Raw genomic sequence first — 72,089 nt, forward strand, 5'->3', positions numbered from 1 at the left:
CGCGGAGGCGCCGTCACGTGGTATTTTTCATATTTCGCGGGTTTCCTTTATCAGTCAGAATAAATGTGTACGCAATTAGTTCATAGCTGAAAATACCGCAGTTAGATGCCCCTCGTGGTTACCTTCAAGTGCCTCATTGACACTTTAGTGATTAGGAGAGTATTTCTCGAGTTAGATAATTAATTACAATTAGTTAATTAGGTCTCATGAAAGAAAAAATACTGTCCGCTTCTTCACAGTACTGCAAACATTATTCACCTGGTTTCTTTCGAGTTACGCCTTTACTCTTTTTTTAAATCTTGGTGCATGATAGCTGGGACACCCTGTATATATATATATCTATATATATATATATATTGTGAGCATAGGGACGTTATTGCCGGACATTATGCCCAAACGCAACATAACCATCATCGCTTGCATTGTGGACACCAAGGGGTGTGTTTCCCGTTTAGTCATGTCTGTGCACCCATCGCCATTATCATCTGTTAATGATCATCATCATCCCCTCGCTTTGACTGCGGACGAACGTCTGGGCTCGGCGACCGAATAAAGGCCTTCTTGCGAAACGCCGTCTCTCAATATATATATATATATATATGTGTATATATATATATATATATATATATATATATATATATATATATATATATATATATATATATATATATATATATGTATATATATGTATATATATGTATATCTCAGAAATGGCAAACAGGGGCTCGGTGAATTAAGACAGAATAAGGTTCCTTATTCGTGGACAATCACAGTGGAAAGCCTGACCGCGAAGTAGGAAGCAGGGTGGTACGCCGTTCCTTTAATTTGAAATAGGTTCGTGTGCACTCTGCACAGGCCGGCCCTGTGGTCATTGCAGCGCAGTTGCCATTGCTGTGACCTAAATCTCTGCATAATGATTAGGCGTACGGAGCTCGACTTAGACCTGCAGCGCTGAAACTTATTGACGCATCCGAGTGCTTCGGGTGAAACACCTGCGCAAGACGACAACCATTAACAGTGCACAAAATTTCAATACGAAGTAGAAGGAACGGTGTGCATGCAGGTGGAAGGGTTGGGATGTTTTGGGTGTGCTGGCGACGATTGCAGCGAAGCACCGAATTTCCGGTGATGTGGTGGCTGTCGCGCCCATCTCGAACAACTACTCTGCGCTTCAGAATATTAAAGGGACCTGGCAACACTTTTTTCAACTTTTTTTTTGAAATCTTAAATGCTCGCAGAACGTAGTCACCCAACACACCCAGTACTTAGATTAGGAGGTCGCAAAGTACCTCAGCCAAAAATTACTGCTCTGTGCCCATCAGAGAACTTCGAAACTCGCTCAAAAGATTTTTCTCTCTTTCCCGGTCTTTACGTTCTTCGACGGTCCGAATTACGTCACTGAGGCCATGTATCGGCTGTTGGCCGGTTTTCGTCAGTTGCAGCAATGAACGCTGTTCGATAGCAACTTTAAAAAGAAAGCCTCGGAAACAAAGCAGAAACGGAAGGCGCATCTGGTGCGATGAGCAAATCACGCAGTGATGCTCAGTGCTGGCGATAACTGTAGCTTTCGAATTGCTTCCAGACGCGAAAGAGAGTTAAACCGTTTATCGAAAGTGTTGCAGGGTCCCTTTAAATAAACTATTGGATGCTCATAAAATTTACGTGGCCCCTAGTTACTACCAGTTATGTTGCGGGAGGCCCAACAGAGGACTATCGGTCTCATTCAAGGTGTGAACAACGAAGCACATGGCTTTTCGATACCTGCTTTCCACAAGTCAAATGGCGCCATACTGAGTGGATACTTTTCATTTTACGAAAGGGTGACCGGAGATGGGGTGACGTGACGCGGGGAAAGGCGGTGTGGTGGCGTGATATAAAATAGTGGTGCGTGAATAGCACGGGCGACGCACGTGGCACGAGGAATGTTTTCCTCTGGGAAAACCTGTTTTCATGCGCGCGATCAGAGTGAGCCTGTGGCCTTCTTCCTGGAATTTCGGAGGCTTGTGTAACTGCGTATCGGACTGAAATGTGTAGACCCATGCCGTCAAGTTTGATTATGAAATATTACTTCGCTGTGACGCGCGTGTGGAGGGAAATCAGAGAGTTTTGCGCAAGGCAGACACGTGTTGCCGCTGTTAATGTTAATTTATGCTTCTTCAGTGTAGTGCATGCCTTGGTACAAGGGGCGTACCATACAAAAACCAATTCTGCGTGCGTCCGTGCACACGAAACTAAACTAACAGAAGAAAGGAGCCCGCAGCAGCGATTACCAAGCATCCATTATAAGGAAATCGCACAAACGCATAAACACAAACCTATGACGCCCCATCTCCCGTGATTAGAATTAAACAAATTGCGTCTCTGACAATGAAGCCGACAATTTCCCTTCCATCCGCCGCGGTGACTCAGTGGCTAAGGCGTTGTGCTGCACGCGTTCGAAATGCATATTTATCTGGACAAGACACTCTCTTCCCACATGTACCCGCTGCGGCGGCTCAGTGCCTAAGGCATTGCGCTGCTGAGCATAAGGTCGCGGGTTCGATTCCCGGCCGCGGCGCCGCTTTTCTGATGACGGCGAAAAGCAAAAACGCCCCTTGTGTACGAGATTTAGGCGCACGTTAAAGATCCCCAGGTTGTCAAAATTAATCCGAAGCCCTCCACTACGGCGCGCCTCATCGCCTGCGTTGCGTCGGCGCGTAAAACCCTACCATCAGAATCAGAATCTGTTCGCAGGCGTGATGTATTCACGAGAGCGTAAATGTTTCTGACGCGATCGTTGTGCGGTACAAGCGTGTTTCACAGGCCGGCGTTGCGAAACCGGCATATACATGGAACTGATTGCAATTCCGCCGGCCGGAAATTTAATAACAGTATCTCCGTAAGAAGTGTTTCTTCATGTGGTCATTCTACGGCTATACATTACAACGTAAATCGTTTTTGTGGGTTTACATGATCTAGCGGAGCACCCATACCTGACCACGCCAGTTACGCTTCATACCTCAGATATTGATCCCTTGGCAAGCCAGTGAGGCATAAATTTCGCGAACATTATAGGAAATAAGTTCGACGGATAACGCAAAATTCTACGCGGGCATCAGCACACGACAAAAATTTAATGCTGGGTCGCCTTGTCGCGAGGTGAGCGCTCACAATCGATCATCTGCTACATATATCTTCCGCGAGCAGGACGGAGACGGGCTTATAGAGAAATCCGGAAACGACTAAACGCTTCTTCAAATATGACACAGGACGCCTGCAGAATCTAGCACAAACTGAAATTAGAGGGTGTTATCAGATGCCGCACTCTTTCAACCGTACCTTTCATCGCCTGTGAACGTATACAGTAAACTCATATGCGTTCCGCCGAGTGATCAGCTGTTCGTTGAAGTTGTAAAAAAAAGGAAAGTGAAGGTGTAGCTTGTGTGTGTCCTTACAAATACGTTAATTGTTTGATTTCGCTCTGCATTTGTACACACCTTTAGTTAATAAGCTTCCCCCCCCCCCCCCTCATGTCTTGCGAAATGTCAGTGGATTTCTCATGTAGTTGGTCCGGTGGAGTTTCGGCAAATGTCTTTAGCATTTCCGAAGAGGCAGTGGGTTTTCTCATTACCGTACGAGCTGTTCTGTTTCTTCCGGACTTCGCAGGCCATTTATTTTTCCATGGTTTCATTAATTTTCTTTGGTCCTTGCTGAAAGGCGTGAGTGGGCACTTATTTAATGAGCCACATCCTTGGAATATACTTAACATTTTTCCATGGCTTATATTCCCATAAAAGGCACAAGTTATTGTCAGATATTTGTTAACCACATCCCCGAAACATATTTTTCAACGGCATATGTATTTGATACAAAGCCGCATTCGTTGTCTGCGCTACAAAACGAAGCCAACCTCTCTGTCCAGTATCATGTCTAAACGAGGTGACTATGGAATTCTCTTGTTCCTGAAGTATTCGGAGGTGACAGTGGTTATATGCTGCTACCGTCACCGAGGCCTGTAAGAGCGGCGTAGAAGCGCGCGGAACCGCGTCACCGGATAGCTCTTGTTGGCGTTGTAGCCCTCTACCAAGACACAGCTGTCTTTTGATGGCCCTAAACGCATTATTTGCTTACAGACATCATTATAACTAGTTGTGTCTGGCTCGGAAAGCCAAATAGAAGCGTAATAGATCCAAAAAACACTGCGTTAGCCCCTACCAGCCACGCAGCGCCCCCCCCCCCCTCCCCCGTAAGCGCCGCGGAGAAGCGGGGGCAGGCGGCGCAGCGATCGCGAAGCTCGAGGCGTATACTGACAGGACAAGGACGACTGTAGGAAATTGGTCTGTGTGTTAGACCTCTTCGTACACGAAGTTCTGCCCCTCTACTATTTGGATCGCCAGGCTGGTATGCACTAATTCGAAAGCAGGCCACGTAGAAGCAAAGACCAATCTATCGCAATACGTACCTTAGATGTACTGATGGATTTCGGAAAACATGAGGTGGGATGCAGGCAGCCTCCTTTCTCAGCATTGTTTCCTTCAAATTTGACATATGTGGCTCCGGGAATACTTGACTATGACTTTGGGCTAGTTTTTAGGGGCGAAGTTCCTCTCGCTCGAGCCCTGTCCCAGCCGTACACGGCACATTGTACACGGCACATTGATGATGATCGTGGCAGGATCCCCTAGGGATAGGCCAACCAAAGATTGGCCGAAGAGGTGATAACGTTCAACGCGTTCCTTGCTACCCAACAAGGAGGAGAGGAAGAAGAAGAGGTTGTCGTTCGTCGCCTGCGAGCTCAAGACACGTACCAGGGGTACGCGACACAAGACGCTCTGCAGAAGGCGACGGCCAAGGTGGCTAAAATGTCACACACCGAATTCACCAACTTACCCATGGAGATTATCATCGTCCCAAACAAGCCCTACATAATCACCACAAACATCGACGTCGTCGACGGGCTTGTCAATGGAGCGGTGGAAAGCTTGACGTGTCGAGTCTTTATATGATGTGTGGGCGAATGTTTCACGGTTTTACCGAGAAGCATTTTAACTTCACCCCTCTCATCATCATTCACTTCGTGGAGATGGCGGGATTTTTTTTAACATTTCCTCAGAGCATAGAGCTATAGGACGGGACAATCGCCGTGGTTGCTCAGTGGCTAAGGCGTTGTGTGCTGAGCACGAGGATGTGGGTTCGATTCCCGGCCACGGTGGTCACTTTTCTGATAGAGGCGAAAAGAAAAACGCCTGTGTGTACGAGATTTCGGCGTACGATAAAGATCCCCATGTGTTCAAGATTACTCCGGAGCCTTCCACTACGGCGCGCCTCATCGCCTGCGTTGCATCGGCACGTTTAACCATACAATCAATCAAATCAATCGTAGGACGGGAAAGAAGGATGGCAAGAACCCACTGCGCTTAGGAACGACTCAAGTTGCAGTCAGCCAGCGCAGTGTAATGGCTTCGGGATACCATGAAGGTTGCAAATTGTGCACTAGAGAACTATTTCGTTATTATCCTTGATGTTCTCGCTGGCGTATTTCGACTACTCCCTAATGTTTTTTTTTGTTATTCGTTTTAGGATTATCTACGAAGTACTTAGAAACTAGCGAGAAATGTAGGCCACTTTGTGTGTTATTCTGCTCTATTTGAACCGCATAAATGCGCCCACAAAGTTGTCACTTGTTCTTCGGGCTGGTTTCTTCTTCCTCCAACCTCTAACCCTCAATCACTTCTTACCCCTTTTTTTGTACCTCTTGGCGCTCCGTGATGCGAGTATAGTCCCGGAGTTTTCAAAAAAAAAAGGTACGTACTCCCAATCTTGCCGCTATAAGCGACACGTAATTCTTGCTGCCGTTTCAGATAGTATCGTATTATAAACTTACTAAAAGGCGTTCCTCTTGGGGCTTACTGACGTTCAGTTCCTGCTCATTCGTTTGCATAAGAATTTATTCCCAACCGTCGGGTTATTTCGTTCCGCAAACCCAACCAGTCGATCATCTCGCCTGTTCCGAAATTTCCCACTGCACTTTCACCGACGTGCTTGTCGCCTATACTTTGCGTTTGAGCCTCCAATTTCTACCGGGTACTCTGCCTTTTCATTATTAATTGGTGCTTTGGCTTACCCGAAGCAACAGTTAACAGCCTCGCTATTGTAGCTACAAAGGTTGGCGCGTAGGTTTTTACTACCTTTAACCAGTACCTACACACATCAATTGAACGCAACGGCTACTGAGAGAGAGAGAGAGAGAGAGAAGGCTACTGCGCTCTTACTAATGCTGTAGCATTCCCTTACATTCCCTGATTCCTTGTTCTGCGTTAAGAATCCTATCCCAATCTCTTTCCTTTCTCGATTCCCTCGATAACAAAGAATATGCCCTCTTTTCAACGCCATAAAGCTCTCACGTGTTGCCATAACCTAGCTTAATCCTATGACATCAACTTAATCCCCGATGGCTCCTCCAAAGGTAGTGCGCGTCAGACATAGACAACGACGCGTAATCTTCCGTGTCACCGCTTACGTGGGGCACTGCGTAACAGAAGTGCCGCTGGTGGGTGATGATACAGACAGGTCCGAACATGTCCGAGATCCGCGCTCGCGCAACTGCAAGCTATCTCCAACCCAGCAGCCACCAGCAGATGTCGCAAGCATGCTCTCGCTTGCCTTATATGTAGGCAAGCGAGACGCGCACTGTACAGCTAAAGTGCCCCGGCTCGAGGAGGACGAGGGGGAGGAGAAGGAGGAGGATTAAAAATGTCCAGAAATGAGCTATTGTTGCAAGATGACAGGGGCACCAGCCCTGTGGGCGGCGTACTCAGTCCGGGATGTCCTCGTCCTGGCTGGTCGGCCGGGCTCTAGCGGCAACTTCTTGTGGCGCCACAAGGGTCGACCTGGTCAGCCGGTCTACCCACTGTTCGTAGGTAGGGTTGGGAATGGGTGATAAAGACATGGATTACTGGCACTCCCATACCAGGTAGTATAAGGTGCCAAGAGATGAGCAGTGGGCACAGGTCATGATCCCTAGGTAGGGTATATCTAGTTGAGGAGAGAGAGAGAGAGAGAGAGAGAGAGAGAGAGAGAGAGAGAGAGAGAGAGAGAGAGAGAGACAGAGAGAGAACTTCATTAGGAAAAGATGGGTTATGGAGACGGGGTGGCCACCAGGCTGGTGGAGACTAAAGCAGCTCGTTCAACCAAGAGCTCTTGGGTGGCCAGGTCGGAGCTGCCCAGCGCCTCCTCCCACTGCTCGCTGCTGGTGATTGGGGGGAAAAGATTTTGAGGGCATTCTTAAATGCAATAGGTGAGTGATGCATACGCACCACAAACGGGACATTCAGGAGAGGAGAATTCTGACTGGCGAATGTTATGGAGAAGGGATCTCGTTGGGAAGGCTCCCGTTTGAAGGAGTCTCCATGTTCGTACTTTATGTTGTGGAAAAAAATGTATGGGCTGGTTGGTAGAGACGACGGGAGAGAAGGTAGTGCTCTGTTATGTCGTTAAAAGTTATCAGCTTGTCTCTGGTGGACCTGGCGCCATGGTGGGGAAGGGGTTCATGCCGGCCCGGTATGTAAGCTGTCGGGCCGTCATGTGTGCCGCCTCATTCCCCTCTAGCCCTGCATGGGCAGGGGCCCAGACGAGTTCCACAGAGACAGTAGGTGGATTTTGCTGGAGAATTTGGAGCACATCCGAGGAGATATTGCCTCGTGCAAAATTTGGAATGGCCAATTTGAAATCTGAGATTATTATTCTAGGTTGTGGCCTACAAGTAAGAGCCAGAGCTAAACAAGGCAGGAAGCTCACACTTGTAGCAACACAGATGAGGTAAATGTCGTTTCGGCAGCGAAGAAGCAAATCAGCTGCAATCGTGGACTCAAACCTTCGTTTTGGTCGCGGAAGTTGCGTACAGCTTCGCTACCTTCAAGTCCTACGCGTTAGTGTGAGCTTCCTTCATATTTTTTGTGAAAACACGGCCTTATTATTCGCATTTTCTTGTGCTAACTTACTTTCGCGTTCATGAAGGGTATCATTTATGAGAGAGTCCGCCCGGGGAGCTCCGAGTAACAGTGCGTACCCAAGTATTCGATGCTGCCAGGTCTGGTATAAAATAACATCCACAGATGCCAGTAAGCCTACAGGCTGGCTGGTACATGATTGGTACATGGTACAAGCATCGAATGGAGGGCACAAGACGAGCGATGGGGCTAAACACTGTCTGTTCACTCGTTGCGCCTCGTTCACACACTGATTATCATTTTACAGGAATCGCAACTGTTTGCTTGTTAGGCGATTCAGGGCGTACTCATACAGGTGCTCTCACGCTTGTTTGTTTGGTAAGCCCCTGAAAACAGCATTTCTACTCACCAGCATCGATCCGTCGCCGAGGGTTGTAGTGGACGTGCACTCAGCACAGTGTCAAAATCCAAGGGGCGTCACCAATGCCACTGTGAATAGCCAGTAATTCTAAAAAGCAGGGTCCTTGTAACCCATATTTAATAGAAATAATTAGTTTAATCGTGCAGGAAAAGCCAATAGCCCGAGCGTTGCAGCGGACCTGGGACTCTTGGACAAATTATCTTTCTGTGAGCTAGGGAAGGCATAGCTCCAGCTGGAAAGGACGCGTAATCAAGTTTCCCGAAGAAAATGCTTGGTTGACTGCGACATGTGACTTCAACCTTTTTTTTCGTAGAATACCCGTCGACGACGAACAAGAGACTTTAAAGACTCACCGCCTGTTTTTCCCAATGGCTGGATCCCTCTTCTCGAATCTCAAGAACTCCGGCCCGGCCAAGTGAAGCCTATAGATGCACTTGGTGAGTGTTGGAAAATGTATCCTTGTCTAGCGTCTTGCTGAGTTGTGAGGATTGAATCAGTTAAACAAGCAGCCAGAAAGCTACTCTAAAGCGGGTATATGGTGCACACGGTTACCGTCTGCTGCGAAATAACTCATAAAACGCCAATTACGTTTCGCTGCATCTCGTGAACTATATGCCAGAAACATTGCTTTATTTCTTAATTGGTTCTAAGGTCCAAATATGAACGTATGTGCTCTTAGGCTAACAGGGAAAAATTCTAACGAATACTAGTTAAATAGTACTTTACATACATTTTTGGATTTCATGACCGCTTGGCTGAATAAATTATCTGCGAAGACGGTATTCATATTGCTGCTGGTTTCTAATCCGAGTGTCTACGAAAAACCTTTCAAGACAGATGTTTGATAAAAACAAGCTCCTCTGTCTCATTGCTTGCTGAAACATACCTTTGATGTCATGGTATTAGCTTCCTTGTGCGAATGTTCTGGTCCTGGGTATAGTCTAGATTTTATACTGCTTGCGTTTGCCTCAGTAAAGATAAATGAAGAACATGAAATGAGTAATAAAAACAACAAACTAAGCAGAAAAAAGCCCAATCAAGAAATATATTCCAAATAAAAATTCATTAATTCGTTTTACCTCAGTAATATGCCTGATCTCTGTGGCTGAAAATTCTGAGCCGCATATGGTTTGTGCGTATAATTTGCGACACGAAACTCATTGCTGGTAGTAATTATTTCATGATAAGCAGAGTTAGTGGCCATCTCCTTTACCGCTGGAGGCGAAAAGCGAAAACGCCCGTGTGTTCGACATTTCGGCGCACGTTAAAGATCCCCAGGTGGTCAGGTGGTCAGAATTATTCCGGAGCCCTCCACTACGGCGTGCCTCTTCGGCTGTGTAGCGTCGGCGCGTTAAACCTCATGCTTCCTTACGTAATGCGTTAAATCCTGCTTACGTAAGGAGGGTTTACGTTAAACCCTCCTCACGTAATGCGTTAAACCACGTGCTTCTTTACGTAAAGCGTTTGTCGGAAAGGATTATTTTTGAATTCCGTTTGCTATATTGTTTGTGTAAATATGCGTGAATTGTCTTGTCTGCTCTTTTACCTGTACATGATTATGTGACGCCGAACCAATGCGTTCAATCTCGTTATACAAGTATTTTATTGTTTTTATTTTTTTGTGATGTTTATCGACCTTCTCAAAGGTACTGTCATACGGCATCCTCCGTTTTAACCGCACTGTACTTTCAACAGTCGTCATTGAGCTGCCAATTTGGCTCCCTGGCCCAGTCAAGCTGTAGGAACAGTTTACTTGCCAGGGAGACCATCGACATTGTAGACATTGTATTATGTTGAGAGAAAAAATAAATTTGAAGTTGAATTTGAAATTGAATTTGATCAATCAATCCTCCCCTACCTCGCCCCCCCCCCACCCCGTGATCGAAAATTTCAGCGAGGAAGGGGGGAGGGGCACAGGCACATCCCCCCCCTCCCCCCTGCGTACGCCAGTGCTTGCTGATATCCACGATGATGCTTCCTTCCGGACCAGGTGTCACACCGAACCCATGGGGAATTGCGAGTTACTTTCAGGTGTTTCCTTGGCAGTCTCTGCGTTACTACTCTGGCGCTGCTGCCTGCGTTGTGCCTAATTAGATTGGGGGAGACTCCTTTCGCAGCAGTACGTACTGAAGTATCGAGTTAACGTAGTTGAAGTCTATTGCTCTCAGACCTTGGCCTTTCTCTATTTGCCCAGAGAAAATAACAGATGATCGGGACAAATTATTCAAAGGGCTGCTGCTAATGAACACAGGGGATGCGTAGCAGAGTGCCCCGCCTGTGTGCATGCTTGTTACAGCTGGGCCTTTCGCCGTTAGATCAAAAAAAAAAAAAACGCGAGAACTGAAACGAACAATTTAAAGGGCTGCTATTTGGAAACGTGCGTATATTAATGCCATTTTATAATAAACTTTGAGCAGACTGGGGGCCGTCTGGGTCATGCCGAAAGATTCTATTTCAACCCTAGTAAAAACGAGGATGCTGGGCCATTTAAAGCTTGTCTGAGGCGAATGCGAATAATTGGTAACGCAAGCGCACGAGCTGTGTGCAATTATGCCTCGTTTTCGGCGGTCGTAAAAGTAAACAATGGTTTACCTCTACGAGCGGAGCCTGCAATGGTCTGGTGTTATATAGTTTGTGTTCGCGCTGTTTATTCTTGCTCTAATGCTTGTAAAGGAACCTTGCAAAACCTTCGATAAGCGCTTTCATTCTTTCCTTCGCGTCTGGAAGCACTGCGAAAGCTATAGTTATCGCCAGCACGGAGTGGCACTGCGTGATTTGCTCGTCGCAGCCGATACGCCTTCCGTTCCTGGTTTGTTTTTGTGGCTTCATTTTTAAAGTTGCTATCGAAAAGAATTCATTGCTGCGACTGAATGAAAACAGGCCAACAGCCGCTACATGGCCGTAATGACGTAATTGGAGACCGGGAAAGAGGGAGAAATCTTTTGAGCGAGTTTCAAAGTTACCTGATGTACATAGAGCAGTGATTTTTAACTGGGTTTTTTGCGACCCCCTTATCTAAGGGCTGGGTGTGTTGGGTGAATACATTCTGAAAGCACTTAGGATTTCTTATAGAGTTGAAAAAATTGTGTCAGGGTCCCTTTAAGGACACGCGCTTAAAACGGCCTTGGAAAAAAAATGGGTAGGGGGGGGGGGGGTGGCGATGTCAAAAGGGCGACGTCGAAAAGAGGACAAAGGAAGTCCGCACCAGTTTTTCAAAACATACCAGCAGTACAAAAGACGAGAACTAATTGCAAACAATCATCTGTCCGTTCTGACCACTTTTTTCCCCGTTCATCGCAGGGGTAGAGTTGGTGGCGTTCCGCACGGAGGCCGGCGTCGCACACGTGATGGACGCCTACTGCCCGCACCTGGGCGCCCACCTGGGCGTGATGGGCCGCGTGGTGGGCGACTGCATCGAGTGCCCCTTCCACGGCTGGAGGTTCGAGGCCGACACCGGCGCCTGCACGCACGTACCCTACGCCGTGAAGGGTAGAGCGTTCTTTTTTTTTTTTTTTTTGTATGATCAACTATGTCGGGTAGCTCGTTTGAGTCGCTGCGAGAGAAAAAAAATAGTCACCCAGTGGCCGTGGAGCTGCATATATTATTATCGAAGCACGAAGCAGCTTGAACTCCATAGCCTATGCATGATGTGTGGCACATGACGTACGCCTGGTCACTCTCATTAGAGATAGTGGAATCTAGGTAAAAGCTTTAAAAAATATTTGCCACGCAGTGACTGCACCGTAGGTTGTACTAAACGCGACACGCGACGGTAAATGCGTCGGCGCCGTGGAGCGCGGTCAATATAAAACAAGAGGCAACTGTGCGCTCGCACTCATGTCGGTGCCTCTGCTTATATATCTGATCGCACTTCCATTGGAAAACCGGACGGGAAAATTTCTATGACATGCCCATGACGCGTGATGTAAAACAGGGAAAATTATATCGCCTAATTTTTATTTGTTTCTTAAAATCTCGCTCGAAATACGCTAGCCTACATCAAAACATTACGGGGCCGTGAACGGAAATATTCCACTCGTGGCAGCAGCAGTTGATATTAACAAAGAAAAAGCTAAGTGTGAAAAGTGGTAGCGCCGCCTCATACACTTTGCCGTACTACGATTTGGGACGAGAATGCGGGTTGAATTCCCGGCCGTTGCTGCCACTTTTCTGGTGGAGGCGAAAAGCAAAAATGCCCGTGTGTACGAGATTTCAGTGCACGTTAAAGATCCCCAGGTGGTCAAAATTAATCCGGAGCCCTCCACTACGTCGCGCCTCATCGCCTGCTTTGCGTCGGCGCGTTAAACCCTACAATCAATCAAACTACGATTTGTGACGTCACATGTCGTGAAGAATGATATAGGATTGGTGGAGCTTAACTGAGAAGTTTCCTGGAACAAACATGAAGGCAAGTAGTACATGTAAATGTAAAATAAATGTACGCGGAAACTCCTGTTCAGCACATGTGTTAAAAAAGACGTGGACTTTTTTTAACAGAAAGCCCGCGCCTTTTTAAACGCGAGAAAGGTCGACTCTGAAACATTTTTTTTTCATAAGTCAACTTTATTAAACGCATCTCTTAAACAATACAAAAATATTTGGACCGATAGCCGAAGGCTAGTGTCCGGTCCAAAGCATAAATGCATTATTGAATAGCAAAACAAGGCACAACGCAGAAAAGAAAAATACAGGGCATACGTAAAAAGAGAAACCCTTCACAGGTTCTTTAGACAAGAAAAACATTTTAGACCAGAAAAACAAGGCACACGTAATCAGATGAAACTATACAGGTTGATTAGACAAGAAAACCATTTTACAGGTAAACTGAAAATTTCTTGCAAGTTTAGTTTCGATTGTTAGCACATTCCAGATTTTCGCACCAAAGAACTCAATTAACCTTTCACCATAGACATTTTTACAAATCGGGAGGTTGAAATTACCATTTGTAGCTTGTCTAGTGTTACGAACGGGTAAAGAAAACAAAGTTAAAGGCAGGGGATAGTTACAATTTATTATGGTGTTGACTACAAGGGCAATTTTGTAATCACGGAGAGATGTGAAAGAAAGCACTCTAAGTTCATTGAATAATGTGTTGCTCGGGTGATCGAATGGAGAATATGTTGTTATTCTTAACGCTCGCTTTTGTAATCGCTGCAGTGGAATTAAATAGGTCGCATAGGTAACACCCCACGATTCACTACAGTAGCATAAATGACAGTGTAGTAACGAGAAGTACAGACAGCGGAGAATATTAAGTGGAAAGTGTTGACGGGCCTTTATTAGTGTGTAGCAACCAAAAGCAAGCTTCTTACATACGCTATCAATTTGTTCCATCCAGTGTAAGTGTTATTTTAATAACAAGCGGGTTATTTTAATAACACTGCTGGTAAGCTTGCTCCAGTTTCAAAATAGGGTATGACCTTCTAAATCGTCGTAGGTACTGTCCGTAACTGATCCGAGAGAGCCCGAGAGCTGTCGGCCATTTTCACTGCCCGTGTTCGTTTATATGTGACAACCAGAGGCAAAACTCCGAGGTTAGTGGCGCAATCGGCTACACGACGCGTCCAACCGCCAGCCACAGGGCTGGAAATCGCGCGAGTAGTTTGTGCTTACCCTAGACGGCAGCACCTTCCTCGCTCAAAATTCTTTAAATTACTTTGTGGGCGGTTGCTCTTAACGATGTATAACGTGATTTTTTGTGTGACGTAAAAATGAAAGGGAAGCCGAAAAAAATAAATCGTAGCTGTAATTAGTTATTTCTATAAACAAACAAGCGTCGTTGGCCGTCCAACAAAATCCGAAATATCTTTAAACAGCCCAATCTTTCGGTTATAAAAAAAGTCATTCAGCCGTGTATCGCTGACATCTACAATGCTAAGAACAAGCCCGCTATGGTAACTACTGCATAAATGTCTGCTTGAAGAGTGTGCTTATGGTTACCCTAGAATGGCTTACCCAACGTCGCATGCTCTCAAGAATTCACCGAATTTTTCCGTTGCACAAGCGTTAGTGAATCGGGAAATCGCTGTTGGGTTAGGGAATATAACCCGACTCCGCTCAGAACCCAAAGCTCTTGAGAAATATACAGCCACGGGGGACAACAGCTGCAACAACCAACGACAAGAATCGAACGCTAGGGACAAATAGGAGAAGCTACGGTAAAAACAGACGAGCAAAAACACCGGCGGCAACGCGTGGCCTGCTGCAGTCAAGCCACGTTCACGTGCGTGTTTCCCCACCGCAATTGTGTACCGGCGTGTATACGGTGCCGCGTGTCGTCTGAGGCCGTGAAGGTCGTTCTTCTGTCCGCGCTGCTGTTATTTTTAGCGGTGGATGACCGTCCGCGAATCAAATGCGTAAAGCGAGTCCCACACATTGCCACGTGAGCGTAATAATGCAACGCCGCGAAAACAGAAAAAATATGTAGGTAGCCCAGACTCCTCCGTGAGCAAAAGCGCACAAAGAAAGGGAGGGAATCCGAGGTGAATTCAGTGACGATGTGATGCCTAAGGCAACAGCTTTCCAGGTGGCCGGTTGTGGCCTAGACTGTAATATTTGAAGGATTCCCTGCTTCGAGGTTAATGAACGCTCTTTCTTCCCCTCGTGCCTCGAAGCAGTGCGAAAGCTGTGGTTAACGCAAAACACGAAAATGCACTCCATGATTCCCTCGCCGTAGAAGATGGCGTTTCGGTGTCGGCTTTTCTTTCGCTGCCGTGTTTTTTAATGGGGCTATCGTATACTCGTGTTACTGTAAACAGCGAGGTTTAGCTGACCGTTTTTCACGGTTCACTTCGCTCCGACGGCAAGTGGGAGCGCCATCGCGCATGTGCGGCGCGCATGGCCGCGAATGACTCCGGTTGCGCTGAGCGGGCCGCTGGAACCGGAGCGGACCGTCAAAAACGGTCAGCAAAAAATCAAAGAAAACCGGACGATAGCGGCGACGGAATTTGTGTGCTGTCACACAAACATACGTCCAAAGGATGCCCGGACTTCGAAGAACGCGCGAAAGAGACAAAGGTCTTTTGAGTGGGTTTTTCAGTTATCCGGAATGCGGAGAGCAGTTGCATTGAACTCTGATATCTCGCACCAAACCTAAGGAGTGGATACTTTTATTGACCATGTTCTGAAAGCGTTTCGGATGTCGAAAAAAGCTCAAGAAAGAGCTTCGGGTGCCTTTGAACGAAAGTCTGGAATATAAAAATTTGAAAGAACCCTGCAACATATTTTAACAAATTCTCAATACTTCCAGAATTTAGTCAACAAACCCATCCAGTACTTAGATAGAGGGTCACAAAGTCATCATCATCATCACCAACCTATCTACGCCCACTGCAGGACAAAGGCCTCTCCCATTAATCTCACAAAGTACCTTCAGCCCAAAATTACTCCACTATGCTCATCAGGTAACTTAAAAACTTGCCCAAAATGTTTTTCTATTTCCCGGTCCAGGCGGTCTTCAAACACTCAAATGATGTTATTACAGCAACGAAAGAGCTATTGGCCGGTTTCTTTTCAGTTGCAGCAATAAACGCATGAGGTAGCTACTTTAGAAAAAAAGTCACATAAGAAAAACAGAAATGCAAAGCGGGTCTCCTGCTACGAGCAAATCACGGAGTGCGGCTCCGTGGTGGCGATAAATATATCTTCTACAGTGTTTCCAGGGGCGAATGGAAGAGTGAAAGCGTTTATCGGAAGTGTTGCAGAGTCCCTTTAAGGACGATGTATATTGCATATTCAATTTAGGTGTTTCTGTCGCGACAACTTGATTTGAACAGTTCCAGCGCAAAGAATAGACACGGACTGGCCAAAGGGACACGACACAAAGGCGCTCCCAATACACGACACAAGCTGCTTTGTGCCGTGTCGCTTTTGCCAGTCCCTGTCAATTCTTCGCTCTTAACAGTTCAGAACCATGGATTACCGACTAGGCCAATCGTGCATGTTGTTGCTAAACTTGATTTGCTTACCAAGGTTCTTCGTGTTCCTCTAAGAAACCTCAGTGTGTTGCTTGGATGCTTCTTTTAGGACTTGTTTGCTTCTGATGCCCCTTCACTTAATTGACGCACCGACACGAGCACTAACGGTTACCTCGCCACGCAACGTCACCCTTTCACACACTGCATGCTTTCGCTACAAGGCCCGCGCTTCGGCGCTCTGGATGTGGCGTCACGCTGCCCCACAGCGCAGAAGGGGCGTACCACTGTGGAGGCTTCGCCCATCCCGACAAACAGATCCGTGTGGCTTGAGCTTCCTGTGCTTACGCTTAAAAGATGGACTGAGCTACAGGGCAAACCTTTCTGGAAAGTACAATTTGTGGATTGGAGAAACCCCGCCGCCACGCACGGAGTAATTTCGGCGGGAAAAGACACGCAGTGTGCGTTATTCCTCGTCTTAATAATGCAATAAAGAAGGTGTGCGCAACTTAAAATTCAGGCAAGTCAAAAACGAATCTTTGTAGGTCAATCCATTGTAGAGAAAAAGACTGCGTAAAAATAAGGGCAATGAAAAAAGAAAGGAACTGCACACAAATAAAAACAATGCTGAGAAATCTGATAGACACGGTCTTTTGAAATAAATATGAAAATATTAAGCCTGTAAAGTACGGCTTCCAAAGAATTTGCCAAAATAAGAGCGAGTATGTATGTATAAGTAAAGCTGGGCCAATTAAAGCTTGTGTACACACGTACAAACAAGGAGGGTGGGCTTTATCGTGATATTTAAAGTCGCCTACTTCGGTTAGGTGAATTCTAAGCGCGGCCACGTACATTATTGAAACATTACATCCTTCAGAGGAAAAAAAATGGCATTTTTAACTATATTACAAAGTCGTTGCGCTGACATGAGCATGCACGTTCGACGTCCACCGCGGCGACCACTTTTCCCGTGGAGATGAAAAACGAAAACGTCCGTGCGTCCTGATTTCGGCGAATGTTAAAGATTACGAGGTGGCCGAAATTATTCCAGAGCCCTCCACTAGCTCGTGCCTCACAGCCCAGGTTCGGCTTGGCCCGTTTACTCCAGTTTCAAATGACAATGCGCGGTGTTACGACGCTGGGTGTGCTTCAGCGAATTTCTCCTTGCAGTGCCCTTCACCGTAGTGCCACGGCTGGTAATGAGTTTGAACTTTGACGCCATGCCCTGGGCAGGCATTCACCAACCGCTCTTGTTTCTCCACATACCCAACTTGGGGGATAGCCGCTGATAACGACGAGGACGATAGCCGATAGCCGCTGGTGGAGACGACGACGACGAAGAAAGGGACCCGGAGAAGAAGAGAAGGAAGAGGAGCTCGAGAGTTCGGCAAAGGCTAGAAGTTCGCAGCTCGCTTGTGGGCCCAAGTTCGCCTGAGTAAATAAACCATTCCGCTAGTAGTTTCGTTTATACCGTGACAATAGGTAGCAGAAATTAAATTGGATGATTTTTTTCTTGTAACGCTTAAAACGCTGAAGGCATGGTTATTGGTGTTCCCTCTATTACGTCCCTGCTGATGTCATGTAGCCGGAAATTAGAAATTTCTTCAACATTTCTATTCATTGTTTTGTTAAAGCAGCATGTTTCGGAGCTGAAATAAAGTTAAATAAGTTAGGAAAAGCAAGTTATTTAAAATATTTTGGGTTGTGTTTTGTATTTACGTCCCCTTTCGTGGGCTAGGAGTCCTTGATAGCTTTTGCTTTCATAAGCGGAAAATTACTTTTGAAATGGTGTAGGCGCATCCACGGAAGACAGTGACCCGTGTGTTTACAAAGATTTCATTTTTCGTGACGTGGGATTCAGGCCCACGTGCAGCAAATTATACGCCAATTTTAGCCCCCCGCGTGCATCCGCTGCCCACATGCCGGCTTCGTACGAGGCTCGTACACGGTCGCCGACATAATTGCGGCCGCGACGACATAATAACAAAAAAAAAAAAGGAAACTGGGGAGGTCCCTGTGAGTAACGCCCGAGAGAGGCGAAGTAATGTAAGCGGTCAGCGCAACGAGATCCCGAGGCACGATTAGCAGGACTTGTCGCAATGAGCAGAGGGACGATTAAGGCGAGCGTACACGTTCGCGGAGGCGTCAAGATGGGGCCTCGGCGCGAGCGGCTTTCCAAGGCTGTGAATTACTGTCACCAATATTCTTGCGGCATATCGTTGCAGGTTGTTGCATATTGAACTTTTGTCGCGGCTGCCGAGATGGTGGTGTACCATCCCGAACAAGTGAGTAATGGATGCGAAGCAGCGGCCATTGGTAAACTCAGCTTAACTCTAATCTAAAATTAGTAAGATTTGATTGATTGATTGATTGATTGATTGATTGATTGATTGATTGATTGACTGATTGACTGATTGATTGATTGATTGATTGATTGATTGATTGATTGATTGATTGATTGATTGATTGATTGATTGATTGATTGATTGATTGATTGATTGATTGATTGATTGATTGATTGATTGATTGATTGATTGATTGATTGATTGATTGTGGTGTCTAACACACCGAAGCTGCGCCTGGGTCATGAGGCGCGCCTCAGTTGAGGGTTCCGCATTAATTTCGACCACCCGGGGATCTTTAACGCTCGCTTAAATGTCGAGCACACGGGGAGGAGGCGGAAGTGATTGTTGGGGTGGGGGGGGGGGGGGGATGGGGAAAGAGGCCGGTAACTGTCTGGCGTTTCGCCTCCATCACAAAAGCGGTCACCGCGGCCGGGAATCGAACCCGGGTCTCTGGAATCAGCAGTACAACGCCTTAGCCACTGAGGCAGCGCGGCGGGTTAAACCGAGTAAGGCTACACGTAAATCTGATTCCAGAAACGTGGGGCAATGTGTTCAAGAAAATTTTCAGTACAACTTATTTTACAACCGTTTTACAATAAAACAACCGTTTCTCCAAAGTTTACACCACCGTGGAAAAGGTTTATTTATTTATTTATTTATTTATTTATTTATTTATTTATTTATTTATTTATTTATTCATTCATTCATTCATTCATTCATTTATTTATTTATTTATTTATTTATTTATTTATTTATTTATTTATTTATTTATTTATTTATTTATTTATTTATTTATTTATTTATTTATTGTGGCGTTTAACACGCTGACGCTACACAGGCGATGAGGCGCGCCGTAGTGAAGGGCTCCGGATTAACTTTGACCACCCGGAGATCTTTAAAGTGCGCCGAAATACGCACGGGCGTTTTCGCTTTTCGCCTCCATGAGAAAAGCGGCCACCGTTGCCGGGAATCGCCGCGGAAGAGGTGGCTTGATATCACTTGATTTTCTGTGTTACCGAATCAGATCAAGCTTGTCTTCGTTATAGGTGATCTCCAGGGACGAATGTAGTACACTGTCTGAAACTGCGTGTACTAGATAGTGGGTTACAGCTGTTTAACTGCAGCGTTCTCCTGCCAACTGAAAGCGCGTAGCGCACTATAGAATACTGCCGCCTTACTACTCTAACGTTACCTTGGGCGTTGAAGGAAGTATAATTTTTGTGTATTTTTTGTGTAGCGTATCAAAGAGGTTCTATAGCCATGTTTTGTTTAAAGGGGTTGTACAGCAAACGGTTACAACCTTACTTTTAACAGGTATACGAGAGAAAAAAAAAGCCCGCAAATTCAGACATTTATACACCTCACTATCATTATAATGCGCGCAATCCTACTTCCAACACCATACTGGGCTATGCCTTCTTTTACAGAAGGTCACGCCCCTTCTCGGGCTTAGCCCATCAAAACTTCGCAGGAGGCGATCGGAAAACCCGGTGCATTTGCTCCTCCTCACAGGAATGATGTAGTAAATGCCAAGGGAGTGAAGGCAGAGAAGCTGTCCAGCTCCCTGGTCCCTGTACCATTAGCGCTAGTTCTATAGTTCAATATAGCGCGAGCAAAAGGAATCAGAGCTGCGCCGGTGGCTCCTATTTGGAGTGTTGCAAAGCCAGAAGTTTAGACCACGGCTCCCCTCTGCCCGGTCACTTCGTTTCGCGATCGTTATTTACCTCTTTACTGCCGTAGAGGACTATCCTCGGGCCCACTGCTCTCCTCATTCGCCGAGAAGTTCGGACGTGTGGTTAACTCGCTCCTGAACTAATCCTCGCACGCAGAGCGGCCTCGGCTTAATTTTCGCCCCCCTGGCCAGCGCATTGCTATTTCTCTTTTGTAGACATCCTCGTGTTCTGCTCACCCCTTTCTTTCTCACTGAAGCCGTAGGCCCTAGTTGAAAGGGGAAACTTACGAAGGGGGGCAACGATCAGGGGACGACGACAGAGAGTGCTGCTATTTTTATTTCGAGACACCGCATACTGATACTATAGTCACTGTAATCGTGAAACAATCTAAGAACTCCAGAAACCTTAAAAAGATGTTGTCGTGTGGAACGCTGACTTGTACACTGCCGGTGTCAGCTATGTGCGGATAGATGATACCGTTCTTTCCGTGAGAAGGTTAAGAACGAAACAGTGACGCACTGCTCTCCTGATGTGAAGAGATTTCGGCCGCTTCTATAATCTCCATGGTGGTTTGATTCTTGTGCCGGCCGATCACATTGCACTGTTCAAACTGAGGCACCCCGCCGCACCGTCTGCAGTGGATGCCTTAACGGCCGCTATATCAATGGTCAGAATTCTGCAGTGAAAGAAGTCTTTTCCACGACTCTGGAGGAATTTTACAGGCAGCACACGCGAATATTTGTGCAGTGTATGTAACAAGTTTATTCGGTGGCCCTTTGCCCTCCGCAACAAGCGATATGCGAGGCGGGCTGGCCGGGACCTAAATTACAGGCTGTGTGACCGCACCGGCATTACTTCTAACGTTGCTAGCGGTCACTTAAGCATCCACTGCCAACGGTGCGGCCATGCCTCGGTTTCGGCCGGGGATCGGCTGGAAGAAAAATCAAACATATAGAGACATTTTAGAAGCGGCTGATATACTGATGTGAGGAGAACAGTGCGTCAGTGTTTCGTCCTTTAAGTTCTGCCCAGAATAACTGTATTACCTGTCGGCGCGTGGCTGACCCTTGATGCGTACAGCTTCGCCCACCTCATGGCAACATCTTTTCATTTCAAAACCATCACAACACTCATCAAGCATTGATTGATTGATTGTGGGGTTTAACGCGCCGACGCAACGCAGGCGATGAGGCGCGCCGTACTGGAGGGCTCCGGATTAATTTTGACCACCTGGGGATCTTTATCGTGCGCCGAAATCTCGTACACACGGGCGTTTTTGCTTTTCGCCTCCATCAGAACAGCGGCCGCCGCGGCCGGGAATCGAAACCGCGACCTCGTGCTCAGCAGCGCAACGCCTTAGCCACTGAGCCACCGCGGCGGGTACTCATCAAGCATTGATAACCAGTATAAGGTTGCCATTCCGTTTAGCCGCACGAAATTCTTTTCAGCAGCCGTCTTACCGAAAACATGTGCCGATTGGAACCACCTCCCCTCTTCCGTTGTAACGATAACAGACCCTTTGTTGTTCAAGACTGCAATTTTTCAGCATTTTTTGTAACTATATCCAGTTTCCATTATCTAGCCTTGTGTTTTATTTGCTTGATTTCTTACTACATACACATTCTTTTTTTAGTTGATTTATGTTGCTTTCGTAATTTGTGCTTCTGGTAGTTTTTTGTTTTCTTTGTTTTTTTTCCTTGTCTTTATTACTTTGTGTATCATGAAATGTACCCATCCCCTCTGCAATGCCCTACGCGCCCTGAGGGTATTCTAATAAATAAACAAATAAATAAATACACATTATTGTATGTTTCTGCTGTCCTTAAGGTGGCGGACTTTGAAGCGTCTACCTCGGCTGTGAAACGTGGTCGCCCATGGAAGTACACCTTAGAAGAAGATACAAGGGGATACAAAAATTCCACACTGCAGGTGCAGGCACTGCAGCGAGCACCGAAGGCAGGTGCTAAATGCAGCTAGAACGACCACCAGCAGACACCACTGCAACCGTTATGACGCGAAGATTACGCGCCAGACATGTATTCCTCCTGTGACGAAGATATTGTTGCAACGGAAGAGAACATAACCCCGACAGAACTCCCATTTCACGTAGAGGATCACAGAGCTTGAAATAAAATGTAAAGCTTTCGCAATCCCACCCTAAGGCAGTCTGAAGTGTATGCCATAATTTATCTGTTGTTTTTGTTGAGGTAAAACAGCTTGAGTTGACATCGTTTGTTTTTGTGCTCGCTTTTATTTTCCCTCTCTTCGACGCCGATTTTAACGCACGCTTTCTTTTTTTTTTTTGCTACTGTAAAATCGCATTCAACATGTAATCATAAAAGAACACTGGTTCTCTCGTTTACGTCCGTATTTTTCGCCTCAATTATGCCTAAGGTTTCCCTTTCGCTGGGCAGTGGTGACGTGCAGACGTCATGCCAGCAGTTTTCGCAGCTTAGCGGTTTCGCATCGCTGTTCGTCCGCTCAGGAAAGCTGCTGTGGGCACAACTTACCAGAACGGGGCCCCACATTTGCTACTGCGCTGTTTCATTTCAGTTCCCGAATTTATCCGCGCCAAGAAGTGGGAGTCTCGCGAGGTCCTCGGCCTGGTGTTCGTGTGGTACCATGCGGACGGCGCGTCACCATCGTGGCAGTTGCCGGACGTGCCCGAAGTGGAGCGTGGCTCATGGAGACAGGAGCACCGGTTCGAGCACGTGGTCGAGGCCCACATGCAGGACATCGCCGAGAACGGGGCCGACCTGGGCCACTTCAATCACGTTCACAAGGCCTCGTGTTTCCTCACCACTGAACAGTTCAAGCGCACACTGGGAGACTCGTGGTGGGGCCGACTGGTCAACCATTCGTGGCAGGCAAGGAGGCCATTGACGCCATACACTAGTGCATGCTCCGTCACGCCAGGAATTAAGGATACAGTGCGCCATGACGCTACTGAGAGCCATTCCTGAATTCTCTGTATTTAAACTTCCCTGTAACGCCACGCTTACACTACGCAGCTAAGCCTTCGGAAGTGGTCTGGATCAGTCACAGTTTTCCAGGCACAATGCATGCTTATGTTCGCTCATCTTTCTCTTGTCTGCGTGCGTACTTACACATTTTAGCCGGGCGAAGTGGCTTTGAGCTGTTCTATTGCCTTGGGCGTGGGGTCGAGCTTGGATTACGTGGATGTAGTGCATGGGTCCGCCACTAAACCTAATTTAAAAATCTTGGATCCAATGCTGCATTTAGTGCTCCGCCTTACGTCTGGAGCTTTCCGGACGAGCCCTGTCTGAAGCTTGTATGTCCAGTGTGATTACTGGGCTTAGAGCACCAGCGCACCTATGGGACCTTGATGTATGCTTTAAAGGGAATATAAACGGAGGATCACCCCCGAAAAAATCGCATCACCAGAGGTACTTCAGCCAGGAATTTGTTATTAAATTGGACATCAATTCCAATGTAATTCTCTCTTCGAGTCAGCATTGAAAGGAAGAACTTCAGGTTCCCGGGCAAAGACACGAGCATGATATACGTAGCAGGGGACCGTGTGGCTTCTTGGGACTTGTCGCCAGGGACATGTGCTTTTGAAAAAAATGACAAAAGCATGCGCAATGGGAAATGATCTTAGAGCATTTTTCACACCTATAGGATAAGCACCGTGCGCTTCTTTTTACACAGACACCTGTAAGTTTTTATCTGCTGTATCATGAGCTGTACATGGCTCCAATTCTATTCCTACAAAAAAATGAACACGAATTCCAGTATTTTCACAGCAGAGCCGCGCAAAATTCCGATCGCTGTGCAACGAATTATAAATACCAAAATACAACAAAAAATTATGCTTTAATTACTGTCTAAGGGCGTATATTGTAAACGAAATAAAAATAGTCCTAAAGGGTATTATCAATTTCATGTTGTTTGCTTATGCCTCAAATAAAATGGCTATAGTGTGCTGGGCTTTCAGAAACAGCGGCATTCGGAAAATGAAATCGCCGACGAGAAACCGGCTCTAGCTGGATTACGCACTTCGTTAATCTTCGAGCAGGTTCCCTACCAGAACTAGAGGCTACACATACGGAAGGAACTTAGCAAATGCTGGCAGGAACAATCAAATAAGACATGCACAACAAACCGCACGTGCTAAAACCTCAAGTAGGTTCTTACTTTTAGAGACCTATTGCCGGCCGCGTGACCCGCTTTCCTATGGAACCAGTAGGGACGCCTAGTTCGGCTGCTTATCCGTGGTGTGTACCGGGCAAGCGTGTGTCCCAGGGTGCGTCGATGGCAGCGGTGCCGCCTTGGCGACGCGCGTGCATTGAGGTACCCTATGCCTTACGTCACTGCTCGAGCTTGACAAGCAACCACGGAGAAATACAGGGAAGCGTGGGATCACCACATCGCAAAACGTGGACAAATTCCGTAAATTGTTTGACGCAGTTTTCTCGAAGCGACGCTGCCTGAGACCGAAGCACATGTGCAGGCTAGAGAGCGCTAAAGGACAGGAGACGGCAACAGGATAGTGGCTCTTTCACCATTTTCATCTGACACGACAGGGAATGTTATACAGGCAGCGTTGTGCAGACGAACAAATAGATATAGCGAAACTACCTTATGCAGGTCCCACGAACGTCACCCACTCCCACGTTATAAACGGGGCTTATCGCTCACATGTGACACGTGCACCGATTGGCTGCCAGTGTTAAAAATTTTGGACAATGGAAATTTTGGACGTACGGGTTTGGACAATGCAAAACGCCTGCCCTTCCGTGAACTTCATACGCATCGAATTTCTTTTCATCCTTTACTGCTTGTTGCAGATGAACAGATGTTTTCGACACAACGTCTTCTAATCTACCTTGAAAAAACAGGACTTTTGAAATTCATCTTGTGCCCCTCAAGCCTCCTCTGCCCCGTCATACCTACAAAGACAGGATAGTAGCACTGACGGCACGCTCGTATCCATCGGGACCGTCATTGCCCTGCTAGACAAAGTAGCATGGGTCACTGCTCCATCCCCACCAACTATTGCTATTGTCATTTACCATGACGATCGTCTTGCTTTTTTTATATAGAGGAATTCATACACCCATACACTGGGCCTTAAAGCACATCACAGTGACACAATTAAACGCTTCGTCAGCTGATGTGATACGAAGACCACAAACGAATTGTTTTGGCGCTCTTTGGCCTTAGGTTTCCTTGCTCCAGGAAGAAGTGAAATAATTTAGCTGACCACCACGGATGTCTCAAGGGGTATAGTATACCTGGTTTCTGAAAATACAGAAGAGTTTAGTTTTTATTTTTACGTTTGAAGTCTTGTCTTTAAAATGCTGATATGGTTTCCGATTTCGTACTCAAATTCGGTTTTAGAAATACTCTAAGCCCCTATACGCGTCGCCCTAACCACAGCGAAATTGTGTATTACCGAAATTGTTCAGGTAGTGTACAAAGACGCCGCCCCAGCAAAAGAAATGACATTATCTTCGTGGTTGAGAAGGATTTTTCATCATGTGGGACGCAGTGCTGAGTGAGGATACATTACGTGCCGAGTTATCCATTGACTCACAAGTGTCCAGCGAAACAGAGGATGCGGCTACGGCGTTGTCCCTGAGTTAGCCAATGAATCGGCCTCTTTCAATCCGGCAAGCCGCCGATCACGTGTTCTTCCCGAAACATGCGTAGAACGCTATTCGCACTGCCTTGCGTGGCTTCACCAACTCCCGTAATGTTTCCACCGCTTCCAAGGAGGCCGTCTGGGCAAACCTTGGCTTTTCTTTGCAAGACATTTAGTTTCCAGTGTCCGACGCGCAGATGGCGCAGGAGCCATCTCTGCGTAGAGTTCAGATGCATAAGGACATCCGCATGCTGAGAAAACACACGTAAATGTGGCCCCAAATGTCTGCCAAATCGTAGGTCACGCCATTATTTTCCCCTCAGTCTGCCTGCCGCGATTGAATTCACTGGCTAAGCGCGTCCTTCTGGCTGCAGTTGCTTTTCTCCCTATCACCACCTTGCACCATCCGTCCGGCAGCCACGCGAGACATTCCGCCGGATATGGCGGTGAACTGGGGTCAAAACTCTGCATTTATTATTTACCGAAAATTCTGGCACTTCCCCTTTTCCCCCTCATTGCGACAGCCGCGATAGGCATTCAGCCATAATGGCTATTGCATGTGCGCTGAATACGGATTTCAATTCCGCACGCCATCGTTCCTTTCCTGCTCGAAACCTCTTCCCTTCCCGTCCCCGAAACTACATCTTGGCTGTGAAATAGGCATAGTGGGGGACTACAAAATAATTTACGCCACCTAGGCCCCGCCCCTTATAACGTCTTAGCAAAACTCTCGGCCTAAATCTCGACACGTGGCTTTTGCCTCCACGAAAGCACCAGCCACTGCGGCCGGGACCGAGCACGCGACTTCGGGCTCAACAGCCAGACTCGTTAGCCACTCAGAGACCGCGGACGGTCATTCTAATTCTGTGGGCGTCTCTCTTCTCTCGTTTGAGCGAATTAGGCAGAGGTGGACAAGGCACGAGGGGAGCAAGTCTGTAAATTGCTGCGCGGAGTTGTTCTTTCAGCGTCTTTCCGTGACCTTAGAGCCCGCGGCGGTAATCAGCCGCTGTTATCCCGCCATTAAACATGTTGTCTAGCCCGGCCGCTTCCGTGTAGCAGCGCTGCTTGACAGCCACGAGGAGCAGCCGCAAACTTCGTTCCGGTGGACCAGGCACCAAGCTCCTCGTAAATGCTGCTTCAATCAAATACAAAGTTGTTTTGGTGCTATTAGGAGGGAAGACGTGTCACTGCTGCAAGGTTAGTTTCCACGACAAAGGCTCTAATTTGAGCGTCGCCAAGAGATGAGCTGTTGCTCCTTGCGGCAGAGTTATGCATGGGCACAAGCGTGGATGCACGTGGGGTTTGAGAGCCACAGCACCGCTGTTTGGCACAGCTGACGCCAATATGACGTCATCTGTCTACGCAGCGAACGTCAGTGAAACTATCTACGCAGCGAACGCCAGTGAACGAGGCGCCCAGTGGAAGTAACGGGACGCGACACTTGGTGTTCGACCTGTTCAGCTAGCGGTATTTCATTGCTTCGGGGCGCACATTCCAGATGCCGTCAGCAGTGATGCGTGATAATCCACCCTTATCTATCGCTTACACAACTGCATTTTGGAAGCCTATTTCTGGGCAAAGGCGAAGTGTGTTCTCGTATTAATTACTTAAGTCTCGAAGTAGAAGTTCTGTTACACAGCCTGTGTGGTTTTTTTTTTCTCTTTTTTCACGGGACTGATTTAATAGGTTTGTAAGCGCGAAGAGCAATTATTATGCGGTGCTTTCAAAATCCCTTACACCTACGGCCATGCTGGAAAGTTTTGATATGCGAAAAATGTCTTGGTGGACCATTCGTAGGTTTTTTTTGCAGTCAATTTCTCGGCGTCACTTTTCTGCCGTCTTTTTTTTCGCGTCGCATTACTGAAACCGACTTCAGCTCTTGGCGACAAGACCGCTGAAAAGCACACTTGCACCACAGCATTAGGGATGAAAACAAAGTATATGCAGGCAAGCAACTTTGCAAAGAGCGGCGGGCTCATACGTGGCATTGTTCACCATGAAGAAAACCTTGGGCCCGTTAAAGTCAAAACACAAGGTTAGCATATAGTACGTTCTTTGAATTAAAAATGCACTTAGGGCAGGTTATTTTATTAAAAGAATCTTCAGAGAGAGAGAGGGAGAGAGAGAGAGAGAGAATAAAATGAATTATAGAAACAAACACACAATCAATCAAACAAATTGTAATGGAGATTGCTTGAAGTGCTCTCGCCGTCCAATCCCTCTTCACCCACCGGTCAATCCCCGAATGAGCATGTACCACGGATCAACGGCTGTCATCACCGGTGCCTGATCGCGCGGCTCGAGTCGAATCCTCTGGCTGGTTCACCTTGGATGGTTTTGCCTCTTGATCCCTGTCTAGCGGACTCTGTCTTCCTTCCAATAAACCCCTTTGCAATTGGTGGAGGAGCCGGGGTTTGAGGTAAACCGTCGTACAGCCTGGAACTCCGCAGCCGGAAGCTACCAATGCCCGTCACACCCATGGCCGCTGCCGACCAACCGCCTCCACAGGTGCCATCGGTCATCTGCGCTGGGGCGCAGATGACCGATGATGGCGCAGATGACCGCAGATGAACGCAACGTCAGCGCGACCCGCCGTTTTTCAGCGGTAAAGGTGACTATGACGTTGAAGATTGGTTTTCTTCTTACGAGCGAGTTAGCGCTTACAACAAATGGGACGACGCTACCAAGCTGCACAACGTCCCATTTTCCCTCGAAAAACCCGCGATCTTGTGGTATAACAACAACGCAGCGACCATGAAGACCTGGGCTGACTTCAAGAACAACTTAACTCGTGACTTTGATCGACCCGCCGTACGGAAACTGCACGCTGAACAACGCCTGCGTACACGGGCGCAACTACCGGGTGAGAACTTCACCAGTTACATTGAAGACGTTGTGGATCTTTGTCGGCGCGTCAACTCGTTCATGTCCGATGATGACAAAATCAAACACATCATGAAAGGAGTGGACGACGACACGTTCCACATGCTTGTGTCCAAGAACCATCGATCCGTGACTGAGGTGATTGGCCTGTGCCAAAGTTTTGAGGAACTGCGCCGGCAAAGGGCCTTGGTTCGCCATTCATTGCCGACCACGGAATCTCTCTCGAGCCTCACGTTCTCTTCGAACCAATTGCAGCTCGAGGCGAAAATCAAAGAATTTGTCCGCGAGGAGGTAGCACGTCAGCTATCGCTGGTACCGTTTACTGAGCGGGCTTCGTCCAGCCTGCCTTCTGCTCTGCAGGCGACCATTCGCGAACAAGTTGCCGAGGCACTCCCGCCTGCTAACGTCGCTACCGCAGCGGTCGCACCCCTGGCCGTTCCGCAGGTGGCAGCTACAGTCGCGGCGCCGCTCACAGCTACAGTCGCTGCAGCTCCAGCAGTCATGCCAATGACGTACGCCGACTGTCTCGCGCAGTCAGTGCACCCATCTTTCCGGTCGTTTCTGCCAGCGATACCAGCAGTGGCACCTCCCACTTTGCAGCCCGCTCCCCAGTTTCCACCGACCAGGCCACCAGCTGTGCCGTACGGTAATCCCTGGCGCACTCCCGACAACCGGCCTATATGTTTTTCTTGCTGCTGCCCCGGTCACGTTGCCCGTTACTGCCGCCGTGTCGCTTCATCTCCTCGTGTGCCCCAGACGTCCGCCTACGCCGCACGACCACCACATCATAACGTGTCCTCAGGACCACCTCCAACCTCGTTTTCCGCCGACCGTCAGATCTTCGAAGGCCGCCGATCACCGTCACCCCGTCGCCGCTCCCTATCCCCCATGCGCCGCCACTCCGCCCCCACTCCAGAGGGAAACTGATTCGCGCAGTTCCTGAGGCACGAACTGCGTACCCGTCGAAATACCGAAGCCCTCACCTACCTCCGGAAAATGTAATTGACGTGTTAATAGATGGAGTACCTGCGCTGGCGCTTGTTGATACCGGAGCAGCCGTGTCGGTCATAAGTGCTAAACTGTGTCGGTCGCTGAAGAAAGTTACGACGCCACTTCTGGGACTTTCTCTCCAAACTGCAAGCTCAGAACATGTTGCCCCTTTGGCTGCGTGTACTGCTCGGGTCGGCATTCAAAATAATCTCTACACGATTGAGTTCGCCGTCTTGCCCATGTGCTCACACGACGTTATTCTTGGGTGGGACTTTTTGTCGAACCAGAACGCCGTAATTGACTGCGCCCGCGCCGAAGTGGAATTCTGTTCGCAAAATGACGCTCCGACCCCGAACGATTCCTCTACTAACGGAGAAAAGCTGGCCGTAGACGAAGACGTGGATATCCCGCCGCAAAGCTCAGTTCTCGTCGCCCTTTCCGGCAGTACTCTGGCGGATGGACCTGTTTTATTTACGCCATCAAACGTTTTCGTTGCTCGCAAGGGTTTGCCGCTTCCGTTTGCTGTGCTGACACTCCTATCTGGCCGCACAGCGATGTTTGTTTGCAACCAGACGACCCGCCCTTTCAGCTTGCTTCGTGGGGAAACTGTCGGCAATATTGAACCTGTCGAATCCGTCTTCAGCCTCGACGTTTCCGACAACGCACCTTCACAGCAGCTACATTCGCTGAACGCGATTGGTCCCACCGATACGCCCACCTCTGACGACATCTTCCAGAAGTCCATCGCTTCCGATTTATACCCCCCGCAACGCAAAGACCTTCTGGCTCTTCTTAGGAAGTTTCAGTCTTCCTTTGACTGCAAGCAAGCTCCTTTGGGCAGAACATCCACGGTCGCCCATCACATTGACACAGGTACCCACATGCCGTTGCGACAGCGACCATATAGGGTGTCGGCATCGGAACGTGGCGTGATTAGTGAACATGTTGATGATATGCTCCGACGTGGCGTCATCCGACCTTCTCAAAGCCCCTGGTCGTCGCCTGTGGTCCTAGTAACGAAAAAAGATGGGTCCCTCCGATTCTGTGTTGACTATCGCCGCCTTAACAAGATCACCCGGAAAGACGTTTATCCCCTGCCTCGAATAGATGATGCCCTTGATTGTTTGCACGGTGCTGAATACTTCTCCAGCCTTGATTTGCGCTCCGGTTATTGGCAGGTCCCGGTTTCTGAGTCTGATCGACCAAAAACAGCTTTTGTCACGCCAGACGGCCTATATGAGTTTAATGTAATGCCGTTTGGCCTGTGCAACGCGCCCGCCACGTTCGAAAGAATGATGGATAACATCTTGCGTGGTCTCAAATGGCGGACATGTCTCTGTTACCTAGACGATGTCGTCGTGTTTTCTTCGGATTTCCAGACTCACCTGACCCGCCTGCACCAAATATTGACATGCCTAACTGCTGCAGGGCTCCAACTGAACCTTAAAAAGTGTCGCTTTGGTGCTCGCACATTGACTATTCTCGGCCATGTCGTGTCAAAGGATGGCATCCTACCAGATCCCGAAAAGCTCCGTGCTGTCGCCGACTTTCCCAAACCGACGTCAATGAAAGCCCTCCGCAGCTTCATTGGGCTGTGCTCGTACTTTCGGCGCTTTGTACGAAATTTTGCGTCTATCATTGCGCCACTGACCAAGCTCCTCGGTGGTGACAATTGCCTGTCCTCGTGGTCCAAGGAGTGCGATCAAGCGTTTACAACCTTGCGGCGTCTGTTGATTTCGCCACCCATACTGCGGCACTACGATCCGAACGCCCCTACTGAAGTCCATACTGATGCCAGCGGCGCAGGACTCGGTGCGGTGCTCGCTCAACGCAAGCCTAACTACGAAGAGTACGTCGTCGCGTACGCTAGCCGGACTCTTACAAAAGCTGAACAAAACTATTCGGTTACCGAGAAGGAATGCCTTGCCATCGTCTGGGCTCTTTCCAAATTTCGACCCTATCTCTACGGCCACCCTTTTGACGTGGTAACCGACCATCACTCGCTGTGCTGGCTGTCGTCCCTCAAAGACCCTATGGGACGTCTTGCTCGTTGGGCGCTCCGCCTGCAGGAGTATGATATTCGAGTTGTTTATAGATCCGGCCGCAAGCACTCTGATTCGGATGCACTGTCTCGCTCTCCGCTGCCTGGTAACCCGGAACGTCTTGCGGGAACCGATACGCTCGTAGCGTCATTGACCTTCACCGACATAGCTTCCCGGCAGCGCAGTGATCCATGGATTGCGAAGATCATCGAGTTTCTCTCCACTACACCGACTCCTACGCGGCCCAGGGCTCTTCGACGCCAAGCCGCCCACTTCGCCATACGGGATGACCACCTTCTCTATCGCCGCAATTATATGCCCGATGGTCGGAAGTGGCTTCTTGTGATTCCGCGCAGTTTACGTGCGGATGTATGCGCTGCTTACCATGCTGATCCCCAAACCGCTCACGCTGGACTTCTTAAAACGTACACTCGCCTCCGCCAACGATACTATTGGCGTGGAATGTACAGCTTCGTGCGCAAATACATTCGTGCTTGCACTGACTGTCAGCGCCGCAAGACGCCTGCACCGCAACCAGCCGGCCCTCTGCAGCCTTTGTCATGTCCCCATCGTCCTTACGATCGTGTCGGCATCGACCTGTACGGCCCCTTGCCATGCACTCCTTCCGGCAACAGATGGATTATTGTTGCGGTCGACTACCTAACCCGCTACGCCGAAACCGCAGCGCTGCCAGCCGCTACGGCGCGTGATGTTGCTGGGTTCGTCTTGCGGTCCCTTGTCTTGCGGCATGGTGCACCCCGCGAATTACTCAGCGACAGAGGGCGCGTATTCCTCTCTGAGGTTGTTGAATCCCTACTCGCTCAGTGCAGAATTGTTCACCGCACTACGTCCGCATACCACCCACAGACGAACGGCCTGACCGAGAGATTCAACCGCACACTCGGAGACATGCTCACCATGTACGCCGCTCGTGATCATTCAAATTGGGATGTGGTGCTACCTTTTGTAACGTTTGCTTACAACACCGCCGCACAGACCACTACTAGCTTTTCACCATTTTTTCTCCTCTATGGGTGCGAGCCGTCTTGCACGATGGATACAATACTACTGTACAGCCCCGATTCGTCTGAGTGCCACCCTATTTCGGACTTAACTCGACAAGCCGAAGAGTGCCGCCAGCTCGCCCGCTCACTGACAACAAATGACCAGGGTCGCCAGAAGCATCTTCACGACAACGACCACGCCTCATCTTCCTTTCGTGCTGGCGACCTTGTGTGGCTGTGGGTACCCGCTACAACACCGGGTCTATCCTCCAAACTGCTTTCGAAATATCACGGCCCCTACCGTGTCCTCAAGTGTACGTACTTCTCCCGTGAACTATACAGTAGAACCACTGACGCCCTCTACAGACCTTCGCTGTCGTGGCAGCGAAACCGTCCACGTCAGTCGCTTGAAGCCCTACTACGACCCCGCAGTCGTTTCATCGCCGTAAGTCGCCAGGATGGCTCCTGCTTCACCGGGGGCAATTGTAATGGAGATTGCTTGAAGTGCTCTCGCCGTCCAATCCCTCTTCACCCACCGGTCAATCCCCGAATGAGCATGTACCACGGATCAACGGCTGTCATCACCGGTGCCTGATCGCGCGGCTCGAGTCGAATCCTCTGGCTGGTTCACCTTGGACGGTTTTGCCTCTTGATCTCTGTCTAGCGGACTCTGTCTTCCTTCCAATAAACCCCTTTGCAAAATAAATAAAATAACAAATTTATTTTGTTGACTATTACTGGGAAATACGTGACTATTACGGTGAAGTATAGAAGAAAATAGATAGGCAGATCCAGCTTGAACCGGGCTGTCATCATATATGTCAAAATCTTAGTTTAAAAGCACCAAGGGAAAGAATAGCAGATACTGAAAGCGGAAGGTGGAGCCGAGATTCGTGCGTCGCATTGAGGAAAAGCTGCGACGCTTAAAAGTGGTCAGTAGTTTCTGGGATGTTGCTGAAAGGGCGTTAAGGCGCGGACGCCAAACCAGATCTGTGTCAATAGAAATGTAAAGCTGGAATTATGTAGCGAAATATATTGATTGTTACTGCGCACTTACGAGATTCACGAAATTGTGGATTCCAGTAATTAGGAAGCTGTATAAACAAGGAAGGCGATGAAATGAGGGCTTTATGCCGAGTACTTCTGTACAAGACTGGCCCGCGCAGCCAGATAGAGGGTGGTGTACTACCACCTTAATTACACCGAACATACAAGGCTTACACCGCACTCTAAGAAAAAAGGTGTGGTAGTTTCTCCCTTAGGGGTGAAACAGTAATGTATCATATATTGCTCCCTAAAAGGTAGAAAGATTCTCCCTTTAACAGGGAGGATCGCGTTTCTCTTCCTACGAATGGAGGAAGGTTTCCCCCTTTCGTGAGCTAATGGAGGAGCGTTCCTCCTTTGGCGGCGGTACCCGAGCAATGCTTGTTATGCGAGAAAGGCCTAGCGAGCTGATCGGTTTGAGGATCGAGCAAGTACAAATAGGTAGGTACTGTGGTTGTGTGCGCTTAAAATGCGCCTAATATACCCAAAACATTACATACCGCGCACCAGAACTGCGGTTAGCAAGCCATGACGCCAATCGTATATGCGCGACTTGCATCTGCCCCGCTAAGCGCTCCGTCTACGCGTTTAGCGCGAACGCGCCGCTGTAAACAGGGCAGAAGTCATAACGATTGCATTCAAAATGCTGCCTTTATTTCCCAAACGCTTGTAATCCTGCCGTTCACCGACTCACGAGATCACAAACATCCAATGCGGCCGTTAGAGAACGACTAGTTGTTGTTAGTCGCCTTACCTTCCGACAACCAATGCATCACAACGCAGATCGTCTGCAATCGTGCACTTCAGCGCAAAGGCGGCGCAGGCGGCTCAAAAAAAGGATCCGCCGCACCCATCCGGGCAAAGAGACGACACTGCTCGCCATCTAGCGAGCTCGAATGGTAAACGTTTAAAAATGACCGATAGATGACGCAAAAAAACAGTTGGGGAGGAGGAGGGGCAGCTACTAAGCATCACTATCAGTGGGCGCTTACATCAAGGCGTTTCCTCTGTGGCTAACGTATATATGGCAATATTACACAGGTCGCAGGCTGGCGGGCACAAATTGTGAAGAAACATAGCACAACACAGCAACATACACTTCGTTGAAGGCATTGTCAACGCCAATACATGCAATAGACAACAGCGCAATCACAATACACGTATGCATACACATTGCACAACACATAGTACACTTTTACGTGTCCGCAAAGCACAAAACACAACCAGGAGGCGGACTCTTAGCCTTCAACCCAGCGTCCGGGCTAATTGCGACTCATGCGGCATATTCTCCCCTGGTGAGCTTGGGGAAACATTACTGCGTTGTTGTTGCCCTAGCAACGCCACCGCCATGTTGGCCTTGCAGGCGTTATAATTGTCATGGCAACAATGCGAGGGCGGCGCAGCTTGCGTGGGGGAGAGGTAACGCTCTCCCCTCTCATGCCGGTTGGATTCCTTCCCCCCTCCCAGTGTCCCCCCCATTCCAGCCCGGCAACCGCCGCCGCCACCCGCTGCCTCCAACGGACCAGCCTGGCCTCGCCGGCCTCGCTCCACCGGCACGAAGCCACGCCGCTTGAGCAGTAACGACGCCAGCTCGAATATCACTTGAACACTTTATTCGCGTTACGTGCGCGAACGCGACGTGCGGCGAGAAACACCGATGACCAATACAACACAGACAAGGTTGTCTGTCTTCAAGCACAGCACACGCACAACACAAGTCCCATCCTTCAGCTCAGCTTCACGTACGGCATACGAACGACGTTCTCACCTTTTGCTAACAGCACTCAGAGTCTTCGCGTTACGATTCATCCTGGTGTTCTTGGCGTCCCTTTTGTAGCACCGTAATGTCCGAGGGAGCACATACGAGAAATCGCCCACTACATGAGACGCGCGCCGGCACGCCGGCCTCGCTGCTCGCCGTGCGGAAGCAGCAACTGTGGCACTGTGGTGTGACCGTTATCGCGCATGCGCGCCCCCAGCGCGCCGGAGAGAAGCGAAAAAAAAAAAAATGAGAGGAGGAGTGTTTCCCCAGCGCCACTGCCCCTAGGCGCGCAATAATAGAACCGAAACTAGAAAAAGTAGCATTGGCCTGACCCAACTACAAAGCACAAGGCACAACTACACCTTAAACGGCCACAAAGTATTTATACCACTGATTGCAGAGCGTGCAAACAGGAACACTGAGCTTGTTGTTTGTTTCGAATAACCCACAGCAATGCGTGAGACTCAGTGTGTTTAGTTGTTTCGTCAAATGTAACTCGTAAAATTGCAACCTTTTATTAGTTTCAGGTTTTGTAAGTAGTAGAATAGCTCAAAGAAAAAAAAAACGTGTAACGAAATAGTATGGTGCGTATGTTTGGGTTGCCTTGCTTTCCCTCTTTTAGCGAAGAGCGCACCACTGGTATGGCAACCATTCAGAGACGCCAGCCGAAACGCTACCGCAGGGGTCCTCTTGTTGTTGGTCACTGATGCATCAATATGCTGCTGTCCGTGTTTGTTGATGAAGAAAGGGGCAGTTTAGTATAATCGCTGCCCACTTTTACCCTTGGGAGTGAGTACAAAGCGTCCACAAATGCGGTGGTAACGTTGAACTGGGCGCCGGCGAGTCGCTCCCAGCACACATGCAGCGGCTACCACAGCATGTGCGCGAAACACACGGATGGAGAATCGTGCGTTTGTGTGGCGAGAACACGGTGATAAAAAAAAAAAAAAACAGTGAGCGGACAAGGAAGTACCACATTGTAGGGGCGATGCTGCACAGAATAATCGCGTACGCACGATTGCCGAAAGCCGTTGTGCAACGAAGAACGGTTTCGTTATCGGCGGCGGCGCCGACGGCAGGTCGCAGACGACAGGGGAGAACGCGTATGCTCCCCCACGGCCGGGCTGGAGGAGCGGCGGGCGCGCAGTGCGCGCTCGCCGCTGCTCCAGTCCGGCCGTGGCTCCCCGTGTCCGTGTTTGGTAGATGCCGTACAGAGGGCGCTACGTGTAATGAGCTAAAGGGAGAAACTCGCCGGGTAGGGGGAGAAAACCCGTATTTTCCTCCCTTTTTCTACCCTTTTTTCTTAGAGTGAAAAGGCGCGGCGAAAGCGATTCAACTATGAATGCTACGCAGTATATGGCAATGCCCTCTAGAAAGTTTGGGCCCGAATTGTTTCAATGTGTGGCATACTTTGTCTAATAACCTGCGGCTTTGAAGGTTCATTTATCTAGCTTTTCGTGATGCTGGTTTTTCCTAGGACTCAAAAACTGGCATTTATGTGAGTTCGTTAAAGGACAACTGCAACGAAATTTTAGGCGCCTTAAGACTGCTCTCCGGTAGTATTACTCTAAAAGGTGCTACGTGCAAAATTTGGAAGCAAAAACTTGCGTCGCTGCATTCTAAACGAAGATCAAAAATGCTCTATTCCAAACCGAAGCTGGAAAAAAAGGGCGGCCATTACGGCCGGCCGGAAATGACATTAGACTTGGGAATCGAGGGGGTGTGGCCGGCGGATTCGCCGATGACAGCCTGCAGAAGACGGCAAGCATTTGGTATGTTTCCAGTCGTCCGTTTCTTCAAAAATTCAGAACATGCGTGAAAAGGGGTTGAGAAGTCCGTGCAACTATCATTGCTTCATTGTGATCGGTTGAGACGCGCCTATAGTCGTCCGGTGAAAGGTAAACACAGGCATCGCGAGGCGTAGTGGTGAAATTGAGAGCTAGAAAATAGGTACACAAAATGCAGTGTTGAGCGCTAGATGGGCGTTGGCACAGAACATAATGGCTGTGCTGATCGAACCGGCCTGCGCTTGTGACAGGAGAAAACAAAAACAAGCTACCGTGGTAGGAAAGCGCGGAAACATGAGGGTGGCTTGTAAGAATTCGGTCTCAGCTCATATTATCACAGTTCAAATCCAGAATTTTCTTATTATGTTTGTTTGCACGGGCAGTTTTGTTCCTGTTAGCAGGCTGCCTGCGCCGAATGTTTAGATAATGAGGCCCGCCGATATAAATTTAAAGCCATGCAGCGACGAAAGAACTCAAAATTGCGAACCTTGTTATTACCCGTTCTGCCAAATGTGATCCCCTTTTCCAAATCGCTGAGCGAAATATTGCCAACAGCGGCAAGTTTTTATTTATTATTGACGAAGTTGTTTCAACTGAATCAATTCCTTTCATTGCTTCGCGTAGCTGCTGTACTTGTTCGCAGCCCGACCGGTCGCGACAACAGTGGCAATAGCGTAACGCTTCGCGTCAGCTATACTCGTGGATCGCACTCTCGAAGAGCCAACCGGCGCGATCGTGCAGTGCGTCGAACAGCTGCTGTACTCGTTCGGGCTCCGACCGGCCGCGACAACAGCATATCGTCTCGCGTCGGCCGTTCTTGCGCATTGCGTACTCGTAGAAGCCGCCCGGCCGCGAGCTTGCCGTGCGCCGCACAGCCGCCGTACTCGTCCGCGCTTCAACGCACCGACCAGTCGCGTCAACTGCGTATCGTCTCGCGTAGGCCGTACTGCGTTTCGCGTGCTCGTAGAGTGGACCTAGGGCCCGTTGCCGCAGTCGAAACTACGAAATTAGCCGTTGTGCAACTAACGTACACACTCGAATTTGCCATCCTGTTCGAATTTGCTCTTTTTGTCTCGCCAACCCACAGCTTCTTCAGCTTCTCGCATTACGGAAACCCGTGAAAGCAATTGTTCATGCAAGAGGCATGAATTACGGTGCTCACTCGCGTGAGGCCGCACATAAAAGGGCTACTGAGGAGATACGATGGCAGCACGGGAGTCGCGACTCTAGTCCCATCCGGAAGTTCGCCGGGGTGGCGACCAATTGCGGCAATACTTTACTAGGGATGCGTCGGCTGGAGCGGCATGTTTTCAAACGGTTTTAACAAAAATACTGCGTGCGTGTGGAGTCTAAAATTAGGTCACACATGGTATGGTCTAGTTGTGTGTACCTTACGTTGAAACAGAATTTCGGGCAGGCAAATTTTCGCTGCAGTTGCCCTTTATTACCGAGTCTGAGGAGAATGTATATATCGTCCAAATATCTTTAAAGTACTACCACTGATGCCACGGTTCATGCACGCCGACATGGCCTAGAGCACAAATAGCCTTGGGCGGTGTTATGTCTGACACAGAATGTAAACAAAAATTACAGCGTACATATCTTGAATTTCCACCGGACTGTTTTTTTTTTTCGAAAATGAATACAAACGTGGTTTCGAAACGGCGTCGAAGAGGGATCAGATAAATGAAGATAAAAAGATAAAAAATAAAGATTCTGCACCACGTTGTCGCGAGTGATGGCAACACAACACATAATAAACACGCAATAAAATACCATGTGTGACTGTTCTGACGATTAAACTATGAATGCTCCGCACAGTATGGCAATTCCCTAATAGGGAATTTCGGCCCACCTTTTTTGTGATTTTGTTCACTCTTGGAAAGTCCCCGTAGGACCATAATGCGCCGCATTTGTTTTTTAAAGCGCACCACAGGGCCAGGCCACCGGCTTTCTCATCGATGTGTGATGTGCAATGGATGTTCTATGATTGGTGATGACGTAATGTCCTCGGTGAACACGGGTTTAACCTGATGCCGAATTATTTCCAGCGTAGTTCCAGAATTAGTGTCGGGTAGGTCGGCTTCTTGTTCTAATGTTCTGGTGCCTCGCAAGAGTTGCCTGCCAAACCTTTTTGGTCGACCATAAGCAATAGCGACATACGCATGACAAGGCCCTCAATTTATCCTGTTTTTCTTTTTGTAGGGTAGCATTCACGTGGAAGAAATCGGTAGCTTAGTGAACTTTGTCTTCCCTGGCTTAGTTAACTTATTAGAAACACTTGACGGATCAGAAATGATGTCCTTCAGTGAATTTCGGGAGAACAACAGAGTTTTTCCTCGTTTCAAGTGCACAATCTTACTTGCGACGGATACACCGTGGTTGAGAAGCCAGATATGGTGACTTTCTACGATACCGTCGGTGTTACTGAGAGCACCTGAACAGTTCGCGTTAATCGTCATACTTGCACCGGCCGCGGTGGCTAAGTGGCTAAGGCGTTGTGCTACTGAGCCGGAGGACGCGGGTTCGATTTCCGGCCGGGGCAGCCGCTTGCCAAATGGAGGCGCAAAATCAAATACGTCCGTGTATCGAGATTTATGCGCATGTTAAAGATCCCCAGATTGTCGAAACTAATCCTAAGCTCTCTACTGCGGCACGCCTTATAGTATTGTTGTAGCTTCGGCGTGTTGAAACCCCCTGTTTTTATCGTCAGGCTTGGAAGGATAGGGAGGGTGGCGTAATAATCAGAGAGCCTTAGAGCAGTACGCCTTATGGGTCCCCGCTTCGGAGACTTATTGCCTTGGCCGGGAGATGAATTATTGTACATTGCCGGTCAATGTCCACGCTAGTATTGCGTCGCAGGAGCAGCTGGGCAAGAATGAACCAATCAGGGTATGTACCCGAGCTAACAGTGTACCGCGATGTACACTTTCCACTGGGTATGAGAAGATGGTGTCCGGCTGCGCGTATGTGCAGTCACTTGTTTCAGCATCGATGCAAATGATCTATTCTTCCATTTCTCCAATGCCACGACATCTTCGCCGTTGATTAGTCGGGCCGTCGGATAGCAGCTCCTTTGGTTTGCTGTTTTATCGCCTCTCCTCGTCGTCTCGTGGATGCCGGGCTAAGGTTAGATGCGCGTTGGAGCGTGAGGGTCATCGGCGCGTTCAGTGCCGCCTTCCGGCTCGACCTGCGCCTCAGCCTGCGGGGGCATCGTGGCGCCCACAACAAAACCCATTACGAAGTGAACTTTGCACCATTAAAGGAGCAGGGAACCTTCCTCCTTAAGAACATGTGTAGTGTGGCATCAGGAAGGTTAATGATAAGGAACTTGTACAGCAGCGGGCCATTTCAATGGTATACAAAATAGTGTTTGAGCATAGCGACCCACCGCGGCGGCTCAGTGGCTAGGGCGTTGCGCTGCTGAGCACGTGCAGCCGGCCGCGGCGGCCCCTTTTCTGATGGTGTCGAAAAGCAAAAACGCCCGTGTGTACGAGATTTCGGTGCACGTTAAAGGTCCACACATGGTCAAAATTAATCCGGAGCCCTCCACTACGGCGCGCCTCATCGCCTGCGTTGCGTCGGCACGTTAAACCCCAAAATCAATCAATCAATCATTGAGCATAGCAGGCAGCGTACGCTACGCTAGCCTTAGCGGGTGTCGTGCCCCGACTGCGGGTGCCGTGGCCCGACTGGGCAAGCAAGCGCGGGCACATTATCTCTTCCGCCGTTCTTCATGCACAGCGCACAGCAACAGGACATAGAGAATGGACGCAGGCATCGCGCTGACTAACAGCGGGGGAATACCCCGTTTTTTTTTTTTTTTTTTGAAACGGGGGAATACACATACCATCAAAACAGACATAACAAGTACACTAGAAGTTCCTGATCTTCTCTCATTAACGATCAGACAGATATCCCAATTACTTCACGATAGCGCGACACAAGGCATCCTGGTAAGGTTGTCTTGAATCCAATGAATTTACACAGCCTCGATTATTTCTCGTGTTTTCTTATCACGGCCATTGCCTATCAGGCTGCACGGGACAAAAATCATGTTTTAGCCTAGCGGGAATCGTTCTGCGCGTAGCGTATACAGGAAGGCGGATGGCCGCCTTATCAGCCTTGGAGGGCAAAGGGGCCTGAAAGACGTACGCTTGGCGCGCACCCACTTTGGCTAAATAAACTTATTGTAAATCAGATGTCGTTTGAGGAAAACGTGGTTGCAAAGAGTAAAGTACGCGTGATTCTGATAGCCTGCCGAACACGATCGCGAACCTGCTGCCTTAGGCTGTTTTCCCGAGAGATGGGATAGACGTTTCTGTCCGGTATGTCGCTCTAGTATGTCGCCCAACGCAGCTACAGGGTCATATTGCGTGCTTTTTTCCAACAAAACTACAAGATAGTGCAATGTATTTTTAAAGCTTCTGAGAGAAAATAACTTGGGCTTTGATTTGTGAAAGTTTAAAAGAAGCCGAAGATGCCCTTTTTTTTTTGTATCGGTCTTCCAATTAGAGGAAAATGCACGACTTACCTGCAATGCATCGCATTTTTCAGATTTTTCTACAAAAACTAAAATTGGCGTGAAAAATGAGAATGAATGGAGGAATCATACAAAAGTATTTGAACCCTCTCGCTTGTCTAGGTGATCAGAAACAGGGCCCAACATTTTGGCAGTTTTTGAAAATGTGTGAAGTTTGTAATGTCTTATTCAAACAAATATTATGCAAAAACCAAAAATTAGTATGTCAGTTCATTTGAAAGTATGCAAAGTCACCACAGCAAAAACTGCGACAATAGCTACAATATTTTGGGATGTACAGGGCTACAAGTTTGGAATTTCGAACGATTAGTTCAACCCACCTGGGACCCGAGCTTGCTTCGGGGTTATTTTTAGACAGGCAAAATCGTTGTCTGCAAAATAACATCAGATATGTTTTCCCCTATTCGCAAGGAGCTACATGTAAAATTTTCGTCAAATTAAAGATGTCGACCGGACACGCCTGTCCTATTTCCTATGAAAGCACACCGTAATGACAACCGTAGAAACAAAGTTTTCCCTTTTTTGTATAGTTCTCGATATAAAAAAAACACTGTATACTTGTGCAGAGTATGGTCTGGCAACAATACGCCACAAGAAAGAAAAAAAAACTGGTCAAATATAGAACTTTGATTATCGTACGACGCCCGTGAGTACTCTTTCATTACCACACACCCCCCAAAACAATCCAATTTTCTTTTCTCTAACGGTAATCGGCTGCCTAAACATAAATTCAACCATGCTATTTCTGCTCGAAAGCCATCACACAAAATAAATGTCATTCGTGTGGCGATCTCCTCCGTTTCGTGGGTGCCATGGTTCGTTTCGGAGAGAAAGGGCGGACAAGATACCTCTTATTACGGTAAATGAAAACGATCGGACGGCATAATTTCTATTATCAGCAAGAGGGTTGTCGTCTGCCAGATTCGTGCATAAGGAATAAGCGGTATCACCGGCATCAAACACGGCAAAGACTAGCCTCATCAATATGTATGCACTGACGACCTAGCTTCGAATGCCGCATTTTTCGTGAAATCATGCGGGGAAGCTGAGAGAGAGGTTAAATTCATGCTTCATGTTTTGGAGGTCGGTATTTCGGATCTCCTCGGGGACGATTTTCTTTTTTTTTTTTGCGGGTGAAGTGTCATTGTTACATATTTTTCAACCACGAAATTCGCGTACTTCATTTCTTTTCAAACATATGCGCCAAGTGTCGCCTTTCTATGCTGACAACGAGGCCGCAAGCGGCGCAGATGGGCTCAGCTGGCGGCCATGACACACCCCGTAACTACGCTAGCTCGCTAGCAAACTGCCAAATTAGCGTTCGGAACGAGCTCGCGCATGCGCAGTCGAGTCACGGTTCCCACTAACGCCAGCGTATATAGCCTACGCTACCCGCTATGCTAAAACACTATATCATTTCGGAGGGTGGTATAAAGGGCGAAGTAAAGTTGTGGTGGAGGGACGTCGCCGCGTCTTGGAGCTGGTAAACGTCACTTTATGTAACAAAAACCTACAATACCCCCCTTCCTGCCGAATGTAACCAACGGGACAGCATCTGCTTTCTCTGCACACGCACTGGCGTAAGCATTTCCTCAGTTGGAGAGAGCACCAGTCCTCCACGATTCACAAATCCAGATACGTTGGGCCTCAATCGCACCGATGGATGCAAGCAGTGCAACCCTGAATGCGACCATTTTGATAAGTCAACCTTCTAAGACACTTACATCATGAACAAATCGCGTAATCTCCTCCAGACTCTCTAAGTGTTCGGATCGACCATTTCTGAGGGGCTACCAGGATACCGCACATCCGTATGGGTGGCGCTAAGGGGTTTCATACGAAAATCCAACATACGTGAGCTCATCTAGCACCCCTTATCAGCCTCAATTCACATCCCCCATCTTGAGCAGATGCCTCTCGACGAGAGCTGTGGTTTCAGTTCTGGCATCCTTATTTCAGTGCCTGTGTTGTGGGCCTCAGTTGCAAGAAAATGCTATGCTACAACGTTGTCATTGAATTATTACTGTGTGTGAATTCGGCCACCATTTTCTTCTAGCGATGTAATATACAAACTGACGCCAAAGAACGTACAATACGTGAACGTCCTGAGGGACTCGACTCCTGCAGTTCGAAACAGTGTCCCACTTCCCTTTCGCCACATAAACGCGTAGTCTGACGTGTTCAAGCGTGCCTTCAACCCCTTCTCGCAGGCCAACTGGACGCCGCGTGGCCACACGGCCTCTGTGGACGTGGCGTCCTGCGTGTCGGTGCTGGGCGTGTGCCCGGAGTTCCTCAAGCACCGAGTGGAAGTGCTTCAAGTGGGGCCCGCTCTCGTGCTGATGCGCCTGTACACCCGGCACGGGGACTGCCTCATCGTCCAGTCGCTGACGCCGCTGGCGCCCTTCCGTGTGCGCCTTGTGCACCGCTTCTACCCGGAGCCTCGGATGCCGTGGCTCATTCGGCGCCTCAACGCGCTCGGCTTTCGCCACATGGTGAGGCTCACAACTCCGTATACCGAGCAGCGGCCGCGGGTAGTGGAAAATGTTGGGGCGGCAAATAATAACACGTGTAGAATTCCACGCAAGACGACAGAAGATCTGAGAAGACATACACGGACGCAACCACACCGAGCAATGCCTTCTAAACGGCGTCTCCCAGCTTGTTGTTATACGGCAGCTACTAGGCTGGCTTCTTTACTACAGGGCATCTATCCCTTGGGAGCCGACAGATTCCTCGAATATTCACATTCGGAACGAAAATTCTTGTAGTTGGAGCACAGCATAAATTTCGGCGCGTACACGTGTGGCCTCACATCTTTGAAGATTATTTTTGTTTACTACTCCTTTAACCACTATTCTTAAGAGCTAGCCACACGAAGTGATTTTGGTCATCGAGACGACAAAGCGACGTTTGGAGAAGTTGCCATCGTCCTACTTTCTGCTCGCCCATGCAACCCCTTGGCAGGGACAGCCGCTGGCGACTAAGCTGGCGACACGAATAATGCCGACACGCGTTTTGTTCAGCGTGCACTAGGCTCCCGCCTAATGTTGCAAATATTTGCCAGTGTATATAAATGTGGATAACCTCGCGTTATAAGAATAAATAAAAAAACGTTTGAGCCAGCGCGTCTTTAAACTGTTGTCGCTTGCTTCCCATTGCAAAATTCCAGCGTCGCGCCCGCGTACCCGCCGGGGACGCGCACAGACACACACTCAGCGGTTTCATTACAATGAATTGATTAGCCCAGCCAAGCAGAAAACGTGGCAGCGTATGAATTTTACTCGTCGTAAAAGAAGTCGTTGAAAGTTAATCGGTCGCAGCTCCTAGTCGTGTGCACGGAGGCGTGGTCGAGTGGCAAAACTCCCAACGAGAAGCTGGACCCAGAAGGCTCATATCCACGATGCGTGCTCCGGTACGTTTGTTTGCGAGCAGACGAAACTGCGCTCTCGCCGCGGACAAACTGCCTACCTGGTAGTTGGGTCCCACAAGAGTTGTTCACATTAGCAATCGCTTCAACCATTGCGAGTGTTCAAGCGTTGCGATAAACGTCAGCGAGAAAGGGCCTTTTCGACGCACCACTCTCGTCGCTGCCGCGTGTCGCTTCGCTCGCAGAAATCTCATGTGGTTATGCCTTTGTTGGTAGCCTATGATGACGGCAACTTATTTCTTGCTTTCAGGTGGAACGGGACATAGCAGTTTGGAACCGCAAGACTTACCTGAAGCAACCAGCGTTGGTTAAAGAAGACCGCTTGATTGTGTCTTTCCGCAAGTGGTTTTCCCAGTTCTACAGCGAGAGCAGTCCCAACTGGCGAGATATAGTTGAAAATAGTTTAGAATGGTGAGCCGACCTCGTGCGCCATCGATTGCACACGCTGGCAGGCGCCCTGCGTTTTCAAGGTTTTAGTTTCAGTTTTGCATGTGTTCTCGCGGTCTTGACACGTAGCGAAACCTGAACCGGCACCATTTGCTCGCAGCCTGTGGCGTGCTAACTTCAGGCTGTCACATCTGTGTGCATCTTTGTGCATCTTTGTACTTTACGCGTGCAGCAAGCGAGCAGACAGACCTTCAAGTCGCTTAACATTACCATAAGAAGGGCACTTTAACTCCCTATGGTAAGTGAACAAAGCGACAGTACGTCAATAAAATGCACAAGTATACACGTTCAGTTTCTCCTTGGTGATGTAGCACCAAACCTAGCGGATTTCTTAGCGCAAAATGCCAAGCTGGCTCCTACAGCGCTAATCAGTGCAGCCCTAGTTTTGAGAATCTCAGAACCAAATCCATTAAACGGCCGTCGTCAGACACATGAAGTTGAGTATACAACGCAAGACACGTAAAGAATACTCCTCAAATGGCAAGTTCAAGCCCTATAGAGAGGGAGGAACGGAATAATGGTGCAGACAAGTTCAGATACAAAAGCTCCGGTCACGGGTGTTCGGCCATTGATGCTTGTTCAACGCAACAAAACGGAGGCTGAGAAAATGGACGCTCTCACTAAAGGTAAGCAGCTGTTGCGAGAAAAATACCTCCCACCGTTTGCCTGAAGTAGTTCACCACTCGTGTCGACATTCAATTTGACGAATGGTTTGTCAGCGCAAAAACGGGGGCTCGACCACTGTTGTGTGTAGTGGCCAGTCTGGCGTAAGTAGATTATCAGCACCTTTTGGAAACTTCCGGGGCACCGAGCAATTCGACCGCAATTCACATCCACCAGCAGACTCCGATGAAACTCAGCTGTTAGGCGCCTCATTCCGAACTTCGAAAAAGCTTGTTTTGCCGGGGTCTATTCGAAACTAAATATCGATACTCCGCGTTATCTGACGCATTTGATTTCATGTCAATAGCTCAATGTTTGAATGGCGACCACGTTATTAAAGAGGGCTCTGCAGGCCGTGTTCACCCTTGAAAAGTCATGGCTTTTGTTAGGTGACCAGGAGTTCCTCCCGGAAAAGTTATAATTTTGGGAAAATGTATGCTGAAATATACCTGCTAGTCATGTTGCCACCTCGTAAAAGTGAAATGGTGAACGCCGATAGTGTACGTACCGAACTACTCGCCCCGGCACGCGTGCACAGCTTACGCGAGTATTTCACCTACCAAGGCGCAACCGAACTATTCCGCTACCCAAAAGGAGTACTGTTCTGTCTTTTGGCACCCATTCTAAGTTTCGGCCCTATCTTCACGGGCGCTCGTTTCGTGGGGTCACAGATCCCCATTCACTCTGAACTGTTTAAATAGTCCCATTTGTAACGGCTCGGAAACTGACAGTAGTACTTGCTTTTGTTGAAACCACCGACGCATCAGCTGACCACTCTTGATTGGGACGCGTCAAAATTGCTGGTAGAAAAGCCAAAAACCTTTGCGCGGAACATTAACTCAACGCAACAGGAAACTGCCATGGCACGCTTACCCCTCGCAACAGCGCATGAACGCGCAGGTCAACAGATTGCCCACGCTTTCCTCGGACACACTTGCATTAGTGCCGATGATCGCGGCATCAGTCGTACCGCCGGAGCACCTGCTGAGCGGGGTCTACGTTGTCAGTCTATAATGCGACTGAAGCACTCGCTCTTCGGGACACTGATCTCTACACCTTTCAAGCAGTGTTGGCAGGAACGTGCTATACTAAGGGCGTGTCCGGTTAAGCCTTACTTTTTTCTTATTTATTTTTTTTATTTAGAGATGCTGCCAATCTCATGAGAGATAATGACACGTGGGCAACAAAAGTACAATTAAGCATAAAAAAGCATCACAGAACATGAGTCAATCGTAAAATTTATAGCAATGCAGCGCATAATAAAAAGGTATTCTAACGGAAAAGTTTCAGCCACCAGCTTGTGCATATTAGACCTTGACATGAAGGCACTCGATCTTGAAGAGGTGGTTCCTTTCCTGGCTGTATGCCGGACAATTCAATAAGATGTGTGCAAAAGTTTCTGGCAAACCCCAGTTATCACAATACGCGTTTGTGGTTTGACCGAGACGATGTCGGTGGGAGTTCGTAAGTGCTCCGTTGAGGCAACAGACTTGTATCATTGAAAGCTCTCCTTGGACCATGGTCATCCCCATCATCCTAGTGAAAAGTATTAGATGCAGTGTTTGATTATTTACGCGACATCGACGTTGCAGAGACCATGTAGAACTATATATCCTCCTCTCGTGAGACCACCTGGACTTTTGCGTAACCCACGTAACACACCATGTTACCTTATTTTCGACCTAGCATTTTTCCCCCTGTTTCCCCCTGCTTCCTCTAGGGCCTTTATTCCCTTCGCCCCATCACCACAGAGTAGCATGTAGGCGAATACATGCCAGCAGACCTCTCGGCTTTCTTCTAATAAAGAGCTCTCTCTCTCTCTCTCTCTGTGACATGAAATGAATGGTGTACAATAATTACTAAAACAGTCACACAGCTTTCCTAGTTGAGAAAGTTTAACAATTGTTTTCTTTTTTAAAACCAACTGAGAGAAATATAGAAAAATCGAACTGTACAAAACTGATATATCATAATACCAGTGTACCGTCAACCCAAAGAGTCAGATGATGACCACAGTTTACAATACGTATAGCGCTATATGCTGAATAGAGCTATATAAACTTAAATTGTATTTGTTTCTCGACAAGTTCTAGAAATGTGCTCAGCGACGTGTCCCTAGGGATTGATCGGCTCACATTGTTCCATTCTCTTATCGCTAGTGGAAAACAGCAGATATTAAGACAGTCAGCGCGGCAAGCGAGTTCGTTGAGTGCAGAAGAGAGATTACGCGCAGGTCGTGTCATCGGCTCCAGTATTTTTTCAATGCCAAAGGAATCGCCCGGTGCACAATGAGAGTGAGTAGGACGACTGTTTCGCCAAGATGTCGTAAGGTGGGGCCCCGAGATTAACCGGGATCACCCGACCGTAACTGAATTCGAGAGCGGCTTGTGCCTGGTCGCCAAAGCAACCGATCATAGAGATTCTTACTATGTACACTAGAGAGGAATCTGGCACTAGGGTCTGCGGCTCACATCAACGCCGTCTGTGTCGACATGGGCCGCCATTAGAGCTCGCCTTAGTTCATTATTGGCTTGGATTGAAACGTTTTTGTGGCAGGAAATTTAAATACAGTGCCACAAAAACCCAAATAATGGTGTGTAATTATGTAATTATAAAATGAAACACGCTGTTTTAAGCTAAAGAAGTAAAAAAAAAAGGTCGTTCTTTTTAGTGAAATTCTGGCTGAACAATTACGCCTAATATTCTGCAGAGCAAGCTGGTAGTTAACAATATAAAATTTTGATACAATCTCATTTTGCAAACATTTCAAATAATAAATTGCTTGAGAAGCTCAGAAAGGTTGTAGGCATGTACGTACGAAAACATCGCCTTCACGGTGTTTTCGTTCGTGTTTTCGTGTCGGAATATGTGCTTCGCGGTGGCAAATTACCCGCTCAGTCAAGCTGTCCAGGCCCTGTTAACACATGTACTGCTACTGCAGAAAAGAACCGGGAAGCGGACTCTTCTTACCACAAACTATGTTTACATTGTGGGTTTGTACTTGTGTAATGATGTTCTGATGGCCGCTAGCCAGCACTAGTCCTCCCACTTGCATACAATGAAGCACAGTTGTCTTAGCGTGAACTAACAGAGCGAATTTCGAGTTTCCAAGCAAAGCGACAGAAGCGGAGCGAGTTGTGACCATTTCAGCCACAGCGGCTACTTCCCAGACATAGCAATGTGTATTGAAGAAAGAAAACCCACGAACACGCTTAAGAATCCGATAAACATGCCGAGCCAGCAGCTGTGTTCTTCCCATAAGGCCATAATCGCCCCACGCCGACATGGATTTCCAGGCGCAGTTTCCTCTCTAGTATACTGACTAAGAAACTCTATTCAACCCATGTTCCAGATTGCCGAAGTATCGGCTCTCTCGCCAGCGATAACAAACTTAGCGCCTCGGCGGAGCACGTTTCGCCAACGTTGCGGCTTTACTCCACGCGTCCATCCGATTGATTGATTCTGGGGTTTAACGCGCCGACGCAACGCAGGCGATGAGGCGCGCCGTAGTGGAGGGCTCCGGATTAATTTTGACCACCTGGGGATCCTTATCGTGCGCCGAAAGCTCGTGCACACTGGCGTTTCTGCTTTTCGCCTCCATCAGAAAAGCGGCCGCCGCGGCCGGGAATCGAACCCGCGACCTCGTGCTCAGCAGCGCAACGCCTTAGCCACTGAGCCACCGCGGCGGGTACGCGTCCATCCATGATTAACCGGTCACGTGTCGTGAGGAAACCTGCCATACATATTCTAATCCTTTTGCACTTCTTCATAACGTTGTAGAGCACCTTTATACGAAATTTAACCTCGTAGCGTCAATATAGCAGCAGATATAAACGTTTCATTTTTTCGGCATGGGGGTGGCCGCGTCGAGATAGGTGTCAAGACAAATAAAACATATCTATAGCTTACTTTCGCGACAGGCTGGGCCCTTAAGGGTCGTACTCGCGTTATGGCGGGGCCGTTCCGATAGTTTGGCAAGTTAAATCATCTCCCTAGGCGAATTTTTGGTAGAGGTACAGCAGAAAGCCCAAATATAAACAAACCGCAGTCACAGCACTATTCGGCAAGCCGTCGGCGCCAAGTTGTAGAGTAAGCGAGTAATTGAATACCCGGGGGGGGGGGGGCTGTGAACAGTTGAAGTAGTTTCAAAAAAATTCCCCGCATTTCCCCGAGGGGAAGAATGTGAAAGTGCGAATGCACGAGTTGAATTTGTGCGGTTCGGTAATGTTCGCGAAAGAGAGATCACACACACACACACAACTACAAAGAAAGAAAGATGCATTTATTCACAGACACCTATTTGTGTTGTCGGTGTACTTGCTAGAGCGGATCTCAGCTTTGAAATTTCGTGTCAGTACTCCTTTAAGCAGGTGCATTAGCCCTTCTCACGCCCGATTCTTGGCCAATCCCCCACGTGGGTATGTGCCATGTCAGCGGCCAGGCAGCGCGCGCCCATCTCCCCCCGTTGCCAAGGAAGACGAGGAGATTCCTGGCCAATCCCCCACGTGGGTATGTGCCATGTCAGCGGCCAGGCTGCGCGCGCCCATCTCCACGTGCGCGGACATCGCCGGTGGACGCAGGTTCAGGGTCGCTTAAGAAGTGCATTGCACTTAAAACACATCCGCTGCCTCGGACAGGCAGCTACATACAAGGAAATGTCGAAATAGCAACCACGTTTGGTCCGAAATCAATTTTAATAAACAGCCCCTCACATTAGCCCTAATCGCCGGGGCCACCGGTGGGAAACCGCAAAATAAGCCATTACTCACCTGGCGTTGCCTTTAAGGAGGACTCACCTGATCACATTCCTATCATCCCCATAATCATCATCACCAGCCTATCTACGCCCACTGCAGGGCAAAGGCCTCTCCCATTATTCTCCAATTACCTCGGTCCTGTGCCAACTGTGACCAATTTATCCCCGCAAACTTCTTGATCTCGTCTGCCCATCTAACTTTCTTCCGCCCCCTGCAACGCTTGCCTTCTCTAGGGATCCACTCCGTTACCCTTAATGACCAACGGTTATCTTGCCTTTGCGTTACATGCCCTGCCCACGTGTATTTCTTCTTCTTAATTTCTACTAATATGTCCTTAACACGCGTTTGTTCCCTGCCCCACTCCGCTCTCTTCTTGTCCCTTAATGTTACACCTATCATCTTCCGCTCCATTGCCCGCTGAGTCGTTCTTAATTTAAGTTGAACTCTCTTAGTGAGCCTCCAAGTTTCTGCCCCGTAGGTGAGTGCCGGTAAGATGCAGCTGTCATATACATTCTTCTTCAGGAACAATGGTAGACTGCCATTCATTAGCTGAGAATGTCTGCCGTATGAACTCCACTCCATTCTTATCCTTGTAATTACCTCTCCCTCATGGCTGGGATCCGGTGTCACAACTTGGCCTAAGTAGATATATTCGCTTACCACTTCCACTTCCTCGCCACCTACCTCAAACCGCTGTACTGTCCCGAGGCCATTGACCATTACTTTGGTTTTCTGCATATTAATTTTCAAGCACACGGTTCTACTCTGTTTGTCTAGTGCAGTAAGCATGCTTTGCAATTGGTCCCCCGAGTTACTTAGCAAGGCAACGTCATCAGCAAATCTCAGATTACTGAGGTATTCTCCATTAACCCTTACTCCCACCTGCTCCCAATCAAATGTTCTGAATACTTCTTGTAAACATGCTGTGAATAACATTGGAGAGATTGTGTCTCCTTGCCTGACGCCCTTCCTTATAGGTATTATACTGCTCTCTTTATGGAGGATAATGGTAGCTGTGGACCCATTGTAGATATCCTCTAGTATTCTTACATAATGGTCATCTATCCCCTGGTTCCGTAATGCCTGAATGACTGCTGAGGTTTCGACCGAGGCAAATGCTTTCTCATAATCTATGAAGGCTATATATAGGGGTTCAGTATACTCAGCGCACTTCTCTATCACCTTATTGATCATGTGAATATGATCCATTGTTGAACAGCCTTTTACATCCCTATGGGACTTACTAATTCCTGGCTCACGGGCTTAAAAAGCGTCGGGTACCGATAAGAAGCGTTTTACAAATTCATGAAAATATTCCTAATGGACTAGTTTGCTTTTAGACATATATATTACCTCTTTACTGAGATAAAAAGTAAACAAGAGACGTATTTTGGTTTATTCAGTTTTCACTATCGCTAGCTGTTTCACATACAGGGTGTTTCAACGAACACTTTCAAAAATTCTTGAAAATAGGCTCTTCGAGAAAAAAAGACACCATCTTCAGAAGGAGATTGCTAGCTGTAGCGGACGCCAGATAGTATCAAGGATGTGCACATTAGTCAGGTGGGTAATTAAACTCTACTGATGAACTTCTGAATTAGCGGAGTTTGGTGGTTATTGTCAATGGTGATTTTGTAGCACCGGAGAAGACGATTTCATATCAGTTTTTAAAACAACGAAAAAGTCGGTGTTTAAAGCCCTGTAGCGCGAGGAAACCTGCCGTCTTTTTGGGTGCAAAGCATCTCTTGCTCTCGGCTCCGTCGTCCGTCGTTCGTCGTAAATCGTCCGTCGTCCGTCGTCCGTCGTCCGTCCGTCCATCCGTCCGCACCTCTCCCCCTCTCCCCACCAGCTGTGCGATAGCGCGCGCACTTTTCCTCCTCTCCCTCTCTCTACGCCAGCTGCGCGATAGCGCGCGCACTGCTCCTCCTCTCCCCCTCTCCACGCCAACTGTGCAATACCGCGCGCGCTACTCATCACCGCAGCTGCGCGATAAGCGCGCATGCGCGTCTCCTCTCTTATCTCTTCCTCTCCACTCCATCTGCTCTATATAATAAACCCGGTCCGCGCACCGCTCCCTCAGTTGCTGTTTCGGTTGAGCCACGCTGCGCCGTCCGGAGTTTCGTCATTTTTTGTTATTTGGATACCCAATCTCGTGAAAGTTTCGGAACCTCCGAGATGCTTCGGATCAACTCAGGGTTCCCTCTCGGGAAGGTGGTGTCATTTTTTCGCTCAAAGAGCGAACGCAACGTCGGCTGGTGACGTGTTTGAATGAATGTGGAGGCCAATTCGAAATGTAAGAGCACTTTTCCCTAGCTAGGAAGCCTCAGCATGCAGCCACAGCCGCGAAAGCCCTCCTTGCCCAGCAAACAAACCTTTCCTTTGTCTGATGTTATTTCTAACACGCAGCGATTATAAACGAACAGCAGATAAACCTAACAAAAAAATAAACGGATGGTGACGTTTCACATCTTGCACGTCTGGTAGCCACGGCAGATGTGGTTGAGACTATATAAAAAAAAAAAAAAGCAAAACTGTCGCCAACGCCCACTAGGGCTCCCGAAACGGGCGACCTTGTTGTGGGCAATGGCTAGAGTCTTTCTTGCGCCTACTAACGAAAGAAAAGATAACGCTAGCCGTAGTATAAGGTGAGTATTGATCATTGAAAAAATACAGGAGGTGATGGCGTTGATATCAGCTGATTCCCTAGCATGGGGAATCTCCAGAGCCTTCTTGAATTGGGCGACACAGTCACTGCAACACGTCATCAGCGGATGTTGCGTTTGCACTAGACTACTGGCGCACCATGTGCGCTGCGTTTCGGTTTCATGGGGGAAAAATACTTGATTTTGGCGGGCTGCAGGGCTCTACAGAGTGCATTTTTTTTGCTTTAAAAACTGATCGGTTATTGTTGTCTCCATGGCTACAAACTCGCCATTGGCAATAACCGTCAAACTTTGCTAATTAAAAAGTTCATTAGACCGTTTTAGTTAATTAACTATGTAATTCGCATGTTTCTCATAACTGCTGACGTCCGCCGAACCTGACAGCTTGTTCCTTATGAGAATTCCTATTTTTCTTGAAAAGTCTAACTTCAGGAATTTTTGAAAGTGTTCACTGAAATACCCCGTATCTCTAAAACAAGCAAACTACGCCGTTGTGAACATTGATATGTATTTGTAAAGCAGTTAGTATTGGCGCACGCTGGTTTTGAAGTTCGTGGGTCATCAAGTAGTAATTCTCATAGGAATGTTAACAAGTGAGTCCCCCCAAAACAATTGAAACAGGTTAAACAACCCTTACGCTTCATCGGGCAGGCACTTAGAAAGAACGAAAGGCCGAAAGAAGACCAGCACTTGGGGATACGCTATGTAAACAAACCGCAGTAGCCGCGTGCCTAACCAGCCCAGCCACGGGACTACATTCAGAAAAAAAGGACACTATATGTTAGGGCGGGTCAAAAGATTGTTCGAAAAACTAAAGCAGACCTTCCGCAACATCGGACATTGAGCTACGAAGGGGAAAGAACTCTAAATAAGTTCAGTACTACGTCGCAACCACCTTGCCCATACCGAGCTACGAGTACAGAGGCGCCCCGGGGTGACACTGGTAAGATCGCTAAAATTTTAAGAACTCGACAACCCCTGGGAGCAGAAAAACGTACAACCACTTGCTGTGACCGCTCGAACAAGGGCTACCTAGATATAAAATCTGATTTTATGTAGAAAATACGGAAATGTAGTTCTTGGACCCCTGTAGCGGTCCTAAGGTTTCCAGACCTCAGAGAGGACAAGGTTGCCTAACTTCCCCGCAGCCCTACCAAAAGGCCACCGTTACTCAGATAAACAGTTTTTCGGCCCCGAATATGTTTAAAAGGCGAGGAACGACGCTAATACACATTCAGCGGTCTTTTTGGCCCGCTGATTCGACACGGTCGCCCATGGGGCCATCCTGGAGGCCTTGGACGGCATGGGCATTGTGGGGCGCCTCGGAGGCTACATCTGGGCATTCCTGCGTGACCGGACACTGCAGGTGAGGGTCGGCGGGGCGACCAACACTCCTCGAGACGTCCGCTCCGGGGTGCCCCAGGAGAGAGAGAAAGTGTTTATTAATATGAAAATATTTACAGGGCGAAGTTTTCCTGTCGGTAGAGGCCACAGGTCTCGCCGGGGGAAGAACGAGTGAGAGTACAGACTATGTATAAAAGGCTATGTACAGACTATATACATACGCTCTCAGGTTACCTACAGCCTATTTACACACACACCACTCACACAGCCACGCACACAAGAGGACCGGTGGATGGCCGGTGGGATCTGGTTTTACAGTTCATGGGCGGGTGTTGAGGCCTGACTCGTCGAGGTACGAGCGGAGCAGCCTGAGGGCCTCCTGGTGCAGCATGAAGGGCCCCCTAGGACGCAGGATGTCCTCTGCGGTGCTTGATGGTAGCCCCAGCCGCCGGTACCCAGACACCAGTTTGTTCCGGGCACCAGCGTACGCAGGGCAGGAGCAGAGGAAGTGATCCAGTGTCTCGGGGTCGGGGAAGTGGGCACAGGTGGGCGTGGCCTTGCGGCCCTGCCTGTGGAGGCGTGCTGCTGTGTTGTAGCAGCCGGTGAGGAGCCGGATGAGGAGGGACCGCTCAGTCTGGGGTATCCCTCTGGTGGGAAGGAGCCGCGGGCCTCGCCGGTGGCCACTCGTTTGCAGGGGTGGCGGGCGGCCACCTCATGCCTGATGACGCCCCTGGCAACATCATAGCGCACCAGGGACGCGGAAACTGGGGCCGTTGGGGAGTGGTGGGCTGCTTTGGCTAAATCGTCTGCAGCCTCGTTCACCGGTATACCGACGTGGGCAGGAAGCCACTGCAGTCGGGGGTTGCAGCCTTGTCCCTGCAGGTCGCGCAGCTTGGCAACCAGGGACATCTCGAGGTGGCCACCTCGCCCCCGAGGTGCAGATGTCTCCCTCAGGCGAAGTAGCGCCGGCCGGGAGTCGCAGAAGATGGTGGCCGCTGGGGGTGGGTCTTCTTGCAGCATGTCCGCGACCAAGTGATGTCGCAGCGCTGTCTGCGTGGCGAGCCGCTGGATGGGCCCGCTTCCAGTTTCCGTCAGGGTGCTGGCCACTGGGGAGACTCTTGGGAGGCCGACGCAGCGCCGAAGGGACTTCCGATGGGCCAGCTTTAGGGTCTTCCATTGGGCGTCCCTGAGGTTCACCAGGGGGAGTGGGTAAAGAATACGCGAGACAGCGCAGGCTCTGTAGATCCGGAGCGCCCACTGGTGCGAGCACCCTCTACCCTGTGCCACGAGCTGGTTGATGCCCCTAACGGCGCGGGTCATTTGGTCCAGTTGTGCCCCAACGGCGGACTTCCATGAGAGGGTTTCGTCGATGGCCAGGCCGAGGTAGACGACTTTGCGTCGCCAGGGGAGGGGTCTTCCGTTGAGATGTAGTGGAGCAGTGCGTCGGACTTGAGCTGGGCGCGGATGGATTGCGATGGCCTCCGTTTTGGCTTCGGAGAGTCTAAGTCCCTTACTCGTCAGGTGATTCGCCACTGCGTCGAGGGCCGCCTGTACGGTCGCGCGAACCCGCCTTCCGACTTTGGTGGGGCCCCGGCTCCAGAGTGCCACGTCGTCGGCATAAATGGCCATCTCTACCGGGTACTCCAGGGATTCCGGTAGACAGCTGGGTAGATCCGCCATGGCAAGGTTGAAGAGGAGTGGGCTCAAGACGCTGCCCTGCGGGACACCAGTCCCCACTCCGCGAGGGCCGCTCAGGGTCTTGACGACGCGTACACGCAGTGTGCGGTCTCTGAGAAAGCCACTTACGCAACTTCTGAGCCTTCCTTCTGCTCCCAGGCGGTCAAGAGCATCGTGGATGGTCTGGTGCGGTAGCGCGTCAAAAGCTGACTTGACGTCCAGGAGCAGGAGGTACGCCCCCTCTTTCTCGTGTCGGGCCTGCTCTAGAAACGACACCACATCCGCGAGGGCGTCAGCGGTGCAGCGAGTCCTTCGGAAGCCACTCTGCTTTTCATCAAGGGCATTTCGTAGGCCTGTTCGCCATTCTAGTCTGCCCAGGACCACCGTCTCCATGAGTTTCTCCACCGCTGAGGTCAGAGAGATGGGACGATACGAGGAAGGCTCGCTAGGTGGTTTGAGAGCGTGCTGAGCCCGTTCTTATTCAACTTGGTGCTGGCTCCTCTCCCCGACTGCATCCCTCAAGGCTTGCGATACACAGTGGAGGTGGCTCTGTACACTGACGACGTGACACTCTGGACCCATAGCCCCATGAAAGACTGCCACACAGTCAAGGCGTGCCTCCAGGAGGCTCTGGGAGCAGCTGCATTCTTCTTCGAGAGCCGTGGCCTGCAGCCGTGGGAGGCCAAAACGCAGGCCCTTATGCTACACCCGGGAGGATGCAGGGCTCGACGGGAAACATCGCCCAACACACTCAACGGACGGCCTCTTCCCTGGCGGCTGGCCGTGAAGTGCCTGGGGCTGCTCATCTACTGCAGGCTCACATGGCTGCCGGCCGTCAAAGCCCTTCGGGCACGCAGCGCACGGGTGCTGCAAGGGGTGCGGCAGCTTCTGGCTCGAGGCAATGGCTGCGCACATCGAGTGGCGCAGCGCGTGTTCCACAGCATGGCCTCCGCAGCTGTGCTGTACGCACTTCCCCTCGCCTACCTGGGACCTCGACGCTGGCAGGAGTTAAAGATCAATCAGCACCGCGCCATCCGCCTCTGCCTGAGCCTCCCTTCCACATCCCCGGTGGCGGGCACTTACACCGAGGCGGGCACCTGGCCCATCAAGATGCGGGCCTTGAAGACGGGGCTACGGCACACCCAGCGCCTGATGACCGCACGCGACGGGGCTGTGCTCCTGAAGAGGTTTTGTAGCCGGCCCAACTCGCACATGAGAGCGCTGCTCACTATCTTCTAGTAGGGGAGCAAGATGCGGAGCCGATTCCGCCTGGAGCCGCCACCACCAGACGCCGGGGAGGCCGTGCAGATCACCACGACCCTCCGCGGTGTCCGCAATAAGCAGACCACACCGCCCCAGGCCATCCGCCACGAGGCGGCCACCCTGCTGCAGGACGAGCTGAGCATCTACCTTCATCTCTTCACGGACGACTCCGTCAAGAACAGCACGTACGAGGGGGCGGCTGCGTGCGTGGTGCCTGAGCTGGGAGCCAGCCGGAGCTGCCGCCTGCCATTCCCCACTTCTTCCACACGGGCGGAGCTCGCAGCACTCCACCTGGCCGCCCACCTCCTCTTCGAGAGGGGCCCCAGAACCAACCCGGGGCGGTCATCCTCACTGACTCCAGGACTGCTCTGCTGCGGCTGCACGCGGCCGACCAGCCCACCAACAGCAGCGGCTACCCGGAGCGCTCCCTTGCAGCCAAGGTGCACACTGTGGCCTCCCTAGTCTGCGACCTGCGGCTTCACTGGCTGCCGGGCCACAGTGGCATCCGGGGCAACGAGGACGCCGACGCCCGAGCCAGGGAGGCCCACCAGGAGGGCACCCAGTTTCCCAAGATGTCACCGCCTTCGACGAGGCCCGCACCGCCCTGGCCAGCATGGTGCAGGCGATGCACCCCGACCCCCGCGTTGTTAGTGGCCGGGCGTCACAGCCGCTGCCTGCACGCATCAGCAGGGATGCCCGCTGCCTGCTTCTCCGCATGCGGTTCGACTGCTGCAATGTGGCGGAGCGCCTGCACCGATACGGGTGCAAGGACTCCCCCACATGTGTGGACTGCCCGGAACCACAGACGCATGAGCACCTACTCTGCTTCTGCCCCCGCCACGCGGGCCCGAGAGCCGAGCTCCACCGAGTGCTCCAGCGTCGAGGCCTTCCCAGCACCGGCATGCAGGACCTTCTGTTCCCGAAGGGGCCTGCGGCAACCCAACGGGAACTCTTCGCCCATCTGCTCCATTACCTGGAGACGACCGGCCTCACGCAGCGGCTGTAGCCCGGAGTGCCGTGCCCGAACGGATGTGCCCGGACTGACAGCTTTATAGGACTGAATCTTTCTAGGACTGACTGACTGATTCTAGGACTCTTCGTACCTTTTTCTCTCTCTCTCCCTCTGTCTCTCTCCACTTTATCCTGTCACTCCCCCTCTACTTCCCTTCCCCTGTACTGGGTTGTATGCAGGTGAGCTCCCTGCCGAGCTCAAAATATCCCCAGTGCCTTTCCTTTTTTTCCCTCTCCCGCCAACCACAAACAGCAACAACATCAAAGTAGCCATTTTTCATAGCTCTGCGCTTGAGCGCAGCATTGCCTCACTTTTCCAACGACCAGACGTCAATGGATGTCTCATCAATAAGCTAGCGCCTAAGCTCATTCCTTCAGAACCAAACGTACAAAAATACAAAACCGAAATACGCTGGATATCACTGCAGGAATGCTGGCAACGTAATCCGCTGGGAAGTTCTCTCGTTTTATCTGTCTTTTTTGTCGGGCTCTGTGCCGTACCCATGCAGGTATTGAGTGCTAAGAAGCTACACTTGGAAGGTTCAACCATGCAAGGAAGGCTTTTAGGGACACAAACAGCACTCCCTCAACAGAGAAGGTTCTGGCCAATCTGGTGTACTAAATGGCCGCCACCTCCCGAGACTGACCAACTCAAATCCCGGCCCCCAGTCCCCAGCAGCTGTAGAGGACCTGTACATGGTGCCGGCCAGAACAGTGACGCAGCAGGGGGTGCTAAGAATCTCTGGGACCGGACAGGCCGCCTTAGAAAATTGACCCTGACAACGTTCAACGCACGCGCCTTGTCTAGTGAGGGAAGCCAGCTGCACTAGTAGAGGAGCTCTCGGACATTAAATGGTACATTATACGGTTAAGCGAAGTAAGAAAAACAAAAGAAGGCTTTATTGAGCTCACTAGAGGGCCTATTCTGTGGTACAGTGGATAGCAAGAGAAGAAAGTACACGGGGTGGGACATTTAATCCACAGAGAACTAGTAAGAAACGTGGAGGAGTTTTTGAACATTGGCGAGAGAGTCGTGGCTGTTGTGGTCAAGCTAAACAAGCGATACAAGTTAAAGATAGTATGGGCCTATGCGCCAACAACCTGCTATGATGAAGCCGTACACAGATTCTACAATGATGTCGAATCAGCAACGAAGAAAGCAACAACACAGTTCACGGTTGGTATGGGACACTGACGCAAAGGTCCGTAAGAAGCAAATGGGAGAACGTTCAGTGGGAACCTTCCGAATAGACAGCTGCAACAGTCTAGGAGATACACTGGTGGTATTTGCAGAGAGAAATAACGAAGTTTAGAAAATGGACATGGAAAACTCCCGGTAGAACAACAAAAAAACGAAATTTACTTCATTTTAAGTGACAAACCAGGTATTGTGCAAGACGTACAGGTGCTATGTAAGATTCGGCGCAGCGATTATAGGATGGTCAGATGCAAACTAAGGCTGCATCTCAAAATAGATAGGAGGAAATACGTGAAAACTAAAAAAAACCCGCGTTGAGTCAGTCAGAACCAGATCACAGGAGTTTAAATTAGCTCTTCAAAACGGATTTGTAGTTCCAATCGAGCAGAACTAGGTGAGTGTAGGCAGGCTAAATGACAGCCTAACATCGGCAATCCCTGAATCAGCAGTATCTGTTGCAGAGGCAACATGTAGTGAGGAGGAGAAAGAAAGGACGGAAAGGTCGGGAGGTTAACCAGGTATAGAGCCCGGTTTGCTACCCTGCACTGGGGGAATGGGGTTCAGGGGAAAAAAGAGAGGGTGGGAGAAGAGGGAGAGATAGGACTGGGAAGGCGCGCTCTCTAGTCCTGTTTTGGTCACTACAGTCTTTCAAGCAAATTCGTTTCGCTCAGGAAACGTAGAAGGGCTTTCGTCGCCTTCTGTGGAATAGATGGTGGAGACCGATGACCGAGGATGTAGTCTCTATTGTAAGTGGTCGATTGCCCAACCGGCTGTGCGCGATGGAAAGCACGCTCGTCTCCGAAGAGTATTCGGGGCAGAGACACAGCACATACTCTATAGTCGCTTGCGCCCCACAGGCGTTGGATGACATCCCCATCAGGAAGGAGTAGGCTTTTGTGAAGGCCACTCCCAAACACAGCCTACAAAGTAAAGTCGACTGGGGTCGAGACAACCGATACGGAAGACGGCGCTGGAGAAGGGGATCTTCAATATAAAGACGGTGATTCGAAAAGTCCGGTGTGTTCCATTGCTTCATGGTGATTCTACGAGCAAAGGAGCGAAGCGTCCTCGCGGCATCGGTCCTTGAAAGCGGAAGCAGGATGGTGCGTTCGCTCTCGTGGCCTGTATGAGCAGCTTCATCCGCCAATACGTTGCCGATGATTCGCAGTGACCTGGAAGCCACTGGAATATTATGTCGTGACATTTGTGATGGCTTGATGAAATTTTTCTGTAATCGCTGTCACCAGTTGGTGGAGGGGGCCCTAGCGTAGGTCTGCGCTTAAGCTTTGTAAAGGAGCAACAGACTGAAAAACTAAGAAAACAAAGGAACTAATTGCGCAGCATATTTCTGCAGCATATATGTGTCTACTATTCTCAGAGTCGTTATCTACAGGCATGCTGCCCCCAGACTGGAAACACGGAAAGGTTCTTCCAGACCACAAATCTGGTAACGAATCATCATCATCATCATCATCATCACCAGCCTATCTACGCCCACTGCAGGGCAAACGCCTCTCCCATTATTCTCCAATTACCTCGGTCCTGTGCCAACTGTGACCAATTTATCCCCGCAAACTTCTTGATCTCATCTGCCCATCTAACTTTCTTCCGCCCCCTGCAACGCTTGCCTTCTCTAGGGATCCACTCCGTTACCCTTAATGACCAACGGTTATCTTGCCTTTGCGTTACATGCCCTGCCCACGTGTATTTCTTCTTCTTAATTTCTACTAATATGTCCTTAACACGCGTTTGTTCCCTGCCCCACTCCGCTCTCTTCTTGTCCCTTAATGTTACACGTATCATTTTCCGCTCCATTGCCCGCTGAGTCGTTCTTAATTTAAGTTGAACTCTCTTAGTGAGCCTCCAAGTTTCTGCCCCGTAGGTGAGTGCCGGTAAGATGCAGCTGTCATATACATTCTTCTTCAGGAACAATGGTAGACTGCCATTCATTATCTGGGAATGTCTGTCATATGCACCCCACCCCATTCTGATCCTTCTAATTATCTCTGCCTCATGGTTGGGATCTGGGGTCACAACTTGGCCTAAGTGGATATATTCGCTTACCACTTCCACTGCCTCGCCACCTATCTCAAACTGCTGTGCTGTCCCGAGGTTATTGATCATTACTTTAGTTTTCTGCATATTAATTTTCAGGCCCACGGTTCTACTCTGTTCGCCCAGTGCGGAAAGCATGCTTTGCAATTCGTCCCCCGAGTTACTTAGCAAGGCAACGTCATCAGCAAATCTGAGGTTACTGAGGTATTCTCCATTAACCCGTACTCCCACCTGTTCCCAATCCAACGTTCTGAATACTTCTTGTAAGCATGCTGCGAATAACATTGGAGAGATTGTGTCTCCTTGTCTGACACCCTTCCTTATAGGTATTTTACTGCTCTCCCTATGGAGGATGATGCTGGCTGTAGACCCACTGTAGATATCCTCTAGTATTCTTACATAATGCTCATCTACCCCCTGGTTCCGTAATGCCTGAATGACTGCTAGGGTTTCGACCGAGTCAAATGCTTTCTCATAATCTATGAAGGCTATATATAGGGGTTCAATATACTCAGCGCACTTCTCTATCACCTGATTGATCGTGTGAATATGGTCCATTGTTGAATAACCTTTACGGAACCCTGCTTGTTCTTTAGGTTGACTGAAATCTAAGGTTGCAGAGATTCGGTTAGCGATTACCTTGGTAAATACCTTGTAGACGACTGACAGTAAGCTGATCGGCCTGTAATTTTTCAAGTCCTTCATGTCGCCTTTCTTATGGATTAGGATGATGTTCGCGTTCTTCCAAGATTCCGGTACCATTGCGGTCATTAGGCATTGCGTATACAGGTTTGCCAGTTTTTCAAATACAATTTCTCCGCCATCCTTCAAGAGGTCTGCTGTTATCTGGTCCTCACCAGGTGCTTTGCCCCCTTTCATTTCTTTCAAAGCCTTCCTTACTTCTTCGGTCGTTACTGGTGGGATGTCTATATCCTCTGAACTTCTGTCCCGTTCGGCATTATCCTGTATGTCCCGGCTACTGTACAGATCCCTATAGAACTCCTCGGCCACTGTGATTATTTTATCCCTATTTGTGGTGACATTGCCTTGCTTATCCTTAAGTGCATACATCTGATTTTTCCCCACGCCAAGACGTCTCTTCACTGCTTTCAGGCTACCTCCGTTCTTTACAGCGTATTCGATCCTCTCCATATTATACTTCCGTATGTCAGCTGTCTTACGCTTATTGATTAACTTCGAGAGCTCGGCTAGTTCTATTCTGTCAGCTGCGGTAGAGATTCTCATGGTTTGCCGTTTCCTGATTAGATCTTTCGTCTCCTGTGAAAGCTTACCAGTATCCTGTCTAGCCATAGTGCCCCCGACTTCTATTGCACACTCCGTGATGATGCTTGTAAGGTTGTCGCTGGCTTCCTGTGTCGTAAGCTCGGCTTCCTCGTTAAGGGCGAAATATCGGTTCTGCAGCGCGATCCTGAATTCTTCTACTTTACGTCTTACTGTTAGTTCGTTTATCGGCTTCTTTCGTACTAGCATGTTGCGGTCCCTCCTCAAATCTAGCCTAATTCGAGATCTTACCATACGGTGGTCACTACACCTTGCCCTTCCGAGCACTTCCACATCCTGCACGACGCCAGGGTTATCGCATAATATGAGGTCTATTTCATTTTTGTGCTCCCCATTCGGGCTCCTCCAGGTCCACTTCCGACTCTCCCGTTTATAGAAGAAGGTATTCATTATGCGGAGGTTATTCCGTTCTGCAAACTCAACTAGTAGGTCCCCCCTGCTATTTCTACAGCCCAGACCATAGTTCCCAACTGCCTTGTCTCCAGCCTGATTCTTGCCTACTTTAGCATTGAAGTCCCCCATAACTACGGTATACTGTGTTTTTACTTTAGCCATTGCGGATTCCACATCTTCATAGAGGCGTTCCACTGCTTGGTCGTCGTAGCTGGATGTGCCCGCGTAGCCCTGTACCACCTTGAGCTTGTACCTCTCATTGAGCCTAATTACAAGACCTGCTGCCCATTCGTTAATGCTATAGTATTCGTCTATGTTGCCAGCTATGCTTTTATTGACTAGAAATCCAACTCTCAGTTCTCTTCTGTCCTCTAGACCACGGTAACATAGGACGTGTCCATTTTTCAGCACCGTAAGGGCTTCGCCTGCCCACCTAACCTCGCTAAGCCCTATTACATCCCATTTGATGCCCTCTAGTTCCTCGAACAACACCTCGAGACTTGCTTCGCTAGATAAGGTTCGCGCGTTAAACGTTGCCAGGTTCAGATTCCATTGGCGGCCTGTCCGGATCCAGGGATTCTTAGCACCCTCTGCTGCGTCACAGGGCTGACCGCCGCCGTGGTCAGTTGCTTCGCAGCCGTTGGGGACTGAGGGCCGAGGGTTAGTTGGCGTATTCATGGGAGGTTGTGGCCGTTACTACACCAGGGTGGCCAATCCTGCTCTGGTGAGGGAGTGCATTACCCGCAATGGTCGCCGGGGTCAGGCCGCACCCCAAGCCCCTTTGTGCAATTCCATCAATACGCGGATTTTTTTTTTAATCCGGTGGGAATTGTCCGGCACCGGGATTCGAGCCACGGTCCTTCTGCACGCGAGGCTGGTGTTCTACCTCTACGCCATCGCTGCATCCCGAATACGTAACGAATACTCTTTATTAAATTATCGGCCAATTTCATTAACCAACGTACCCGGCAAAATTCTTGAACATACACACACATTATGGACTTCCTTGATTGTAATCATTTTTCTAATTCTGCACAGCTTGATTTCAGGAAAGGGTTTTCGCGCGAAACGCAGCTAGCTATGTTTGCTCACGACCTACATGTAAAGATTGACTAAATTCCAGATTGACGCCACATTAATAGATTTCGCTAAAGCTTTTGACAAAGTTTACTAAAACTTGCTGCGTTACATCTAAATGCCAATATCTTAGCGTGGATTGAAGAATTCTTAACTAACCGCTCCCAATCGTTCTTTGTCAATGATGAAATATATAACTCTACCCCCATAACCTCAGGTGACCCTCAGGGGTCTGTACTTGGTCCACTTTTGTTTCTGATCTAGATTAATGAACTACCAATGCATGTATCTTCTAACATCCGTATGGATGCAAGCCACTGCATAATTTATCGGAAAATTACCAGCGCTTCTGATAACTCGACTGTACAAAATGACCTGCGAAGGGTGCAAGAATGGCGCTAACTTTCGCTAATGGAACTGAACCCTAACAAACATAAGACCGTCTCTTTCCACCGCAGTATTAATCCACTCGCTTTCTCGTACTAAATTGCTGGCAGCAACCTAGAACTAGTTCCTTCCTACAAATTGGCTGCGAGTGCCACCACTGGAGAGGCCGGCGCGGCGATCGTTTTGACGTCACTTGTGGGATCCCCGTTCCTACCATGCTGCGTAGTTGGCTTGCAGCGCGTGATATTTCGTTTATGACGCGCCTTCTAAACCTATTTTCGTGTTAATTTTCGGCGTTTGAAGATAATTACCATTGCGTAAAGCGTAGTTTGACTTCATAGGGACTTTATAACCGTGTCAACCGTGGTAGGCTGCCCGCAAACAACTTGAGAATGGTGGTGTTTGCGACGTATGCGACCGAACTCGGTGTAAGCGTAAGCTGCGGCTCGTTGTGGGTGGAGCAGCTGACCAGCTCCGAGCTCTCGGACCAGCGCCGACTGGTGGAACGGGCCCAGATGGCCAGCCAGCTCCAAGGTATCTTGGAATAAGGATGCCTCTCACTGGGTGGAGGCCCTAAGAACATCCTCCTGCTCATTACTAAAATAAATGTTTCTTTCTCTCTCTCTCACCCCGAACAATTGTAGGCTGCGACGATCGCCGAGCTGAATTTCTACATTTCGCTTGTGGTTCGCAAGGGATGGATGAAGCAGGAAATCATGAAGCGTTAATCTGCTCGCAGAAACGCTTCGCACACACGTCCGCCGTGCCTGCCCGCCGGCGGCTCGAACCGACGCAGGTCGCGGCAGGAACACCTTGTTGCCGCTTTTTAAATTCACGCTTTTTAAATTCACACTGACCTCGCAATAGGAGTTTCACATTATCGAAAGTGGGTGTTAGTGTAAGCGTTGCTGAAATACCTGCCGCGATCTACGCCGACCGGCGCAGACGTCGGTTGCGGCACCGCCGGCTCTTTCACGTACGGGGGGGAGCAGCCAAAGGGCGGCGATAACTGCGCGCAAAAATCGGCCGAGGCCGTGGAAGGTATCTTGATCATCAATCGCTTAAGTGGCAGTCATTGCGGATACAAACTTCCACATACGAGAATGTGGGTGACAATGTGGTGAAAAGTTGTGTTAGGTGCATGCTCTCATTCATGAGTGTAACTATAGCGGCAATGAAATTTCTGCCACGACGCTAAGCCTAAAATTCATCGGACTCGCATCCGAAACCGGTAGCGAGCTAGCTGCTGGAGATGACCCTCTTCTAAAACTCGCCGCGCGCAAGCGTGTTGCTTTGGGTTCCAATATTCTTACACCATAGGTTCACCTAACTTCTTAGGGGCCCCCAACGCTTGCTTCCCCTATTCTAGATTCTAAAACTCCCCATTACCCCACGACGTGTTTCGCCTCGAACAAAGCCGCGCTTTCTGTGAGCAGTCGTGAGATCTCGAACTTGATGCTAGAGAAAGTCGCAGACTCATTGTAAACAGCCCGTGTTTTGTTATGAGCCCGTGTTGCAATTATAAATTTCCACGGCGAGGCCTCAATTAAAAATAAACATACGCAACCCGCTCGAAGGCGTTGAAAACTGGCATTAATAGCATTCATACATTGCGGACAAGTCGTCGCGAAAAGTAAATATATCAGCAGAACTGAGTACTAGTGATCGTTATTCAAATCAGGGCCTAAATATAAAAAAAACAGAGGGGAATAGGCACTGCTTAAGCCAAACTGCAGATTATACCAGAACTTTTAAACATGTACGGCGAAGGAATCCGTTCACCGTTCTACCCGCCGCGGTGGCTCAGTGGCTAAGGCGTTGCGCTGCTGAGCACGAGGTCGCGGGTTCGATTCCCGGCCGCGGCGGCCGCTTTTCTGATGGAGGCCAAAAGCAAAACCGCCCGTGTGTGCGAGATTTCGGCGCACGTTAAAGATCCCCAGGTGGTCAAAATTAATCCGGAGCACTCCACTACGGCGCGCCTCATCGCCTGCGTTGCGTCGGCGCGTTAAACCCCACAATCAATCAATGATGATGATGATCGTTGGGTGTTTATGGCGCAAGGCCAACTGGGGCAAAGAGCGCCAAAACAATAGTCGATGATAGGGGTGGAACCTTAAACACTAAGTAAAATCAGCAAAAACAAAAGTAAAATCACAACACGACAATGAGCATGGCTGGTGTATAGGGCCAGATTTCATGATGCGTGATAGGAAATGAGGTTTAAAAACTTGACGTCGGACAAATACTCAAACACACGTTTCACGGAAACAATGGCATCATCACCTAGGAAAAACGATGGATGTAGGGGAATATGTTGTCTGTAGAGTTCTCTGAAGTGTTTGTGTCGTGTTGTGTGAAGTGCCTTGCATGTGATTAGTATGTGCACTACGGATAGGGCCTCTCCGCACCTGCTGCACTGGGGTCTAGAAGATCCCGTCAGCAGATACGAGTGCGTCGCATGGGTGTGCCCTATCCGCAGCCTACCCAAGGCGACTTCAGTGTGTCTGTTGTGTGAGTCAGATGTGTACCGTCCCAAGTGTGGCTTTATTACATGTAGTTTGTTGTCTGTCTGTTCGTCCCAGTGTGTTTGCCATGTTCTGCGCAGGTGTTGTCTTATGTGTGGCTTGAGGTCTGTGTAGGGTACCGTTGTAATGTCCACAGTGTTCCTGAGTGCAGCAGCACCAGCCCTCTCGTCTGCCAACTCGTTCCCAGCGATCCCTGCATGTCCTGGGACCCAGCAGAGGACCAGCTCATGCTTTTGTGCATACACGGACATGATAGTGCTGAATACAAGATTAACTATGTGGTTTTTGGGGGGCTTGTGCGATGACAGTGCGCGAACAACACTCAAAGAATCTGTATAGATGATGGAATTGGGAATTTGAGTTTCAAGAATGTGTCGTACAATCAGTAAAATCCCATACGCTTCTGCTGAAAAAATTGATGTGTGCACGCTCATGGTTCTGGCTGCATTGAAATTAGGACCATGAGCAGCGCACGACACCATACTGGAGGATTTAGAAGCGTCACTATAAAATTCTGCACATGTGTATTTAAACTGCAAAGACAGAAAGTGCTGCAGTATTGCAGCTCGTGGTACACGATTTTTGTCAAGTCTCATAAAAGAAAGGTCGCACGACACCGGGCGAACTTGCCAAGGCGGTAAACTGTTAGAAAAGGATGACCTGTACACATCTAAAAACGAAGCACTTAGATCCGAGGCTCGCTCTCTCACTCTAAGTGAAAAGGGCAGAGGAACGGATGGGCGATTTGCAAAGAGCAGAGATGTTGATGTATCGTTAAAGACAGGATAAAAAGGATGATTATTCAATGATGAAATTTTAAAAGCATATAGCAAGTCCATGTACGTTCGTTGGTTCTCAAGGCTCCACTTATCACACTCGACATACAGACTCTCGACAGGGCTAGTGCGAAAAGCACCCGAGGCGAGACGAAGCCCCAAGTGTAGCACTGGGTCAAGCATTCGCAACGCTGTTTTAGTCGCCGACCCATATACCACACTGCCATAGTCTAAACGAGACCCAACCAATGCAGTATACAAGCGAAGCAGGAGTTCTTTGTCGGAACCGTAGGATTGGTGGGAGAGAACCTTAAGTATATTCATTGTTTTGAGACATTTATTTTTAAGTTCCTTGATGTGGGGAATGAATGTGAGTTTGTGATCAAACACAACACCTAAGAACTTGTGCTCCTTGTTCACAGGAAGCGACACGCCATTAAGATGAATGTCTGGGTCCGGATGGACACCGCGCTTCCTGGAGAACACAACGCAGGAGCTTTTTACCGGATTCAATTTAAAACCATTCTTGTCTGCCCAGCCGGCAAGTTTCTTTACACCAAGCTGGACTTGACGTTCGCAGATTGACATATTGCATGATTTATAGGATATCTGGACGTCATCTACATACATGGAATAAGAGATTGTAGGTGGCAGTGCCTTACCAAGAGAGTTCATTTTTACTATGAAGAGAGTGCAGCTCAACACGCCACCCTGTGGCACGCCATTTTCTTGCACGTGAACCTTTGAGAGTGCACCACCGACTCTTACTCGGAACGTCCTGTCCGACAAGTAACTGACAAGAGCGTTCAACATGTTACCCGAAACACCGAATGACTTGAGGTCCCTAAGGATCCCATAACGCCAAGCGGTGTCGTATGCCTTCTCAAGGTCGAAAAACACAGTTAAACAATACTGCTTGTGCGCGAAGGCATCCTTGATGTACGAGTCAAGAGCTAACAGTTGATCGTTCGTCGATCGCCCCACCCTGAAGCCTGCCTGGCAGCTCTCGAGAAGACCGTTGTACTCAAGGAAGTACACGAGCCTGCGATTTATCATCTTCTCGAAGAGCTTGCACAGGCAGCTCGTCAGGGCAATAGGACGGTAACTTGAGGGGGATGACGGGTCCTTTCCCTCCTTCAGGAAAGCTACAACTATAGCCTCCTTCCAAGAGTTTGGAATGTGCCCCGAAAGCCATATCTTGTTATATAGGTGTAAGAGTGTTAGAAGAGTGTCTGCGTGCAGGTGTTGTATCATTGTGTATGTGATGTTGTCTGGGCCTGGAGCTGAGGGTTTACACGTGCTCAAAGCAGCCCTCAGCTCATGCAATGAAAACTCTGAGTTATAAGAAGATGTTGACCTATTGTTATCTAGTATAGGCTTCTTTTCGGCCGTTTGTTTGTGTTTCATGAAAGTGTTTGTGTAGTGTGCGGAACTGGACACGTGTTGGAAGTGTTGTGCGAGCGCGTCAGCCTGGTCTTCCAGTGTGTCCCCTGTTGTACTAACCAGGGGCAGGCTGTGTGTCTGTTGTCCTTTTAGTTTATGTATTCGTGTCCATACTTTTCGCGTGTCAGTGTAGGAGTTGATGGAAGTGAGGAAGGTGCGCCAACTCTCCCTTTTCGCCTCACGGCGCACTCGCTTCCCAAAAGCCTTGGCCCGTTTAAACGAAATGAGATTATCTGATGTGGGGTACCGGCGAAGGACACCCCACGCCTTGTTCTGGGCCTCTCGCGCCCGCCTACAGTCCTCATTCCACCACGGCCTCCTTTGGTTGCGCGGAGCGCTGGAGGCATGGGGAATGGATTTTTCAGCAGCGTCGCGGATGTGTGCCGTGATAAGTTGGGATGCTTCCTCCACGTGTAGGTGTTCTATGGTTGTGTGGTGTAGTTTAGATGTTTCTGTGAATATACTCCAGTTTGCTTTTGATTCATTAAACCTGTAATGGGAAGATGGACTGCATGGGCCTTTACCTATATATGTTAGGGAAGTGGGGAAATGATCACTACCATATGGGTCTGTGCCCACACCCCACTCAAGACATGGAAAGAGAACTGCGGAACCAATAGCCAAGTCGAGATGTGAGTATGTATTATGTCCTAAGTTATGGTATGTAGGCTGCTTTTTGTTGAAAAGGCATGCTCCTGAAGATGTAAGAAATTTCTCTATCAGGCGACCTCGGGCATCCGTTCTGGAGGAGCCCCAAAGAGAGTTGTGTGCATTAAGGTCGCCTGTTAGGATGTACGGTTCGGGCAGCTGGTCGACCAGCGCCTCGAAGTCAGAGCTGGAAAGTGCATAATCAGGACGAATGTAAATTGAGCATACCGTTACCAACCTATTAAAAATTATTGTGCGTATTGCTACAGCCTCAAGGACGGTGTTGAGAGTGATAGGGTGGCATGCTAGGGATTTCCGGGCTATTATGGCTACACCGCCCGAAGAGTGTGTGCAGCCAACCCTATCCTTTCTGAATACCATGTACCTATTTAAGAAATTTGTGTGATTGGGATTCAAATGCGTCTCCTGAAGACACATCACACTTGGCTGGTTCGAATGCAATATCTCATGGACATCATCAAGATTTTTAATGAGGCCTCTACAGTTCCATTGACTAATATTTTCTCTTCCCATTATGGAGATTTAGAAGCTACTGAAGTCTGTGTGTATTTGTGTTCATGTGTCTTTCGGGGCTGTTACTCTAGGATTTGGCTTTTTGGGCCTTTCTGCTGCTGGCTTGGGCGTCGGAGGCCGCTCCTTGCGCTGCGTTGCAGGCAGGAACGGCCCGACATCCATCTCGTCGTCGGATGTCCGAGGGGTGCCCGACGGACCGGGCCCCCCAGACTTGGCCCCCATTCGGGAGCCCTTCGTTTGAGCCGCCACCGCCGCGGGCGTCGGGGACGCCAAAAGTGGCACGGGCGGTGCGGTGGCGGTGGGAGCCGATGCGGGGCCCGAGGTGTCCATCACCTCGGTAGCCTCCAACGCACTGGAGGACGGGGAGGCGGAGGCGGGAGCGGCACCGGTCCCTACAGAAGAGGTTGTCACCACAACCGCTGCTGCCTCAGCAAGCGGCGTGGTGGCGGGTTGGGCTGCCTGAGGCACCCCAGGGGGGGGCGGGGGAGGGACCAGGTCAGACTCGCTGAACTGGGTCCCTGTAGACACCAGACGCCGCTCCGCCCCCCGGCGAGCC

The 72,089-nt window shown here is 49.2% G+C and overlaps 1 protein-coding gene across 1 annotated transcript; it reads left to right on the top strand.

Moving 5' to 3' along the window:
- Positions 1-8,666: 8,666 nt before the first annotated feature.
- Positions 8,667-46,083, top strand: LOC144168550 (cholesterol 7-desaturase nvd-like). Its single transcript, XM_077697511.1, has 5 exons — positions 8,667-8,786; positions 11,650-11,838; positions 22,834-23,147; positions 44,154-44,435; positions 45,621-46,083. The coding sequence occupies exons 2-5, from the start codon at positions 11,697-11,699 to the stop codon at positions 45,783-45,785; spliced, it is 903 nt and encodes a 300-aa protein (XP_077553637.1). The 5' UTR covers positions 8,667-8,786; positions 11,650-11,696; the 3' UTR covers positions 45,786-46,083.
- The last annotated feature ends 26,006 nt before the right edge of the window (positions 46,084-72,089 follow it).

The sequence above is a fragment of the Haemaphysalis longicornis genome, unplaced genomic scaffold (genome assembly GCF_048455015.1).
Source record: "Haemaphysalis longicornis isolate Haplotype H1 unplaced genomic scaffold, Haemaphysalis longicornis Haplotype H1 scaffold_1, whole genome shotgun sequence".
In the NCBI taxonomy this organism is placed as follows: Eukaryota; Metazoa; Arthropoda; class Arachnida; order Ixodida; family Ixodidae; genus Haemaphysalis; species Haemaphysalis longicornis.

Bases quoted from the DNA above. Each gene is read 5' to 3' on its own strand.
- LOC144168550 (XM_077697511.1), top strand. From the start codon at position 11,697: ATGGACGCCTACTGCCCGCACCTGGGCGCCCACCTGGGCGTGATGGGC. The intron at 11,839-22,833 runs GTAGAGCGTTCT...GTTTCATTTCAG, and splicing joins CGTACCCTACGCCGTGAAGG to TTCCCGAATTTATCCGCGCC. The intron at 44,436-45,620 runs GTGAGGCTCACA...TCTTGCTTTCAG, and splicing joins CGCTCGGCTTTCGCCACATG to GTGGAACGGGACATAGCAGT.